Source organism: Dryobates pubescens, chromosome 5 (genome assembly GCF_014839835.1).
Source record: "Dryobates pubescens isolate bDryPub1 chromosome 5, bDryPub1.pri, whole genome shotgun sequence".
Lineage (NCBI taxonomy): Eukaryota > Metazoa > Chordata > Aves > Piciformes > Picidae > Dryobates > Dryobates pubescens.
Genome location: NC_071616.1, coordinates 3,203,318 through 3,275,256, shown reverse-complemented (window position 1 = coordinate 3,275,256; position 71,939 = coordinate 3,203,318). Strand labels below are relative to the sequence as shown.

Sequence of the window (71,939 nt, the reverse complement as noted above, 5' to 3'; positions counted from 1 at the left end):
TATCATAATGACAACACAAGGAGATCAGGTTCCTGAGTACTGATTCATTGTGGCCCCATAATCTGCAATCTCCAAATCACAGCAGCAAGATGTTTTGACTTCACAAACTTCTGTTCTCACATACTAGACTATAAGCAGAACTGGAGCATATGGCTGGAGAAGAGTTGAGAAACACTGATAGAAATTTTGTTTTAAATAAAGCAGCAAAAATCATTAAACATCACCTTCAGTTTTGGTTTACATCACATCACAAAAACTGTTTTTGCACCACGTTACACACCACATTCTGTGTTTCAGGAAAAGGAACAGTGAAATACCACAGCAGTATCACTCCTAGTCCATAGGGCTTCACAGCACAGGGCTATAGGGAGCTGCTCTGTAGACATGGCACAGAACTGACTTCATCTGCCTCAGATTAAAAACATGTCCTTTTTTAGTGCCAGATTCCTAGCTTGTACCTCAGGCACTTTGAGATCTGAGCAGACATTTATGTGAGGTACTGCCCAAGTTGTGCTCTTTATACCAAATGCTAAAACCCATTTCATTCATCTCAACTGTGACTGAAACAGAACCTCAGCAGCTGGGCAGAGGGTGATAGAGCTGCAGAGACAAAATAAAATGTGGCCAATAACAGCAGTGAAGCCAACAGCTTCCAGTTCATATTTTTTCTTCCAGCAGAGCACAATTAGAGCCTTTGCAAGCTTTACCTTGAGTACCTCTGGCTAGCGAAGCCATGTCATCCATGTGCTACTTCTCACACTGCAAACAGAACTGTAGAAGGCAAATGTGATTTGCAGCAGTACAGTGACTCAGTGGTGCATGTTTAAGGGGTAAAATACAATAGACCATTGATTCATCCTCTGAAAAATACACCTGCTTTCCACAATTCATTACAGAGCACTGAAATACACCCACACAAGACAAGTGGTGGATAAAAAAGTAAAATTAAACAAGCAATCTCCTTAAAGGTTGGTCCAGGGAGCAAATGAGATGGAGCAAGTTACTACTTTGAGTTGCTTTTCTCTGCATTAGAAGTGTTTGTGAAAACGACTCCTTTAAGGTAGAAGCAGATTAAATGGCCAAAGAGTACTTCCTGACAGTGAGAGCTGCTAGATGCAAAGTCATCTCCCCAGAGAAGAGATGTCAGCTAACCACTGGAATTATTTCAGACCTTACACTGAATAATGAGTTATTTAATGTAATATTCCCGGTTTTATTCTTCTGCTGCTCTGTCTGTAAGACAACAGATGCAAGGCTCATGGAACCAACCATTTCTCTCTCTCTCTTTTTTCCAGCTAAACTCCAACAGGCAATTTCTAATCTGGTGGTTTCTTAAGGTAACTATTGAGTGTTCAACTGCCACGTCCAATCTCCCCTTGAACACCTCCAGTGACGGCGACTCCACCACCTCCCTGGGCAGCACATTCCAATGACGAATGACTCGCTCGGTGAAGAACTTTTTCCTCACCTCGAGTCTAATCCTCCCCTGGTGCAGCCTGAGACTGTGTCCTCTTGTTCTGCTGCTGGCTGCCTGGGAGAAGAGACCAACCTCCACCTGTCTACAGCCTCCCTTCAGGTAGTTGTAGAGAGCAATAAGGTCACCCCTGAGTCTCCTCCTCTCCAGGCTAAGCAACCCCAGCTCCCTCAGCCTCTCCTCATAGGGCTTTTGTTCCAAACCCCTCACCAACTTTGTTGCTCTTCTCTGGACTCGTTCCAGCAAGTCAACCTCCTTCCTAAACTGAGGGGCCCAGACCTGGACACAGTACTCGAGGTGCGGTCTAACCAGTGCAGTGTACAGGGGCAGAATGACCTCCCTGCTCCTGCTGGCCACACTGTTCTTGATGCAGGCCAGGAAGCCTTTGGCCTTCTTGGCTGCCTGGGCACACTGCAGACTCATGTTCAGCCTACCAGTACCCCCAGGTCCCTCTCTACCTGGCCACTCTCCAGCCACTCTGACCCCAGCCTGTAGCACTGCATGGGGGTTGCTGTGGCCAATGTGCAGCACCTGGCACTTGGATGCGTTCAATCTCATGCCGTTGGATTCTGCCCAGCCTGTCGAGGTCCCTCTGCAGAGCCTCTCTACCCTCCAGCAGATCAACTCCTGCCCCCAGCTTGGTGTCGTCCGCAAATTTACTGATGATGGACTCAATGCCCTAAGAAGAAGAAGGAGATATGTGGTTTGAAATGAAAGCAGGTTTAATGAAACAGCAAAACTAATGCTAACAGCAAGGCCAATATAAAGCATATGAAGTTATACTCACCCAGGAAATGTAGAATAGTCATAACAAACAGGAAAACAGCACTCAGAAGCAGAAAAGTGAGCAAGACCCTCCAAGGACAGAGAGAAGCAAGAGGAAGGAGACGCTCCAGCCCCTAGCAACCTGAGGGAGCTGGAATTATTTAGTCTGGGGAAGAGGAGGCTCAGGGGAGACTTTATTGCTCTCTACAGCTTTCTGAAGGGCGGTTGTAGCCAGGAGGGGGTCGGGCTCTTCTCCCAGGCAACCAATGCCAGAACAAGAGGCCACAGTCTCAAGCTGTGCCAGGGGAAGTTTAGGCTGGAGGTGAGGAGAAAGTTCTTCACAGAGAGAGTTGTTAGCCATTGGGATGGGCTGCCCAGGGAGGTGGTGGAGTCCCCATCCCTGGAGGTGTTCAAGAGAAAATTGGATGTGGCACCTGGTGCCATGGTTTAGTAGTTATGAGGTGTTGGGTGACAAGTTGGACTTGATGATCTTTCAGGTTTTTTCCGACCTTATTGATTCTGTGATTCTATGATTCTCCTTTTATAGAGTGTGATGTTTCTGGGATGGGATACACCTGTGAGCCAGGTCAGGGCAGCTGCACTGGCTTGCATCCCTCCCAGCTTCAGCTCCTAGCTTGACTGGAAACTCCTAACAGCCCTCAGACCATGGCTGACCCAGCATTCTGTTCTAGCCAAACCAGGGCAATACTTGTGTGTACTTTGGCCCTTTAAACCAAACACAATATTGGTAATTTTCCCATTTTATACTCTAAAGAATGTATTTTCAAACAGATACTTTATATTTTATATAAATATATAATGTATCTGGCTTAGGATAGGTGAATATATTTGCACAGTGAAGATAAAGAGATTTCAGTCTAAAAAGACATGTCTAATAATTAAGGAGTGTACCTTAATTATAAACCATATCCCATAAGAGGCTAGAGAATCCTCATTCTTACAGCTAGGTAGCAGAAATATCTGATCAGAATGTTTATCAAAGGAAGGAGAACAATCACAGCTTCTAATTAACCTTTAATGCTTAAATGCATGCCTGCTATCAAAGTGTGCTATAGGACAGCAAAATCACTCACCCCTGTCTAGAGTGTTTCACAGGAGATCAGGTGAGCCCTGTTCTTTCAGCTGAGGGGTATTTGTGCAACCCCTTCACTCTGTGGAATGAGCAGACACAGCCTAACAGGGAAGAAAAGGAAACAAACAGGTATGAATCTAAAAGCCACATCCTGAAGTCTGGTGGCATAGTACTGTAGATGAACAAGGCTGGAACACCAAGATTTTGCTCTGGACATCAGGAGACCACCACTGCAGTGTGAAGCCACCCTGTCACCATGATAGATCTGCTTAGCTCCATGCACTGACCAAGTGCCATTCAGCTTTTCAGGGCTCAGGCTTGGCAGCTATGCAAGAAACAGGAATCAGAACACGCCACCCTGGTTTGAGCCCATGCAGCAAAAGCAGTGCCACTGTACTCTGCCTCATAATAAAAATATTTCAGCTAGGTTCTGAATGAAAGGTGGTTTAGACTTTGAGACTTTTTTTTTTTTGAGGTGATAATTCAAAGGCTTCCTTGATGCAAAATATTTGCTACTAATGTTAAAATACCTGACAAAAACCCACAACCAAACGACAACAGCAAAAAACAAGGACTCCAACTAACTAAATAAATTCTTCTCTTTAAACTTGGTTTTCCTGCTGACAAGCACTGTAAAGGGTGGAGCACTTGGGCAGGTGAACATTGCCATCTTTACAAAGTCACTAAGCAGTATGGATCATGATATCATCCCACACATCAAGTCCAACCAATATCTAACTCTACCAGGTCTGGTGCTAAACCATGTCCCTGAGCACCACATCTCTCTGTCTTTTAAACACCTCTAGGGATGGTGATTCAACCACTACCCTGGGGAGCCTATAGGGAAATTCCTGGCAATCAGGAGAATGCAAGATTTGCTAGTCAAATATACAAGTGTCTTCAGGATTAAGTCAATACAAAGTATATTGACTGAATAATAAAGTCAGTGGGGAAATTCACAGTATCACAGTATAACTAAGGTTGGAAGAGACCCCAAGGATCATCAAGTCCAACCTGTCTCGACAGACCTCATGACTAGACCATGGCACCAAGTGCCACAACCAATCCCCTCTTGAACACCTCCAGGGAGGGTGACTCCACCACCTCCCTGGGCAGCCCATTCCAATGACGAATGACTCGCTCAGTGAAGCAAATGCTTCAGCTTTCTGGCATGGGTAGGACTTCAGCTGCATTTTCACCTTTTTACTTTTACTCTTAGCAGAAAAGCTGCGTAATTGAAGGACCATCAGCCTTGGGGCTTTTTCCTTTCTGCTGCTTCTTCGCAGTTTGTTCATGTTAATGAGATGTGCCTCACCTAACCTGGATTGTAACAGGAGGGAACTAACCTGACATCTACATACCAAAAAGAACTCTTTAGCACAATCTAGTGATACTTAGGAATCCCGTAAGGACTTCCCTTTTTTTAACACTGAAATGAGCCTTCTGTTATGATAGTTTTCTAGTGCACATGAACACAGCAGTGCACAGAGCTTTACAAGTCCTGAGGAACTCTTCAGCTACACCTGGGTACAGCAGTTCTCTTTGGCACCTGCTCTAAACAGTTCTCATTTCCCACTCCAGAGAAGGCTGCCTTTTATTTTGTTGAAGTACCTAATGAATATCAAATACTCTTTGACCCTTAGGGAAGAAAACAATTTGCAAAGTTCAATGTTTTTTGTGATGCACTACCTTAAAGAGGAGCATATGAATAAATAATTCGTGCACTGGCTCTGTAGTGTTCCTATTACAACTGATTGCAGTCGTCCTCCTGCCTGGCTCTGCTGTTTCAGGCTGCAGAGAAAATCAGCACATTCTGAGTCTCTAGCCAGTGTGTCACCTCATTGTTGGTTTCTGCACATGAAAGAGAAAACCTGACATGTATTTGTGAAGACACAATCTACCCTGAAGTGCTAATTTGCTCACTGGCTTCATCTGAAACACTGGAAACCTGTGTGTTGGAAGAGGCATTCCTCTCACTTCACAGAGCCCCAGCCTCAAAGCAGGGAGAAAGGCATCTGCCAGTGCAATTGCAATCAACTGTTCCTCTCCTGCCCCAAGGCAACTAAAACACAGTGTCCGTCTGAAGTAGCACAGAGGCTGCTGTTTCTTGCAGGATTTATAGTTAGGACTAAAAACATTTAAGCAAGTTAGAGCAAAAAGCTGGAGGTACCTCTGCAGACTTCAAGAATGTGAGCATTGGGGTAGCACACAATGATGAAGCTGGGAGTAAGCAGCTGGGATTCAGGCTGGAGACCAGCAAGTCCTTTGGAGCAGTGGAATTAATAAGGCAGAACTGCCTCTCAAAGATGTAAACCAGCAAAAATTGAACCTGGCATACAATAATCCTGTCAGACAGGAATTCACTTGTCCCTGCACAGGCAGACTATGTGAATTGAGAAGCTTCTCAGTCCTTTCTGTGATTAGCTTTACCCTTTGTCAGCACATCGGGACAATTCTGTTATAGGAAGATACAAGCTGGAGAAAAAGCATCACATTTGTTTCATGTTCTATTTGTCACTGCTATGGGGATCTGCAGGGTGTTTGGGACTTCTGGCTTTTACACATTCATTGTCAGCTTCTGCACACTGAGCTTGGCTCTTTCACCAGTGTCTTTCTTGGGTTGTCGGTTCAAATCTTACTTGGTGTTGCCCATAATATCAACAATACTAAGACTGAATTCTCCATCTGTAAAAAAGCCTAGTAACAAATAATTGTTCAGAGAGTACTTTGGATATTGCATCCTGTATGAATCTGCAGATTTCTCCACGGTGGCTGCAGGCAGCCGAGGGCAAAGCAGAGCCATGTCCTGCAGTTCAGCCATCTTGACTTGGCAATCCTTTGACATATGCTTAACACTCTGACACTGTCTCCCATCAGATCATTGGAGTGGAGATAATGCAGATCAGCAGTAATAGATTCATGCATTCATCTAATTGCAGAATGCTTAACTTCACTGCCAAAACATTATCACCCCACTCTAAGATGTTATTGCTTGAGGTGTATCAGCTCTAGAGAAACTGGAAGTGCATAAGCACCTGTTTAACTGTGACCTGCTCTGCAAAGGCCACCTCACAGACATTAAAATGTCCTCTAGAGCCTGTTCTGCTTCAAGGACTGTACTTTTATGACACTGTCAACATGGAAATTCTGCTGGATTCCACTCATGGTTTTGCAGGTGACAATGCTTCAAAGCTTCCTAAGTGTCCCTGCTCTTCAATTCACTTTTTGGACCTCAGATGATCTTTACGGAATTTTTTCAGTCTTAGTTGTGTAACACTTTAATGATCACATAGCAGTCCTGAAAAGTCTTCTCCTAAACAAGTACAGAATAGAACATAGAACTGTTCTGGTTGGAAAAGCCCTCTAAGATCATTGAGCCCAACCACAGACCAAACACCACTGTGGCCATGTGTACACATTTCTTGAACACCTCCAGGGATGGTGACTCCAGCACCTCCCTGGACAGCCTGTTCCAATGCCTGCCTACTCTTTCAGTAAAGACATTTGTCCGAATACCCAACCTAAACCTCCCCTGGCACAATTTCCTCTCATCCTATCAGGTGATAACAGAAAGAAAGGACTGACCTCTACCTCACTCCAACCTCCTTTCAGGGAGCTGTAGAGAGCAATGATTCTCCAGATTAAACAACCCCAGTTCTCTCAGCGGCTCCTCACCAGACTTGTTCTCCAGACCCTTCACCAGCTTTGTTGCCCTTCTCTGAACCCACTCCAGCACCTAAAGGTCCTTCTTGGAGGGGCCCAAGATGGTACTCAAAGTGTGGCCTCACCAATGCTGAGTATAGGGGCACAATCACTTCCTGGTCCTGCTGGCCACAGTATTGCTGATCCTTCTTGGCCACCTGAGCACGTTGATGGTACATTTTCAGATGGCTGTCAGCCAACATCCCCAGGTCCTTTTCTGCCAGGCAACTTTCCAGCCACTCTGCTCCAAGCCTGTAGCATTGCCAGGGGTCAGTATGACCCAAGTGCAGCACCCAGCACTTGGCTTTGTTAAACCTCATGCCACTGACCTCAGCCCATAGATCCATCCTGTCCGGATCCTTTTGCAGAGCTTTCCTACCCTCAAGCAGATCAAACTCTTGCTAAATTTAGTGTCATCTGCAGATTTACTGGGCATGCACTCAATTACATCATCCAGATCATTCATAAAGATATAAAGGTACTAAAGAGGTATTATTGATAAAGACATGAAAGAAGGCCCAAAATTTTCCAGATGTCATGCTGCTAATAATTCCATTTACATCTAGCAGACTCTCAAGTCTCAGCATTAGTACTAGGACTCTTATTTCACATTTTGTCCCAGACAGAATAGTGTTCTTTGGAAGTAAGAAGGATGCTCCTGCAATCTAGATTGCTTTGCTCTCCCCATCTATGTATTTCAGCTACAAAGGATATTGAATCCTTATACTACAGAATCACAGCATGGAAGATGTTAGAAGGGACCTCTGGACATCATCTAGTCCAATCCCCCTGCTAAAGCAGGGTCACCCACAGCAGCTTGCCCAGGAGCACAATGGCCAATGGTTTGGAACCTTGCCAGAGAAGGAGACTCCACAACATCTCTGGGCAGCCTGCTCCTAGACTCCAGCATCCTCAAACAAAAGAAGTTTCTCCTGATGTTCAGGTGGAGCAGTTTGTGCTCATTGCCCCTAGTCCTGTCACAGGGCATCACTGAAGAGAGTCTGGCCGTGTCGTCTTGCCCCCCACCCTTTAGCTCTTGCTGAGCATTGATCAGATCCCCTCCAGGGCTCTCAGCCTTTTCTTTTCACAGACATGCTCAAGGCCCCTCAACTTCTTTTGTAGCCTCCCCTGGACTCTCTCCATTAGTTCCCTGTCTCTCTTGAAGTGGGAAGCCCAGAACTGGCCCCAGTACTCCAGATATATGACCTCCCTCATGCAGAGTATAGGGGATCCTCTCTATCTCCTGACCACACTCTTCTTAAAGCATCCTTTATTTAGAGAACATATGTATGTGTTTAAAACTAATCTCTATTCTTAGGAGATTGCTCTCTGTCACTGGCATTAAGTGGTTTATGGACAGTTTCAGCCAACATGGACTTTTGGGGATAGGAAGCTTCTACTCATGGGTTAAGCATGAGATATGCATCAATGTAATATTAGTGTCCAGTTCAGACCATACTGACATCCATGTTGTAATGAGCTTAGTCTTTACTTCCTAATGACATCAAAGTGAAAGCTTCTTTAATAACTTAATTTCATTTAGCTCTATTCACGTGTGACCAGACTTCCAGCAGAGTACTCAGAGGCCTCTGTTTTAGCATCTACAATAGGTACTAGTTTCCCACCTTGTTAGTGACTATGTCTAGGAATCATAAAAAACAGTCCCACATGCAGGTAGGCTACAACAATAGAGGTTTTTCTGACCCCTCTTCATCCCAGGCCATGCACAGGCAACGTCCCACATTAAAGATATTTTTACTTGTCTGCAAAAGCTTGTTTCCCTAACACTACCAATGAAGTGGCATCCCAAATGTACAGAAGGTCCAATGCTCATCACTGCATAACCACTGCCCTCTCATTAGCTTCCATTCACAAAGGCAATGGCTGAGGGAACACCACTGTGGTGGTGAGAGAAAGTTCAGTTCTCCCTCCCTACAAAGAAACCACGGCTAACTCAGCCGGAGGAGCAAAGATATGAATCAGCTATATTTACAAGCAGGATGAAATGCAGATGGATATATACACAATATACAATATTTACAATATGTACAGAAATATACAGCAAAGAATGTAATACAGAACAAAGCTTTCCCTCCTCCAGCCAGGAGGGTCCCCGCCCTGTACCCACTCTCTCCCCCTACCTCCCTTTTTTCCCAAAAAGGGTTAGAGAGAGAGAAAAGGTAATTATTAAGGAGGAAATTCTGTTAGCTCAAAGCATATGCAAGAATTAGTTTCTTATCTGTTAGTTCAAGGTTAACTCCGTCCCATACAGCTGTTGCTCAGAGACAGACTGAAACAGGCTGAAAAAGACAGACTGACTGAGATTCTGTGACCGTTTGACGCTGTGCCTTTAAGGAAGGGGCACACTGGCTAAATGTCTATAAAATATTTTGGTATTCTAAAAAAATTTCATTGGCCAAGTAAGGTGGGAGGTGAGATTGTTAGTCCCAGCGCGGCTGGAACTTTCTCTCAGTCTTCCTTTCTTCGCTGTCCCTTTCGGCTGGACTGCTTCTGGGCTTCTGGCCAACTAAGATAAGATACTAACTAACTCACTCCCTGTGCACAGGCCTCTGTCTGCTGTGCTAACCCCCCTCTTTTCTCTTTTTCTACCTCTTTGGGGGAGAAGGGAGGTAGGGGGGTGAAGGGGGCACAGGGGGAAACCCCCCTCTGTTGGGGGTCTAGTTTCTGACTGTGTTTATTTGCTGTATATTTCTGTATATATTGTAAAATATTTGTATTTGTTGTGTTACATAGAATCTGTTTCCTTGTAAAATATACTCTCATTTCTCCGACTGGGTTTTAGCCGTGGTTTCTTTCTCAGTGGGGGAGGGAAAGCAGGGCTTTTCCTTTCAACCCACCACAGATTCAAACTGAACTAAAACTTAAAGTTGCATTTGACCTATCTACCAATGAAATTGGTTTAGAATATCTTTGTTTTTCAAAACATTCAGCCAGAGTGTTCCAGCAACTGTCCCTTTCTTAAAGGCACAGCCTAAAACGGTCACAACCACAGAGCTGAGGATCTACAGCCCTAAGAAGGTTGATAAATAAAAGCTGGAGATTAGCCCAATATTATCGAATCCTGCCATTTGAAGTCTCTTCTGGCAGACTTAATAGGCAACATAAATCAGTTTTAGAAGAGGGGCTGGAATGAGCAGCATCTAAATCAGCATCACACGTAGCCAAGCGGACTGACAGAAATCCATCTTCTAACCTGGTGGCAATAATGCCTGCAGAAATTGGGGAGATTTATGCCAGGACTCAAGGAGTATAATATTCCTCTTGAATTAACTAATTTTTGCAATCAGTGTACTGTCAGTGATACACTGCTGCCAGGAGAGATTTGTGGCCTGCCTGAAGTACTGAGTGCCTTCCATTTTCTACAGTGAAAGTGTCTGGCAGCGTGAGTGATAGCAGCAAGTGTTACACACTGCTAACGATGGGAAGGAATGTTCTTTCCATCATGCCCACAAACAACATTTGTAAATAACATACAACAAAACACAGAAAGGGAATCACTGTGATGTGTGCAAGAAAACATTTGGCATTTCTATATTTAATTGTTTTCTTCCAATGGTACTTTGCATTACAGTTGACTTTTCAACCTTAGGTCACCCTAGAAAAGAGGCACCACTGGGAGAGGCTAATTCTGTTAGGGGTGAGCTAAAATAATCTAAAGCCAGACCAGTGTGAAGTAAAACTCTATCAAACCCAGTCATCAGGCTCAGCACGTACCATGGAAAGTCTCTTGAATTTCCTAGGGTCAGGCTGGTTGCTGTCCCAGACACTTGTCAGGTCCCAGCTGCTGACTACGGGGCTCTCCTGTCTCATCAGTCTAATCATGGATTCCCACAACAGTCAATGGCTTCTCTCCTGCCAGGTTCAGCTCTGAATAACTCTAAAGCACTGATTTCATACATACTTTAAAAATATTTTTTCTAAGAGGTATTTGAGTGAAAAGACAGTCAAGAAAAGTACTCTTTTCCACCCCATTTTAAAAAAACCCCGCAAGTTCTGTGTATAAAAAAGGAGGCTGAAGCCAAAATGTAGGTCAGACTTGCAAAATGGCATGGAAATAACACCAGGCACGGAGCAGATTACTTTGAGCATTTGAGAAGCTGTGAGCATTTGAGAAGCTGTGAGCATTTGAGATTTGTCTCTGGAGCATACCCAAGGGAAAACTTTAGCAAGGTCTTTAAACATGCTCCTGAGACTCAGTGGGCCATAGGGGAAGTGTCCAGAGGTCCCAGGAAGGAATTCCCAAAGGCTGACACACATAAACACATGGCTCTTTGGAAGCTTGCTGCAGAAAGTGGGTGATCCCACAAGCGTGTGTGGATGGAAGCAGTGGGATGGCCCAAGCTTCAGCTGTGACAATTAGAATTCTTAGCTGATTTATTTCTCCCAAACTGCAGATATAGAGTCTATGTTGGAATTTTAGCCTGATGAGTGCCTTCAAATCTGAAAGATATTCCTCTACACGCTGGGATAATGCATTCCACTACACAGCTCACTGCACTACAGGAATCCTGTTTCATCGTTTTCAATATTTCTGCCCTTTTCAGAACAGCTTTTGGCTCACCTGCTTTAGAGATTGCTACAGGGTGTCCCAAACCAGACATGAAGCTGTAAGTGAGCATCTGGGTTGAAGAGAGAGGAGGACCACAGCTGTGATTTCTCATCCATAGGCAGTATCCACGCTCCCCCCCCCCCCCGCCAAGCTAACTCAGAGTTGCACAAATAATACTTTTCTCCTGCATTTTAAATAGAGAGACAATGTTTACCACTGTGTAGCCATACAGACTGCCCTGTGCCCTCCTATTAGGCTCACACAAACGTTTTCCATGTTTCAGTAGTCAGAGGAATCTTCTGCTCAGAGGAAAACTTGAAATGGGCAGAGGTGTCTTGTGGGAATCATAAGGTGATCCAGCCTCACTGCTCACCTCTGTGCTACTTCAGCTGTCCTTGGAGGCTACTGAGATGAAGCAGCCGGTGAAGCAGCTGAGAAGTTGAACGTGACTGTAACAAGTGAAGCAAAAGCTCCCATCCCTGGACTATCTTACTGGAAGTAATTCCATAAGCTTTTGACAAAAGAAGCAATGATCAGAAGATCCAGACATTAGATCTAGGATCCAGTGACTGTAAGATGAGATGGAAATAGACAGCCTACAGCCGATTTTCTTTGGATCGGCTGTCCACTTGGCATAAGCCAGGGATGATGGGATGGAATTGATTTCCTTTTCAGAAGGGAAAGATTTTAACAGCCAGGACTTAACTTAAGGAGATCCTAACCTCAGTCTCAGCTAAATCTTCCTTAAAGAACAAAGGATGTAAGATCTTACATGCCTTTGCAGCCCTAATGGCACTAGTTAGTACAAGCCAAAAATCACAGGAGCAAATTATAAGTACGGTAAAATACCTTCCTTTGTGGGTAGCTGTGCATAGTGAGATCAATTAAAAGGACAGTATGGAACCAAGTGATATCCTGCAACCATGCTAGAAAACAGTTAATGGCCTGTTAAGTAGTTCTCCTGTTGTAGCTGTTACCCGATTTAACCTTCCTCAAATGTTAGGGAAAAAAAGGGGGGGTGGGGAAAGGCAGAAAACACCTCTTCAATGAGATGTTACAAAAGCTGTATTCGTTGTGACAACCTGACACTACTGAGACTGGGAGGAGTGAAAATGTGGCAGAGTGTGGCCTAAGAGGCCATTGCATGCTTTAAGCAGTGTGGGAGGAAACCCTGGAACTGACAACGTCAAGCACTCACCGGAAAATCCTGAAGAATTAAAGTTGATGGAATGCCCAGCTTCATCCGGGAGAGGAGGTCATTAGGAACACTCATGAAAACTCCTCTCTGGAAGATGCATGTTGGGCAGGGAGACGAGATTTTCCCCTCTGTTGGTACAATCAAGTCCTTTGTACTGAAATTGGTGGAAGACAAAAGCTTGGATTTTCCAGTCCTCTGAATGCTCTGGAGTCACTTATTACCAAGTTGATTTTGCAGCAATTTATCGCTACTTTGGACCATTATGGGTTAGAGGCAGTGAAGAACACCTGGTATAACTGAAGACTGGAGAACTTTGTCCTGATACCTCTTTAAAACCTCTTGGTGCTTTCTACATCCAGATAGGTACATATCACAACCAGGCTGGGGAGATAAGTAACAGAGGCTGCTAACACCTTCTCTCCCTATTCTGCTGTCTCTAAATGTGTTAACTCAGGTGTTGGACCTTGTGGTTTTACATGTCTCGGGGTGAAATTCACAGTCCTCCACTCCCAGATCAAACTCTGCCCTTACCCATTCAGTATGAGTGGGTTCAGGCTCCCCTTCTGTTGCCTTGTGGGTAAGCTGCTATTTAAGGATGTGGATCAGACCAAAGGCCCACCTAGCCTGCTACCCTCTCTCCAGCCAAGGCCAGCGATAGATAACATGGAGATAGTAAAAACACAAGGGAAGTGTGCAGGGACCCTTTGCTAGAGTTGTCAGTGAGAACACAGCTGTTTTCTGTGCCAAAGGAGGTGTACATCAGTTGCATTTCGCTCTGAGTCCCAAACACTCCACAGCTATGCCAGCACCGTTATCCACTGTTCTGGAGAAAATCCCTGACTTGCCTGTGGCAGAGAAGTATGCAAATGAGATGGGAACGCTAAATTTTCTTCTCTGCTTCTGTTTCTTTTTAAAGCAGAGCACCAGCCTTACATACTTCTCTAGGTCTAACTTTGTTCTGCTTATTTTGTTGACAAAGGGGGAGAAGGGAAAAAAAGGCAGAAGTTACACTGTGTCTGAAATACCACTGTCCCTGCTTGGAAGAAAGCAAATATTCCAGCTGCTGATTTTGCTAAAAAGGACCTGACTTAGCTCCTTTGCAGTTACCTGTGGTTATGAAAAGATAACTGTCTGTTTATGTGGCTGTTTTCTTTTTGAAATAGGGTTTCAGGAACAGTGAAGTAAGAATTATGTTAATGAAAAGAAGAAAACCAACAGAATTTCTCCTTTCTGACCTCTGGCCTCTCTCAAATGATGTGCAGATAATAACTGAATCGTTGGTTACACAGTTATCTGAAGTGGATCATCATTGCACAAAGATGTGAAAATGGAATCAAATCTGCATCAAAATGAGCTCATGGCAGTTTGTAGGAGATTTGATCTCAGATGGATTATCACCTTCTCTTCTCCAACTTGATTTACAGCCCTGCAATAAAAGCTACAACACATAAAAGCGTTTTGATATGGGTGATAATAACCAAGTGAACCATTTTATTTCCAATTGTCAGAGAGATCTGCTCTAGCACCCACAGTGCATGGCACTCATGTAGGCTGCATTTCTGCCAGGTGTTTATGACCTTGGGTGGTTGAAGGCACCTTGCAGCCTTAATAAGTGAAGACCTCAGATCAAGTGAAATCCCAAAGCCTTTGCTGTTTGCCATCACTGGAAACCTATTCGGAGAAGAGCCACAAACTTCAGCTTTCCAAGCACAGCAGAGGATGCCCATTCCTAGTGTCAAACTCAGCCAGTACACAAGCCCAAATGTCAAATATTTTAATTATTTTCTGCTGGCTCTGGTACAAAACTAGGGCAACAGACTTCAGAAGGCTACCCAAAAGCAGATTACACTCCTTCATGCAGTAATGCCTAATTTTGTGTTATTTCTGGTGTTTAACTGTGGAATTTAATTTTATTCCAAATCTCTTAAGTGCCTTTTTAAAGCACTCAGGATCACACTGAAAATTAGAAGGCTTTTAGGAATAGTAACAGCTCTGCATGTTCCCCTTTCCCTCTTCCCTTCTCCTTTACTGTTGCTACTTTTTGCCCTCTTAGTTTTCCTCCCTGCAGCAATTTCACCCACAATATTTTCACTCATTTGTCTCTTTAACAATTAGCCAATAAATATCCACGGTTTAGCTTTAATCAGTGTTACTTCCAAAAGAGATAAATAGGGAACCAAGACATTCATATTTCAAAACTGCTGGTTCAGATTGGATGCTTATTGCATATACCACTGAAAAGTCTGTCTTCAGTTCCTTCTAGGAAAGCCATCTTCTGAACTAGATGAATGCTTGAAGAGGGGAAAAAGCAGGCAAAATCCAAACCCCTGTCAGGGAATGTCCTGCAGCTGATTTAGACTTCATCAAGCCCCTTTTCATGTGAACAGAGCCACTGACATTACCAAAGCATTTTGTCCTCTCAGATTTCTTTGGTTTTTTTTTTTCCCTTAGAGTTTGTATATTTATACTAATTCACCACTGCCACCATCTGGGGGTCCCTAATCACCTTTTGCAATACAAAGTTAAAGAACAAAATTCTGTCCCAATCTGTTATTGTGCCAAACCTTCTCTCTGGCTTCCTTAATCTCTCTCTTCTTCTAATGCTTTCCCACACAAGCATTTCTGAGTGTGAGTAATTCTCCTTCCCATGCCTGGCAGGCTCAGCAAGCTGAGCTCTTTCAAGATCACTGTGCACTCACTAGGCTCAGCTCACTCACACTTGCCTAGTCCTGCACATTTGCCTCAGCACAGCACTGTTCCTGTGCTCATTAGTGCTGCCACTCAGCATAGCCAAGCTAGCTCCAGCAGAATGCTTACACCATGGTACTGCTTCCACATTTAGAACCAACTTTCCTGCAGCTACTCTGCTCTCTGCAGAGTGTGCACTGCAGTGTGCGTGTACTCTGAGCATCCTCCTGTGGAGAACATTATCTTCCCCTGAGGGTCCAACTAGCCTTTCCTTGCACTACTTCTAGTTTGGACCACCCTTCTTTGAAAATGGTAACCATGGCTACACTCTCTAGAGGAACTCTCAGCAGGGTCTTGAACAATGGCATCAGGTCTTTCCTATCTCTGCTGGAAACACCATACCCCTAGGAGATACCAAAAATTAAATTGGACTGCTCTCCAGTTGCCTGGTAGCCGTCTTTCAATACCCTGAGCAACACTTCTCAAACCTGAGGCTGCCAAAAAAAAAAGTCATCTCTTCTTCTCTTTCTTTCCCCTTCCACCAGGTAGGGAAGCTGTCTCCTTTCCAGCCTTCAGACTGAGCTGTTGAGAACAGCAAAGTGAAAGGCAAGGGGGATTAAAATTGCTAGTCCAGCCATGGACACAGTGGCAGCAGTCATCCCACCGCTTAGGTGTGAGGCTTTCCCCCTTGCTTCCCCTTTCTGGGATGACAAGGCAAGGGGTGATGGATGATACAGCTATACCAGCACCACAGCAAGACCAGACTCATCTTCCCAGGAAAGAAGGTACACTTGGTGGTGGTGAAGCAGTCAGGAGGCCAGGTTGCAGGCAAAGAGGCAACTCCACCCAGGTTATGCTGCTGAGATGGTCATCTCAGAGTGCAGTAGTGAGAAAAGAGCCCTGAGAATATAAGGAAGGCCATGGCATGGAGCAAGGCATGGGAGCAAGGATAGAGAATTTGGGGATAGGATTCAGTGCAGTGAGGCCACTGTTGGGTTTACTACAGTTCAGGGTGAAAGGAGTTTGAGATACAGAGACCCAGGCTGTAGAAATTCTCACAGAGCATGTGGAAAGGCTGAAAAAGCTGAAAGAATGTCCTTCCCCTCCTCTGTCAGTCTCCAGGCTATAGTTAACAGCAATAAATCCCGCCAGTGGTCCCTAAACACATGCCATTGTACTCTGTTTTAAGCACAGTCATTACATTTCTGTTACTCCAGTTTCACACCAATACCTCAGACGGAACACCATCCCTGTTGTATCCCACTGGGCACGCAGCCCCTGTCTGTTGCAATCCAAGGTCAGAAACCAATATTGCAAAACTAGAGAAGAAGGGTTCAGAAGAATTTCCTCCTCAGGGGAGGAATCACTACCAGCAGAATGAGCTAGAGGAACAGTTTTACTCAGAGGAAGCTGACAGAAAAAACAAGGCATCAGAAAATCTGGTAGCTGTAGCACCTGCATGGAATAAAAGTCACATCAATTACTACAAGAGATTTGAACCTGTGGCCTTCATCTTCGTACAATTAACCCAGCCACTGATTTCTAGCAGCAGGCTATCAAATTACCCCGAGCTAAAGAATCTTTAACTGTGTATATAAACCATATGAGCTCTGAGAGAAGGACTTGGTAAAAGGAAATTGACTTAAGGAACTGCATTTTCCAGTGAGGGGAAAAAAGAACAATAAAAACTCCTCCCCATTAAAAAAACAAACAAACAAAAACCCCACCTGATAAACCTTAGCTGCTGTTTGCACTCCTGACAAATAAAGGAAACCTAAAACCAAGCTCTGGGCATTTTTTTGAGCACAGTTACTCACTGCTGATCTCTCCCAAACAAAATGTGATCAGCAACAACAGCTCCGTTTAGTGTTAACAAGAATTAATATGCATATGTGGCATAAGCACTCCTAGCACACCATGGCATTTGGCTGAAAGCCTGATGATACTCCTCGTATTTATTGTGCACTATCTGAACATTCCCTCCCCTCCCCCTCCATCTTTCACACTGTAAATTATTCAAGCTTTATTTCTTAGCCCTGGAAACACAGTGCTGGCCTGGGCTGCCATCCAAGAAAGACTTCTTAAAGGACTAACAGGCTTGGATTAGATCTGTAAGATAGGAAGGCATTTGATTATTCCAGAAAGAGAAATTAATTCAAATCACTTTAATTTCTCCATGAGGGTTGCTGCTTGGTAGAAGTGTTTGGTGGTCAACTCAGGACAGCTGAACCCTCACAGCACGTGTGTCACAGGCACCTTGCTTTGGCTTCTTTCAGGAGGAATGAGAGTGTAAGAGGTCTGGAGAACCTCTCCTCCTTCTACTAACCCATTCCTTTTGATCCCTTCTAACACTGTGAAACAGCTGCTACCACCACAGCCTTAGGACTTCTGTGCTAAATTCTCTATAAATCCAGGAATATCTCCCTTATGAGTCAAGGCTGAGGGAGCTGGGTCTCTTTAGCTTAGAGAAGAGGAGGCTGAGGGTGACCTCATTAATCTTTATAAAGATGTGAGGTGTGAATGTCAGGAGAATGGAGGCAGGCTCCTCTCAGTGATGTTCAATGACAGGATAGAGGGTAATGGGTGCAAGCTGGAGTATGGGAGGTTTCATGTGAACATAAGAAAAAACCTTTCCACTGTGAGGGTGAGAAAACACTGGGACAGGCTGCTCAGAGAGGTTGTGGAATCTCTCTCTCTGGAGACACATTCCTGTGTGACCTAGGTGATCCCAGGAAATAAAAAAAGCCAAAAAGGTAAGAGGCACGGGCAAGAGAGATGATATAGGCAGAAATTATTTGTTAATGTTGGAACCTGTAGGTCCAACATTAACCCACCACAAGGTTTTAGAATTGCTGATATCTACAAAAATCAATGAACTAAACCAACCATCACCTTGGGCTTTTTTTACTGCTCTTATAAGAGTCCCAGATCTGAATGTCACCGTACTACTACTTTGTGGCATTAGGCATCTTCATCTTCTCGTTCTAGAACAGCAAGTGGAATTATTTCTGCCTGCAGCAAGCAGAATGATGTGCTATGTTGCTTCTGAATATAACTGATCTCTAGTGATGTGCACCAGCTGGGGCTCTGGGGCTAGCTCCAACTTAGGACTTGGGTGCCTGAAGCTATACTTGAGCAGAAGTGCAGCTCCTCAATCCAAAATAGCCACAGAGAGCTGCTCTCCAAGCTTGCAGGCATCCAAACTAACTTGCCATCTCCTTGTTTAACCTTCAAGTTTCCTAAAAACTTTTGCTTCCAGATGTCTCCTGGAGTGCCCCAGCAGGAGCAGTGCAGTGTTTGGTCAGTCTGACATTATTCATCCACCCTTGAGTGTCTTGGTTTGGTGGCAGCTCCAGAGCATGCTGTCATACCAGAACTCTTCCTTTCATCAAACACAGCAGTAACTTCTTTTGAAAATACAGATGAAAGAGGTCATGCCTGTCTCCTATATAACATCCATACATGGAACTACAGTTAAAGTACTCACCCAGGTGGTGGGAGAATTTGATCCATTTCTGCATGGGCAGGAGAGTTTGCCAGCTGCCATGCTGGGCCAGAACCCTCTCTGCTACTCTTGTCAAAGCTGTGACACTATAAGCAGTAATTCCAGGTTCACACAGTGAAAAAAGAGTTGAAGGCTGAGCATTATGCTTTGTCCTATGAACCAGATGGGAGTTTGTTGCAGGAGGTATGTCTTTGATAATGTGTCTATCCTTGGATCAAGCCACTGTCCAACATTTACCAACATGAAGAAGGATCCTTTGGGACGAAAAGTGCAAATGTAAATACTGTGTCTTTACTGATTGTTGTGGTTGAGAGCCAGCCAGCAGCTGAGCTCCAAGCAGCTGCTTGCTCACTGCCCCTCTACACCCTCACCTCCCAGTGAGATGGGAAGAAAATCAGGAGCAAAATGCAAAATGCCAGAGGGCGAGATAAGAGGAATTAAACAGAACACCAAGAGAGGAGAAACAACAGGAAACACACTGTAGAATGAATGACATAAACCACAACACCAGGATGCCTGTCTCTGCTCCCACTGTACATCTGCATTGCTTCCAGCCCTCCCCTTTGTGCAGTAGGCATGGCATCAGTATGGTATGGGACACCTCACTAGCTGGTTCAGTTGGCTATCCTGGCTGTGGCCCTTCCCAGCTTCTGAAGAAAATGAACTCTGTTCTGATGTAACAGGAGTTGCACTCAAAAAGTAAAAGGCAGCTTAGACCTCAGACTGGGAACTAAGAGAAATCTCTCCGGGCTCTGGTGAAGGAATTATCCAGAAAGGCAATGAAATTGAGGAACAACCATAAACCTCTGAGTTAAAAACACAGGGTGCAAAAAATGGAGCACCCACACTGAGAAAAGTGGAAATGCCAGAAAAAGCTCTGCAGAGAATAAACCAAGCCAGATCTAAGAGAGTGACAGGCATTAGACACAACCAAAGTCAGTCAGCAGCAGCAAATTGCATCTGTGTCTCCCCCAGTGATGTGTTCAATTACTGAGACAAGAGTTTCCTGCCAAGTGAACAGCAGAGTCAGTAATTAATTGTAGTGCAGATACTTTGAACTCTGAGAGGTGTGTTATGTTCCGGCTGTCACCACTCATTCTGCAAACATCAGAGGATTTCACATGTCAGCTTCTGCTGAACACAGAGGTTCTTTCTGTCTTTCAAATGGAAGTCAAACAGAAGGAAGATACGCTCAAAAAGGCTTTACTCAAAAGTTTTGCACGAGCTTTATAGGTGCGTTAGACAATTCTGTATCAAAATCGAGTTACTGGGCAAGGTGGGTTTAGTGGCTGCTGTATCTAGGCTGTGTGCCAGGAGCAGAGAGCACAAGGGCTTAGCACTGGGGCAGGGATCACACCTAGGAGGAAGTTCCCAAAGCAAAGTGGGATAGTAGTGACTGATAAGAACTTACTTCTCTGAATGCAGTTAAACTGTGAGTAGAGGTACCAACCGCACCTAATCATCACTGCCAGAGCCTCCTGCTGCTCCCTCAGATCAGCTGACAGCCTGCACTTGCTGCCCCAGCCTAGTGTAGTATGTAAAAATGACCTGGCCTAAAGGCCAACACTAACTCTACCAGACACAGTGTTGTGGATACATTGCACTGATCTGGACCATTGGATGGATGGAATTAGCTTCTGACCAGTAGAACTTGCAGATCTGGTAGAGAGAACACTGCTGAACAGTGTCCGTGCTATGCCAAGGCTTTCTCTTCCACCTGCCCCTGGTACTGACTATGCTGAGGTGAGCAAGACACTGGGAGAGGACACATCACAGCTGATGCTGCCTGAAGAGATATTCCATGCCATAAAATGTTATGCTCAGCCATAAAAACTGTGAGGAGGATGTTTTGTGTAGGCAGCCAGGGCTCAGAGACTGACTGGGCATCAGGCCGTGTGGGGGAGGTGCTGAGTGATTGCCTTTGCATCACTTGTTTAGCTTTGGGTTTCTTCCTCTCTTCTTCAGTCCTTAAGGTATCTCTAGACTGATGCAAGAGTTTCTTGCTTGTTCTCCTCTTATTCTCTCTCCTGCCTCACTTTGTGTGGGGAGTGTGAACAAGCAGCACAGCGATGCTTAGCTGCTGGCTGGGGTCAATCCATCATAACATCTCACACATCTGATTTTTTTATATCATACTCAAGGTCTTAGCTGCTGAAGGTGAACCATTATTTTAGAATCCAAACTTTCCTATTCAAAGAAGTGAGGAAAGAAGAGGTAAGTTTCTTGTCCATGATGTTACAAAAAACCTCTTTAAAGTTTGGTCTGTTTTTAAGCAGATCTACTCAGCAGTGTCACTTAACCCATGTGCAGGTCTCCTCCATTCCATACCTGAAACACATGCTGACTTACATTTATACTGCAATTAAAGTCCTGCCTGCAATGTGAGAGTCTCCCTCTGAAGATCCCTGGTGACCTTACAAAAGCAGCACTGGGGGTGGCTGGAAGCAGTTTTATCCTTTTTGTTGTCATGCTGCTGTTGCTAACAGCTTCTGTCAGCTGGTGTAAAGAATTGTACTTCTTCCTTCAGGGGGTTCATCAAGATAGGTGAGGAGTACTCTGGAGCCTTGTGGGGGTGTGGGAGATTGGAAAGGAGAGACAGGTCTCTGACTTTTCTAATGACAGCACATTGATGTTCCTGAAGCAGCCCATAGAGCTCCTCTGTTCCTTGCCTGTCTGAAACAGGCAATGGACACGACACAGAGGAAAGAAATCCAAAGCCAATTTTAGGGATCAGTCAACAAGGGAAGCACGTTGCTGCCTCTTCTGGAAAATGAGTTCAAACCATACAGCTGCAGCCATACAGGGGGAAACTGCCAAAGATGGGTCTAAGTCACGTCAGCCTGGTTGCATTCCTACATTATGTGCTCCAGACTGGTGAGGTTTAGGATTCTAAAGAACAAAGATTATTCAAGAAATGACACTTGTCTTTACTAAGCCCTTGTCCCACCTAGGAGAGGAATTCTCTGCTGGAAGTACTGTATGTGACATGCAAAAAGGGTTGCTAAGCAGTCATAGTAATTAAACATCAGCAAAGTCATCATTTCAGCTTCAGCACCTTCCTCATTCTCTGCTGTGGTGGTGAGAGAAAGTTCAGTTCTCCCCACACACAAAGAAACCAGGGCTAACTCAGTCAGAGAACCAGAAATGGGTAAGAGCTATATTTACAAGCAGGATGAAATGCAGATGATTATATACACAATATGCAGTATTTATACTATATACAGAAATATACAGCAAAGAATGTAACACAGGAAAAAAAACTTCCCCTCCCCCAGCCAGGAGGGTCCCCCAACCGTACACCCCTTCTCTCCCCCTACCTCCCTTTTTTCCCAAAAAGGGTTAGAGAGAGAGAAAAAGGTAATTATTAAGGAGGAAATTCTGCTAGCTCAAAGCATATGCAAGAATTAGTTTCTTACCTGGTTAGCTCAGTTAATTCAAGGTCAACTCCATCCAGCACAGCTGTTGCTCAGAGACTGAAACAGACAGACTGAAAAAGACAGACTGAACTGACTGAGATTCAAACTGAACTAAAAGTTGCATTCTACCAATCTACCAATGAAATTCGTTCAGAATGTCTTGTTTTCATCATTTCACCAAAACATTCAGCCACAGTGTTCCTGCAACTGTCCCATTCTTAAAGGCACAGCCTAAAACGGTCACATCTGCAAAGCAGGAATACCTTGCTATGATTCCAAGTGTTTCCACTAAGGTCTACACCACTCTTAGATTAGGGGTACTGCAGATTAGGGGTACTCTGTTACCAACCCTCCCCCACTTTAGTACAGTATCTGCAAATTCAGGCATATTCAAAGCTCTTTAGATTCCTTTAGGATGAAAATCAACTGGGTGCAAGCGGTGCTTGTTAACAAGCACAAACTGCATAGATCCCAAAGAAAAAGAGATGTTTTACAGTATTTTGTAAGCTCACACTCTCCAAATTTTTCACCTAATTAGATAATTATTCTCTCACTGCTATAAGCTTTGCACAAAGAGTACTGAACAGGGTTACAGAAAGGTGATACCAATTAATTACTAACAGTAATTGTCATTTCATAGCCACGTTAAATTTTAATTTGCTGCTGCCAGCTTGTTAAAGTGCCAATTACACATCTCCTTTTTCATGTGTTAAGAAAAAGAGTAATCATGCATTTACTGCTTTTATAATTCCTGAGTTAATTCTGCAGCAGCTTGAGGTCTTCAGTGCTCCAGAGCCACGCTGAGCTCTCCAAAGAGCCCAGTGAATGGGGAATTACCACACCAGAATGGCCTCACAAGAACCACATAAAATCCTCCCTCAGAACACTTTAGTCTCAACCATCTAGAAATATTCAGTGAGAGGAGATAGGAAGTGACACCACAGATCAGAGCACACACTGTGCACACAGTGCTTAATGTGGTATGATGGTTTTGCTATCTCTCTCCTCTTTGTGGGGGGAGAGGCGAGAGACAGCTTCTTGCAGGGAGGCTGTGCTTCTTACTTGGTTATGGAGTGAAGACTTCTCCACCATCACTCAGCTGAGGGTGACAGAGTCATAACTGCTCACATCAAATGCAACAAGCCTTCAGGAACAGCAGCATTAACAATAGTGTATTCTCAAGTGCACTTACAGTGGAGAACATGCTTCTGAAGTGAAATGACTGGCATTGGGTTCTTTTTAAAGTGGAGATATGTCCTAGATAAAAGGATCCAGGCGTGCTACAGTTCTATTTACATGCTCTCCAAGATTTGCTAATGTTACAGAATCACAGAAGAACATCTGACCTCCAAGCTCATCCAGTCCAACCTTCCACCCAGCACTGACGGGTCAACACTAAACCATGTTCTTAAGCACCAGGTCCACACACTGCTTAAACACCTTCAGGATGGTGACTCCACTACTGCCCTGGGCAGATCATTCCAATGTCTGAGAACCCTCTCTGTGAAGAAGTATTTTCTAATATCCAGCCTGAACCTCCCCTGGTGCAGACTGAAACCATTTCTTCTAGTTCTGTTGCTTGTCATCAAGGAGAAGAGGCTGGCTCCCTCCTCACTCCAACCTCCCTTCAGGTAGTTGTAGAGAACAATGAGGTCTCCCCTCTGCCTCCTCTTCACCAGACTGAACAATACCAGCTCCCTCAGATGCTCCAGGCCCTTCATGAGCCTCATTGCCCTTCTCTGGATTCTCTCCAGCCCCTCAATGTCCCTCTTCTATTGAGTGGCCCAGAACTGAACACAATACTTGAGATGTGGCCTCACCAATGCTGAGTACAGGGGGATGGTCACCTCCCTATTCCTGCTGGCCACTGTATTTCTAATACAAGCCAGGATGCCACAGACTTTCTTGGCTTCCTGAGCACACTGCTGACTCATATTTAGTCAACTGTCAACCAATACCCCCAGTCACCAAGCAGCCTGAAAGACCAGATCATTTATTTACCAAAGGAGGAGACATCACATATTAAAGCATATCTACCATGAGGGTAGTGGAACACTGGAACAGGTTACCCAGGGAGGTGGTTGGGGGCCCACCCCTGGAGATATTCAAGGTGATGTTTGATAGAGCTCTGGGCAACCTGATCCAGTTGAGGATGCCCCTGCTGAATGCAGAGGGGATTGGACTAGATGACCTTTGGAGGTCCCTTCCAACCCAGACCATTCTGTGATGATAAACAGTTTCTTCAAGCAGAAACCATGCTAAATCCCTGCCAGTTTCAATCCTCAATGGGAATTTTCTAAGACTTCTGTGTGGCACAGTGCAATGAAGTTGTGGAAGACAGTCAGAAGGTGGCAGAATTTCATCTACTGAAGAAAGCCTCTTAGAAACCCGCTGGCAAGGCCCTTGTTGCACTAGCAGGTGGAGTTCTGTTTAATGGCATCTGCCCACTTCAGTAATACTCAAATGCAACGTGAAGAGAGGCAAAACCACTTACAAAGCTGATTCTTTTTGTCATGTCCTTAACTTGGGAAAAATAATTTTGGAATATTTGTCATGTTTAATTGCTTTATAATCTACATGCCTGCTTAAATCATTTTCTTTGTTCAGGTGGCATGATCTAATCAGTAGCTTCTTTCAGTATAACAGGGAATTTCTTGGGTGGTGTGAGTAAGGCCCCATGCCCATGCCAGGCACAGGATATGAGAACAAGCACACAAGGATAAACAGAACAGTAAGATCTCAAGGAACACTAATTGGGGTCAGAGGTGGTTCCTTCAGACAGTTTTCATTGTGTGGGCCTCTCAAATGGCTTTGAAAAAGATGTATCTTGCCATCACTGAGTGGTAGGAGAAATATATTGGGTTATCCCACCAAGGTTTCAAGCCAGCCAGCTCATTGAGTAATGTACAGCAGGCTTGCCCAATGCCCAGCTGGAGTGAAATACACAGTTATGTACATACTATAGCTGGTGCTTACTGTGCTTTAAGTCACTCAAACCCATCTTTACAAAATAAAACATTTTCATTTTGTGGTGGACCCTCTTTGATTAGAATAAATTACAGAGGCTCTGCTTCTCCTGAGCTTCTAGCACCCAGTGCTTGAAATACTCCTTTGGTCAAAGAGTAGTTGCTTGGTTTCGTCTGCTGGAAGATGTGTTACTGTTTCAACAATAACCAGATTATAATTCCTAGTCCCCTTGCCATGGCAATGCAGAAGGCAGGTTTGGTGTTTTTAATACAAGTACTGCTGACTGGAGAGACCATTTTGCAAACACTGCACATCATACACTGCAACATGCAGATGCAAAACTGGGGCAGCTCATCAGTGTATTCATGAACTCATTTAAAATAAGAATAAGGGTGGGTACAAGGATTCTCTTCTGTGTCCTTGTGGGTAGGATTCAAGGCTTTCATAGCTCTAGGGGCTGGTTACTGAAGCCGATCAGAGGTACACAGTTAACTAGTTCTGGATAATGATCTCTTCTGAATTTCAGGGATTTAATCCAGAGAGGAATGTTTGTTCTGTCTGATATTAATTAGGGATTTTTTATGTTCTTCTTTCTCACACAGAAGCAAGAAGTAAGAATTAAACTAACTAATAAAACCTTCCTGTCATTTTTGATGCTGTTATTCAGTAGAAAACCAAGTTACCTTTAGGATCTTTTTATTATATCTTTTCCATCTGCACATCCTTTTCTGTATTTTCCCCCTTCTACCATCAGGCCTTAGTCCTGTTAGTCTGTCTCTTTGTTTCCCTTATTTTCCATCACCTAAATGGGAGAAGGGCTCTGTGAGGAAAAAAAAAATATCACACAATCATGTTACTAAAATCTATGCCTGACAGCATACATTATGATATCTAAATCAAAATGTATATGCACTCAGGCTACATCAAGCTTTCATCTAGAACTTGAACTGTCAAGTTTCTAACATTTGAGGACTTGACTTTGAAGCAGTAAGGTTACTTTAACATTATGTTTTAAAAATTCATAGTGAAGACTCAGAAAGATAGATGCCTCTAAAGACACACAGAGAGAGAACCCATTCATCAACATAAGGAACAAGAGACTCACCATTTTCAATCACTACTGGAGCCACTTGGCAGGTCTGGAAAGAGAGCATTGTGCTACTTCACAAAGTGTTTACACCCAAAATGTCACCCTTTCAGTGGCCAGAGCTAAAAATCTCCCTTTCAGTAATCAGACACATTCTCAATTTGCCATGAAGGCTATTAAAATACTCCAGGTGGACAATATCCAGCCCATGATCCCAAGTATTTGATACCTGTAATTCAGACAGGTTTTGGGAGCAAGCATGAATATCCAAAATGGTATCATTCTGCTGTTAACTGAGGTTTCTTTGGGTTATTGCCCTTTAAACGTTTAAAAATGAAGAGGAACGTATTGTCTGTGCAGTCTGTCCCACATCCTTCCTCGCACTGTGCTTAGTTCTTCACCAGAATCCTCACCAGGAATGCTTATCTGCCACCTAAACCTGAAACCCAGCATTGGGTACTGGCCCCGGTGCGTAGCTCCCTCCAAAGCCGGTGCCGAGGAACTGCTGCTCTGGAAGAATATCTCATTGCTTATATAAAGGCATGCCAGGTTTCCCAGCCAGCATGTGGTATGGTCGCTTAGAAAGAAGCCTTTGCCTTGCTACAATCCAATTAATCGTATGCTCAGATGAAAGACAGCTGCCAAAAGCCAGTTCTCCTTCTAACAGGCAACACCTGGAACAGGTCAGCGACAGAAACATAAGACATCCCTTGTTGTAGCCAAGAAACTGAAGTGTGCCTTGCTTGCTGCTCAGCCTCTCTTGACATTTTTAGTCCTTAGTTCAACAGCTTCTTACAATCTTGTTAGCTCCTTTCCAAGAAAAATGCTAGAGCAGACAGCTCCAGGCACTAGGGCAATTACATTGCTGCAGAGAGTCTTCTCCAAAAGATGCAATCACAGTCCTGAGTCCCTGTAGAGTTCGGCTGCAAAAGGTTTCTGGAAACCATGCCATGGAAATAATCCCTTCATGAAGTTTTTTAATGATAATATTTCATTGCTATCTCAAAGCGAGCATTAAATCCTGTGCTGGGTCCTGCTGACGTGCCTTCCTCACTATCCGCGTTTGGAGATGATCTTTGCATCTTTTTCTGGCGTGTGGTGACAGGTGCTAGAGGAACTATGTGGGCCGGAGCATCAGGGGCTAAGTGGGGAACTGCCGGGGGTGGGGCAAACCCTTGTGTCTGGAGCTGAGGCTAAGGGCAGGCGGCCCTTTTCCCTGGGCAGCACTCACTTCAGCCCGACTCTTTGTGTCCCTGTTTACACAGTACTTACAGTGTTCACAGCACCCCGCCCCTCGGCTATCAGAGCTTAGGAAAGATCGCATTGCGCCCATTGTTCCTCTGCAGAGAGTTCCTAATGGGTTAGCATCTCCCTCCTCCTCACATGGCCAGAGTGAATGCCGCCATAAGGATTACATTCAAAAATATAGAACATATCGTGATATAATGCAATTTTCCCTCAAAGACATTTTTATCTACACGGTTAGTTTCATAGCCTGCTTCAGGAAAGTAGCCTGGAGAAGAGAAGGCTCAGGGGTGACCTCATTGCCCTCTACAACTACCTGAAAGGTGGTTGTAGACAGGAAGGGGTTGGTCTCTTCTCCCAGGCAACCAGCACCAGAACAAGGGGACACAGTCTCAAGCTGTGCCAGGGGAGGTTTAGACTCGAGGTGAGGAAAAAGTTCTTCACTGAGCAAGTCGTTCGTCATTGGGATGTGCTGCCCAGGGAGGTGGTGGAGTCCCCATCCCTGGAGGTGTTCAAGGGGAGATTGGACGTGGCACTTGGTGCCATGGTCTAGTTGTGAGTTCTGTTGGGACAGGTTGGACTTGATGATCCTTGGGGTCTCTTCCAACCTTGGTTATACTGTGAGACTGTGATACTGTGAAAATTCTCTATGTCAGAGGACTTATCACTGCCAGTGAATAGAATTTAAGAGGTACATGCCCAACTGCATTAGTAAAGTTTTTATCCAATCAAGCAGCATCTCTATCATTAACCAAACCACATGATAAATTATTAGATTAGAGATATGGGTCCAAAAGATCCAGCCAAAAACCCATGCAAAAGCTTGGAACATTAGAGTCTTCAAAATTAACATCTCTACTTCCAATCCTTTCTTTCCAAACAAAGTATTACTTTTCGTATAAAATAATATGGAAGCACCAAAAATACTGTAGTGGTTTGAGCCTTAACTGGAGTTCAAGAGATCAGATGGTAGCAAAAAGATGAGAATCCCTCCCCTCTCACCATTCCTTTTTTCCCTCTATGGTAGGTTGAGAGAGGGCCTAGCTGTCTCTCCCCCACAGAGTAAGGAACCACAGCTAACTCAGTCAGAGAAAAAGCAGACTATATTGACAAGCATATATAGAAAGCAGGTTATATATAACACAATATATACAGGTATTTACAATACATACACAGAAATACGCAGCAAAGAGAAATAACACAACAAAAATCCCTCCCTCGGGGAGGGATCCCCTCCTTGGAACACCCTCTCTCCCCCCCCTACCTCCCTTTTTCCCCAAAAAGGGGTTAGAGAGAGAGAAAGGCAGGTTACTAAGGAAAAGAGTTGTTAGTAAGCTTCAAAAGCCCATGCAGGATTAGTGTTTGCTTATCTGAAGGCCAACTCCAGCAGTTCGCAGAAGAAGCAGGCAGGGAGAACAGGCTGAAACCTCCAACTCCCCAAACTGAACTGAACTGAGGAAAAAAAAAAATTCCAGCTGCTTCACAATCTAAAGTTGCATTTTTGTTTATCAACCAATGAAATTCGTTTAGAATATCAGAATGTTCTGGTTCTAGTACCGAAAACATTTAGCCAGTGTTTCAGAGAAATAACACAACAAAAATCCCTCCCCGAGGAGGGATTTCCTCCCTGTAACCCCTTCTCTCCCCCCCTACCTCCCTTTTTCCCCAAAAAGGGGTTAGAGAGAAAGAAAGGCAAGTTATGAAGGGAAAGAATCGTTATAAAGCTTTCAAAAGCCCATGCAGGATTAGTTTTTGCTTATCTCAAGGCCAACTCCAGCTAGTTGGCAGAGAAGCAGGCAGGGAGAACAGGCTGAAACCCACACTCCCCAACTCCTAAACCAAAATCAGAAAAATTCCAACTGCTCTACAATTTAAAGTTGCATTTTGTCCATCCACCAGTGAAATTCGTTTAGAATATCAGAATGTTTTTGTTCTAGTACTGAAAACATTTAGCCAGTGTCCCAGTACTGTCCCTTTTCTTAAAGGCACAGCCTCAAACGGTCACACCCTCTAAGGAAAAAAAGGGGAAGAAATGGGGGAAAGAAAAAAAAAAAAGGGGGGAGAGTGGGGTAGTAAAAAAAAGAGAGGGAGGGAAATCTACCAAAAAATAATCTGGAGTCAGTTTGGAAGTAGGAGAATTTTTTTTTTTTACTTTTTTTTAAAAAATAACTTATATATAACAGTAACAGAAGGGATTACAAGGGTATGGAATGGAATGGAATGGAATGGAATGGAATGGAATGGAATGGAATGAACCAGGTTGGAAGAGAATTTTTAAATCCTTGAGTCCAACCTATCACCCAACACCATCTAATCAACTAAACCATGGCACCAAGCACCCCATCCAGTCTCTTCCTAAACACCTCCAGTGATGGTGACTCCACCACCTCCCTGGGCAGCACATTCCTATGGCCAATTACTCTTTCTGTGAAAAACTCTCTCCTCACCTCCAGCCTAAATCTCCCCCTGGTGCAGCTTGAGACTGTGTCTTCTTGTTCTGCTGCTGGTTGCCTGGGAGAAGAGCCCAACCCCCACCTGGCTACAATCTTCCTTCAGGGAGTTGTACAGAGCAATAAGGTCTCCCCTGAGCCTCCTCTTCTCCAGGCTAAGCAACCCCAGCTCCCTCAGCCTCTCCTTACAGGGCTGTGCTCCAGACCCCTCCCCAGCTTTGTTGCCCTTCTCTGGACACCTTCCAGCAGCTCAACATCTTTCCTAAACTGAGGGACCCAGAACTGGACACAGGACTCAAGGTGTGGCCTAACTAGTGCTGAGTACAGGGGCAGAATGACCTCCCTGCTCCTGCTGGCCATACTGTTCCTGATCCAGGCCAGGATGCCCTTGGCCTTCTTGGCCACCTGGGCACACTGCTGGCTCATGTTCAGCTGAGTATCAACTAGCACCCCCAAGTCCCTTTCTGCCTGGCTGCTCTCCAGCCACTCTGACCCAATCTGCAATACTGGATAAACAGGAAAACATACAAAACCAAATTTGGATAGCCTTCTACCTCCCTCGATGAATGTTGATTTCAGTCCTTTAGAGAAGCATGGATGTGGCAGGGAGAAGACCAGGCCTGACCACGTGGCAGAACCAGGAGGCTAGCAGCAGCTGTTGGTCCTTTCAAACAGGCAAGGCAGGAGCAAAAAGAGCAAACGTCTGGAGCATCTTCCTTTTTATAGGCTTGCTGGACAGGAAGGAGGAGTGGAATAGACCACCTTCGACCCAGCGGACCCCTCCTCCTAGGAGGGGGAAGCAAAGTCCCCCTCTGTTCCCCTGGATCAGGTTTCTTTTGTGCCCTGGGAAAGCAGGGCTCTCACAGCCCTCCCCCAGGATGGGTGTAACCCAGCCCAAATCCCCAATGAGAAAAATAGATATAACACCTTACAAAGATACTACAAGAGAGAACGCAGCTTAAAACACCTTATTTGGTAAAATAAAGCAGTTAAAAGGTAGTATTTTGATGAGTTCTTAGAAGATTTTCTGGATGGCTTCAAGTGATGTAAGACAGGAGCACGTTTGCCCAAGGGAGAGTTGCTGGAATAGTGTGACACAACATTCCTTTTCAGACAGCTGGCAAAATAGCAATCACAGTTCCAAGGACTGAAGCTGTCTCAGGTAACACCTAGCACCCAGTAGACTCCCAAGTGTCCTACTCAGCCTACAACTCATACAGAAGGATTAGTAAAATCAGCAGAATATGACAGGGTATGAGCTCAGTAGTGTAAACAGTATCAATAGGAGCCAAAAAGTGGATAAATCCAAACTTCCCCTGAAGTGTAGTGAACGGGGAATTAATCAGTTTTAAAAGGAATTGAATTTCCTAAACTAATTACTACGCCACAACACATTCCATTTAGCACTACTAAGAAGCAGCTACCTCTAAGGCAGCTGGCGTTCACACCACTGTTCCAAACAGCGAGCAAAGGCAGCTCTGGCTGCAAACTGCAGCAAACTCTGCTGTGATTACCAAGGGACACACAGCACGCTTCAAGGGAAGCTTTCAAAGAGCTGCTGTGTTTTAGCAAAGAGGAGTCCTTGGTTATTAAAATCTTAACAGGAAAAATCAACACAGTACAGTGTACAATATTTTGTCTCTTTTCTGGCAGTCAGTGTTCTTTGAATCACGAGGAAGTTAAGATTAAGAAAGTTAAAAGGGTCTAAAGTCTGCTTTTTTTTCCCATTCGAGACCAAATACTTTATCCACAGATAGCTGCTGTGCAGTGGATGCTCTATGTGAAGCCACATGCTCTTTTTAGAGAGTATTTAGTACTTTACAAAAGTACTGTGTACTTCTGGGAGTACACAGATGGCTTTCAAAACACCCAGAGATGCTGGTAACACCTAGACAACCAACAATCCCTCTCCTTCTTGTGTCTTAGTGCTGGAGTGCATGCCCCCAGAGATCAGCCTTTTCCTTTGTGCTGCTCTGGGTTTCTGTGGCAGATGTAGATCAGAGAGCACCGTATGTGAAAAACGGTCAATGGTGGAAAAAAATCATCCTTCAATATTCCACCCTTCAAATATTGCATTATTTCCTCAGCTTCTTCATTTGTGTTTGGGGCAGAAAAAACATCCCAAAAGAAAGTCAGTTTTTTAAAGATACTGCAAAAGTAGTGATCATGGCTGAGCTGTTAAAAAGGCATTAATCATAAAAGACTTCCTTGGTTCCTTGATCTTCTCAATTAGGAATTGGGCTGCAATATGCTCCTTTCAAGCCTCCATAGAAACTATGATGCAGACAGGACTCACACATGGTTTTCTCAGGGCCCTGACCAACCATATCTGAAGCTCTTGTCCACATCAACTCCACTCCTCCCCTGGGATCTGCACTTAAGCTTTGGCCTTGGCTTTGGCCCATGCCCAGGCAATGTTGCAGGTATGATGTGCCTCTGGCTGTAGCCTCCTGCCTTGATACTACAGACTGGGGATAACTGGACCAACTGACCTGGTCTGCTCTTCTTCCTTTGGTATGGTGGGCTTGTGCTCTGCCTCCAAGTTGTCATCCTGGGGTTCTGGCTGCCTGCTCCTGCTGGTGCCCAAAAGTTGAGTCTCACAGTGAAATGGATGTAAGCTGTGACAGAAAGAGATGTCAGCTTTTTGCCCTTTTGGTGCCTAATCTCTTTGCTGAAGACATGCCTGTATCATGCTAATATCTGACTGTAAATGGATGAATTTAACACTGCACAAAGAGTACAAATGGACATTTAAGGCTCAGTGATTCTCAAGAGCAGGGAAGGAAGGAAAGCTGCACAGGACAGAACACAATGACACACTTGGTAGCATTTTCAATCCAAAATGAACTGGAAAAAACATCTGTCTTACATCTGTGCCTGAAGAAGGCAAGGATTATTTAATGGTGTCTGAGAGCAAGAAGCATGTAATGGTGTCTGGAAGCCACACACGTTCCACTTTCTTTGTCAATGCAAAGAAAACAAAGCACATGTCAATAATTTTGCAATTACACAGCTAATAATGCAATCTCTCTTATGTTACAAAAGCAGTTTTGTTGTGAACCACCATGAAAACACAATGACAGGTAAAGATTCATCTTGCTACTCACCTGGGGCAGGTTAAGTCACTAATCTAGAATTAAGAGCCTCTATAATTTTTTTTAGCTTCAGTGACCCACTCTGTTGCTTTCAGATTCTGATAGTATCTGCCTATGGACTACCAAAGAAACTACTTCCTTTTCTTAAACGTATTCACTAGAACCTACCCTGTCAGCCTTTGCTAAACAATCTGTATCCTGTTTCTTACTCCTCCAGCTGTAGGGCTGCAGACCTATAGGGCTGTATGGCTGTAGAGTTGTAGAGCTGCAGGATTGTAGAGGTATCGTACTGCAGGACTCAGTAAAAGAGAGCCCTCAGCTCCCAGAGAAAGGTCTCAGTGGCAAGCGTGAGCCTAGTGTTTAGAGGCTGCATTGTAAGAAACTGAATGTTTCATGCTTGGGTTTGTGGGTTTTTTACATCTTCACCTTTTCTGTTAAGACCTCTGAAGGTTAAAAACAAACACACACACACACCTGCGTAATGCTCGGCTTTAGAAATGTCTCTTTGTAACTTCCCTGAAATCAGACTCAATTCCTTGGCACCAAAAACTCACCATCTGAGAGCTGCTGTAAAATACACCAAGAATTTAAGTAAATGAGATGCTGATAAGAAAGGAGCATAAACCTGGACAACAATTCCTCAAGATCTAGCTACTGCTTCTTGGGAAGGACCAAAGGAAGAAAATCTACTGCAGAAAGAGTGAAAAATGGCAGAATTAGGGGAACAATACAAAGGGGTCGTCTGGGCAGTGAAGAGGTACAGCAAAATCTTTGCCATCTGGTAAGGAAGAAGAGACCAAAGGGCTGTGGAAAAGAAGAGGAGCAGCTTCGTTCACATTGAGACAGATGGTCAGGCAGATAAAAACGAGTATCAAAGAAACAAAGCTTGGAAGCCAAAAACAGGAAAGTCTAGATACTGGCAGATAAGAACAAAGAATTAACTCATCTTTGCAAGGCTGAAGAAATCAGATGTAAAGAATCAAATAAAGGCACAAGGAAGAAACAGGAATGCAAGAGATAGGGATTTCCAAATATTTCACCTTCTTTTACTATTTATAGACAACTTCATTGCACATATGATAATTTCTGCTGGGGAGAAGAGCAGCTGTTGTGATCAGTACTGCACACTGAGTGCAGGCAAACTCAAACTGAGGCAGACTTTCTGATTAACCTCTGGCAGTATTTGGGCATTCCATATGAACAAATACAGACTAAGCACCTCTCCTGGACCACTTGGTTTCTATCACAGTTACTGTTTTGACCCCAGATTTGAACTGAACTGGAACTGATCCATTTTCATCTTTTACTTCAGTACTGTTTCCATTTCATTAGGTATAATTGAGCCTGAGGTACCAGAAACTGAAAGGAAATCTTTGCAGTTTAACACATTCTGATACGATATAAACAAGCTGAAGCAACTCCAGAGAACTTATCAGGAAAAAAAAAATGATAAAAAAAAGAAGTCTATAGCAGCTGTGTGAAACAGCATTGGGTGCCCATCTGTGAGCATACACACCCATGACTATGGTTATTACTAGGGTTCCGTATTAAGCTAAATCTGCTCAGTCTTTAGAAGCTCTACTAGAATGACTGAATATTTTGTCCAGACTTGCACCACATACAATGTAAAATCTGGAATTAATTCCCCAAGAGCCTGCCTAGTGCAATCTTTCTGAAGCCTTGTTTGACAAAGGAGAGAGGAATGGGCATGTTCCCAGCGATAGCTAAACCTCTGAAAATGGAGAGCCAGGATGAGATGTATTAGAACGAGGGAAGTACGTAATTCGACGCTCTGTGAATTATCCTAAGCAGAATGATCAGAAGCAGAAGACCATTGCACACCCCCTTCACAGCTAACCCAAGCACATGCATGGGAGCCTGTGGGAAGCTCCCACACGGTGACAGTGACTGGACCCCCTTATGTTCTTGGCTTTCATCTAACAGCACAGCAACAACTTCTCCTGTGAAATTTTTGTTTGACAGGAGAAGTGACGAATTAGAGTTGTTTTCTTTTAAGAAAATCCTGTAAGATCTCAAGCGCTGGAAAACCTTTCCCTGGATGGGATCTACACAATGTACTACTCCCCAGTGGGAGGAGGCCTGCTGATGCTGTGCAACTCAGGATTCCCAGCATCCAAAAGGGATGTAAAATTATCTTTACTATCCTCTTTCTATACAGTGGTACTTTAAATAAATAGTGAGTTAAAAGATAGCTTATGGAGTCTGAGTGCCTTTCTTACTGGGATCATAAAAAAGTCCCAGGAGCTCCTGGGGTAGAACTTTAAGAATACACCATTGAGGATGGGTCAGCAGGGAAACAGGTTATTAAAAAATAATATCTATTATAATGTAATGTCTCATTTTGATTCAAGTTATTATCTACCTTCAAGAAAGTCAAACCCACTTAGGGGAGGTGACAAGGTGCCACACTATCACCAAACCTAAATCTCAAGTTTTTCTCTGTGCAAGAAAAACTTTATGTGAAGCTCTTCACTAAAACCTCATTCACTTAAAGCTCAAGATTAGTCCACCCATCAAGCAAGCTGTAGTTTGAACCATCAGTCCTCAGAAATATAAGGTAGCTGCCCTCTTTCCCTGCATGCACCTCTTCTGATTCATCAGTGGAGGAGGAGAGAGAGGTGGGCAGTCTGCATCTGTGCTGCTTGGGAATGACCAGGCATCGCCCAATGCACAGGGCTTCACAGGGGAAGGCATCTTAGGAGTTAAAAAAAGATCATGTTTTACACCTGGCCATGTACAGAATCTTGCTCTCCACTTCTTTCTCGGTGGCTCTGTCATTTTACACCTCTGCCTTTCCAGGCCACATTGCCTATTGTTCCTTGGGGGTTTTTTTGCACAGTGCTGATGGAAGATGCAATCTCTTAATATTTGGAAACCACCTGTATGCATCTGGAGCAGTGAACCTGAATATACGTGGCGCAATGTGCATCAGACCTCCAGATCTACAATAGCTTCTTCCTGGGGACTCCCCACTGCCAGCTCATTTCTGGGTCAGGCTTGGTATTCCAAGACCTGCAGCTGTTTTCCACCCATCAGGTTTCTCTTAAATATCTTCTAGTTTAAGCTGGTGTTAACTGTTGCTCTGGCCTGCTGAATGCTTTCCTTCAACATTTATTTCTGCTCACAGTCATTTTCTTCAAATTGTTTCTCAGCCTGTCCACTTTTTCTTGTAGGCCAACTTTTTTTCCCCCCTTTTTTTTCCCCCCCTTCAGAATGTGTGGCAGAACATGTGCTTTCCATAAACTGTTTAAATCTCCTGGCAGTACTAATGCAAGTGCAGGATGGTGCAGGCAGTACAAGGGCTTGGTGCTGTACCAGAGCAGCAGCTCAACTGTGTGCTTAAGACAAACCCTCCCTGTTTTGGCTTCTTGACCAGTAAGAGATTCCAAAGCATAAGTTTGATTCTACCTCAAATTTCTACAGGTGAACATCACCAAACCTGGACAGCATTTGGATACTGGTTCTTCTTTGGTTCTAGCTGCTTCCATCTCAGTAGAGAATTCTCCCAGACCATGGGAACACAAAATGGAAAACTTTGAGATGTAAGTGCACATCAGGCCAACCATCCCATCATTTCTTTGAATTCTGTATTTAGTGAGGAGCCTTCCAGAGAGTTTAACTGTCCCTGGACAGACCATTCCATTCAACAATATTTACATCCCACATGGCCTCTGTCAGGGTCACCTGTGTCTCCTGGCTTATCACAGAATTGTCAGGGCTGGAGGGGACCTCAAGGATCATCTAGTTCCAGCCCCCCTGCCATGAGCAGAGACACTTTCTACTAGATTATCTGAAAACAGTCTCCTCAAGGGATTTTCTTTCTTATTATTATGACAGCCTATTCCCTAGCTGTGAAATCAGTTCCTGGACTACCTCACCAAACAAAACATTATTTTCCACACCATTCAGGAAGGGCAGCAAAGGGAGCATATAAACACAAATACAGATATATGTTTAAGCAAACATCTGTAAAAAAGACCCACCTTGCTGCAAAATCTGACTGCTAAGGCTTTTCAAAGGCCATTTCAGATCTTTCCGAGCTTAATCGCTCTTGTCTGTACCAAGAGGTGGTTTCATTAATACCTTCAGATCCTGCATTGCTACTGAATGGCTGCTGTTGTTGCCTTGATGCATCACAAATGTTTTGTTACTCTATATACTTGTCTACCCAGCTCTACAGTCTACTCTTTGTCTGCTGCTTCCATCCTTGTCAGCTGCAAAGGGTTTCTACCTTTAAATTGTGACCAGTTCTCAGCTCTGGCAGCTGTGATTTGATTCCTTGCTCACAGCCTGGTTTTATTTTGCAGGTGTCTCCAATTCACTGGTTCATCTAATTGTATGCTAACAGACATCACGAGTAGTGGGCAAGTATTCAGGTTAGCTGTTGCTCAGAGGCGCTGGTGATGCCTTTGGTTGGGTCACATTGCTGGGTCTCTGCAGACTTCCAAGTACAGCTATTTATACTCTTGCTTTTGTTCATTTTTCCTGGCCATTCTGGCTGCTAGCTTTCTGAGAAGTGGCTATAACGTAGTGCAGTGCTATATTCTCTCTGTGTCGCTGACATGAACACAAACCAACTAGAAAGTTTTCCAAGTGTCTGAATCCCAGGATTCCCTTATTTTAGGCAGCTGAGTGCCATTTGTTTCTTTCTTTGTTTTGTTGTGGTTTTTCTGTTGTGAGGTTTGGGGGTTTTTTTTCTGTTGGTTTTCTTTTTGTTTATTTGTTTGGTTCTTGGTTTTGTTTGTTTGTTTTGTTTTAGTTGTTCAGGTTTTTTTTATTAATATTCTGCTTACTCAGTAGTTAAGTCACATAATGACAGATTTCCTTCCACAGCTTTCCCCCTCCCCATTATCCTACCCTGTTACGCAATATAACCCAGGAAGTGGGAATGCCCTGGAGAGCTATGGCAGCAATCTACCACTGTGGGAGAAATGATTTGCTGTAGGAGCAATAGACATCCAGTAGAAATGAATCCACATGCTTGAGTGACAATAGCTGAAGATATTTTCAGCTGTTTTTTCTCACATTACCTCTTTGCTGTTTTGCCGGCAGGGGGAAGCCAGCCAGTCAGAGCCACAGCATCCTCTTAAGGCTGTTATGAAAACAGCAAATGCCACCACTGGTTTTGCACTGGGAGCAAATGAAGTGTTCAATAAACAGAATGGTCCTACTTCAGGCAAGGTTTATATTATATTGGGAGGTAAGTGCCTTTCCCTCACTGTCTTTCATCAGTTCACAGCACATGGAACAGGGAAGCTGGTAACAATTTACCTAACACCTTTCATCTTCAGGCATCCCAAAGGCTTTACTGGGATCATTTTCCTACTGTTAAACCACCATAATCTCTAGCACCTGGTCACACTACACAGGAAATTGAACACTAACCAAAATCCCATGCCCAGATTACATTTGAAGGTATTTAGCTATATCCTGAGCAGGTTTTAGCAGTTAGCAAAAGTTTACAGACTCGGAGAAATAAATTTGAACAACCCAAGAGAGCTGTCTTACCCACAGACTTCAGAATTGCTCTTGAGACACCTACACTTTGGAATATAGAATGGTCTGGGTTGGAAGGGACCTCCAAAGGTCATTTAGTCCAACCCCCTCTGCAGTAAGCAGGGACATCCTCAACTCAATCAGGCTGCCCAGAGCCCTGTCAAGCTTCACCTCGAATATTTCCAGGGATGGGGCCCCACCATCTCCCTGGGCAACCTGTTCCAGTGTTCCACTACCCTCATAGTAAAGAACTTGTTCCTAACATTCAAATCAAATGCACATCCAATCTTCACAGACCTAGGCTGCCAGTACACTATTTCATACTGCATCTTTTTTGGATGAAGCACAGTATAAGCACAGAGGTCAAGTAATCCTAGTGAAGACAGTAGCCTCTTCCTTGAAGACAGAGAAGGAACAGCCAAAACACTGAAGTGAAGTACAAAGACAATAGGGACTATAAAGATAGGTTTACCTTCATAAGGTTGCCATTGATCATTATTCTTCTGGATTTGTTTCTATCTTAAGTGAAACTCAATGTGAGCAACTGCAAAGGGGCAATGAAGATGTAAACACGGGAAACAAATTACAAGATGGATTAGCATTAGTGAGAAAAGGAGGAAAAAGATAAAAGCATTCATTTGAGAAAGGAAGAAACAGCCTGTGCAGCATGACAGGCTCAAATCAGCTTAGGTCAACAGAGCTAGTAAAAGGAAGGGAAACAATAGTTCACATTCAAGTGGGTTATCAGGGATATCTTTTCAGGTATTTGGACCCATCTGTTTATCCTCTTTCTTATGTGGTATCTTTAGATCTAGGTATTTGCCACTATTTTGCTACAGCTGAGCTGGCTATTACAGAGGGATCAGTGTGCTGTGCTGCTCCAAGCCAGCAAGGTCAAATTCCTGCTAAAAGCCTGAAGGATGCAAAGTATTCTGGAAAAAAAAAAGGCCACTTTAAACTGGAAAAGGAAGGAAGGGAGGAAGGGAGGAAGGGAGGGAGGGAGGGAAGGATGCATCAGTAACATGCTGACTAGCAGCAAAACACATCACTGCAGCAGCCTCTGGAAATCAGTTGAGTGCCTTCGCTGGGGCTTCTGGCTCAGGCTGTACCAAGCTGAAATTTAAAGCACTGCTGCCATCTGCAGGGGCTTATCCTTGAGGTCACCTCAGATGCGGTGAGTCTGTGGGAATCCAAATGCTCTCTGGAAACTGCCCCATAGAGCATTACGTGGTGGACTATACATCACATTCCACCATGGCTTTTTAATGGTGTCCTGTGAAAGGAAAGGGGCAATGAATACAAAGTAGAACACAGGAAGTTCTACCTCAGCATGAAGAGAAGATTTTCTACTGTACGGGTGACAGAGCCCTGGGACAGGCTGCCCAGAGAGGTTGTGAAGTCTCCTCCAGTGACTTTCAAGACCCACCTGGATGCATTCCTGTGTGGCCTGCTCTAAGTGCTCCTGCTTTGGCAGGGGGGGTTAGACTCCATGATTTCCAGAGGTCACTCAAACCCTTCTCAAATCCTTCTATGATTCTGTGACTCTGCTTTTGCTTACACCACCCTTACCTGAACACAAAAAAGCAAAATGCTTTCAATGTTAAACTTCAAAGACTTCAAAGGTAAGTTTGGTCTATACTTGGCAATTTCAGCACAATTGCCCTTTTTAGCCTACACCCTTCCTGTGAGATTTTTTCTGGTACTGCATGAGATCATACCAGCCTATGAAAGTAAACTTGATCAAAACATAAACTACCTGAACTCCTGTCTGGCATTTGGACTTGTTAAATTTTATCCCATAATCACTTCTCAATGCTCCAATCTATCTAGATCCCTCTGCAAGGGATCTTTCTCTTGTCCCTCGAGTCAAGATGATTCTCCTCTCAGTGTGGGATCATCAGCCAACCTGCTAATGGTCCAGTCCAACCCTGTATCCAGATCGTGGATCAAACTATCAAATAGGACTGGCCCTAGGATTAGCACATGAGGAACACATCTGTAGAATTAACTGAAGCTTATTAAAGCCTATGAATATTTATTGTTGTAGGTAATAAAGCTTCTGCTCACGGTCAACGTTTACAGCATCTGTACTGCATTCCAGTTAGCCACCTTGGTCTTGATTATCTCAAAGCACTTGATGAACTTAAACTTCCCAGCACCTTGAAATGAAGGAGATTTAAACTCTACAGCCAAGGACACAGTTCTGCTAAGACTAAATGCCTAAATATCAGCACTTGCATTTGCATTGACTTCAGTAAGTGCTAAGCATTTTTATCACTAACATGAAAGGAACCAGAAGTCAAGCTAGTGTTTAAAAAACCCAACATTTCTGTTCACTCATATGAATGCAGACACATGCAAATCCAGAAATGCCTCATTGTGAGCAATACATACCCAGATTAAAGGGAGGTTGATTGTCATCTTTAGAAAGCATATGGAAAAAAATCTCCCATCTTGAGTACCTTTCATCACAGTATTCCAAAGGGCTTCTCTGGATAAAGAGATTTCACTGGAATGAAGATACCTTCAGCGTACTGTAGCAAATCCTTCCCTGTCCACAAGAACTTTTCATGATAGTCTTAAAGATGAAGAGAAAAGGCTGTCCTTAACTGAAACTGCAGGGAAAATCTAGGGCAGCAAAATTCCTAGAGCTGAGTAAACAAGGGGAGAGAATCCACTAATATTCATAAGAATGAAAAAAAAAAAAGCCATGCCTTACTTTAACTTGCACAACTAAATTTAAATGTGAAAGCTTAAATAGGCACAAAATAGATTTTATATTCCAAGTGGGAAACGTGTGGGTAAGCTGCACAAGTCTCAATGACAGTGAAGAACCCACAGGACTTGGGCACCCTACCATTCCAGCACCAAATTAATGCCTTCATTTGCATCACCAATATCCACCACGAACTGCTCATAAAATATTCACTCAGGGGAAACATTTCCTTACAGGCTCAGGCAATAAACTTATGTGAGCATTTTGTGAAGAAGGAACTATCCATCACCCATCAGGAATAGCCTTTTATGATTACCGACTAAGATTAGTGAAAGTAACAAAAGTTTTCATGGAACCAACTACCAGCATTTCATTGCACACCTGATTTAAGTGGGAACATGCAGATTTTAGACGTCCTTTAACCTGTGAGTCTACCTAATTTTACACAGCTGAGGTGGACCTATTGCTACCACCCTGGGATAGCGCTCTCCTAAATACTGTTCTAGGGGGAGAAGAACTGCATGTCCTGCAAGGAAGAGTTGGTTTTAAGCATCACTAGCAGCTGCATTCTGTGGAACATGTTGAACTGGAGTGCCGCCCATTGGCTGAGAGCCGTGTATTGCTTAGGTGCAGCTCCAAATTTGTGCTAAAAATTGCACATATTTGAGCTAAAAATAATAATATCTGCTTCTGGAATTAAGTCAATGAGGAGCCTGAATCTTACTGTGCTGGTGTTACATCTGTCAAAATATCTTGCCAAGTCCTGTGAAGAGAGGCAGGATTAAAAACAGATCACATTTGATGGGCTACTTATTTTGGTTTTAAAACATACTGACGACATTACTGCTGGTGAAAATCAAAACTAGGTTTTATACAGGAAGGGGTAGTTTAAGCTTTCTTGCACATCTGCATTCCTACCAGCAGCTATTTTAGTTCCATGATCTTAAAAGTATTACATTTGGAAGTTCAAATGTAACCACAACACCCATTCTTTCTCACTTTGGGGCATTCTACATTGCACTGCTACAAACAAGTCGTATTTCAGATTACAGAAACATGTCTCAAGCCTAACCTGCAATAGCTTGCATGGTTTGAGGCTTGTGGTCTCATGCAGCTTTGTGTGTTCATGTGAACAGTTTCTCCTTGTATTCATCTTACAAAATATAATCCTGTGTTTACAGTGTTGAATGTGGGTTTCCACAAGCCCAGTCCATCAGCCACCTCTAACTTCACACCTGTACTCAACAGGTTTACATCATCATCCCATTTTGCTGTAATCAGTAATTTATGAATGTGATAAATTACACCTAATATGTCAGGAAATCTAATTAGCAACATTCATAAGTACATGTGACAGGTGGATCTACACAAGCTAGTGAAGGCAAAGAATAGGACAATAAATATCCACGGATCTTTAGAAGCTGAGGGCTTTCAAGCAGTTTCGCATTGTTTTCTGCTACAAAATGACTTCTGAATTTCCATAATAAGATGATCATGCATCTTCCTAAAATGCCTAAGATTCATAACTCCTTTTGGCTAAACCAAATAGATAAGCATCTCCAAGACTGCCATATACAAGAAGGACAATTAACTATATTGCAAATGGAAGCTTAGAAAGTCAACAGAAGATAATTATAGACATGAATCTCCCTGAATGCATGCTCTCTTCAACTACATTTCTTTCAATTTAAAAAGATTATACCCAGGCAAGTATGACTGAATTCAATCATTACAATCCCATAACACAGTAATGTAAAAGGAAACAGCTATACATTAAAATCATGAGAAAAGATGCTCTAGAAGACAACTGTGTAACAGTTACAGAAATCGTGAAAATACATCAAGGCAAAGGACTGGAAAGAAAAGCAAAAGCTTCTTCTGTCAAGTGGCTTGATATACAAGAATCAAAACAAGATTGATAGCCACACAAAATGCCATCAGGACAAGGTAGCAGAACATCACAGAAGAATCAGGCATGGCCTGATGATGTTCACAGGTTAGCTCTCAATACTGGTATAGCACTCAGCTGTCATAAAAAATAACTCCTGTCATATAGCTACTGCCTAAAACAAAACCTCACAGCTCTGGTCTGTAATGCAGGCTGCAGTTTGAGAGAGATGGAAAGCATTAGAATTAACCAAACAGCCACCTAAGCATTCTTGTGTCAAAAGCTCTTATTTTGCTGCTAGAATAGCACTTCCATTAATCAATGTAGCACTTGCTGTCTGGTCACCCTGGTACCCAGCTGCAGAACCAGCCTAAGCCTCTCCCAAACCACCCTGCTATCTCAGGAACAACCACCACCCCAGCACCATTTATCCCCTTCTCACAAGTCCTTGACTGCACTAACAGACTTTAATTGCCCTGATCAGCCTGACCTGAGACCTGAAAACCTTCTGCTTATGGCCCCTTACTTAGCTCAAACTAACACCTTCAGGCACTGGTTAAGCTCTCTTGTGCTGTAACAGCTGTGCCTCTCTTTGACTATGAACTCTATTCTGAGCTGTGATTGACTTGCTGGCTTGACCTCAGACCTACCTTGTCACTGTGAACTTGTTTGTGACAGTGTCTGACTATAGTTGTGCCGATCATACTTGATCCTGGTTTGCTGACTTGCACTCCTGGCTTGATCATGGCCTCTGACTCATCACCATCACCCTGTCTAATGCCATGGGCTCTTGGTTGAGCTTGGGCAACATTTCTAGTCTGTCCTCCTTGTATCATCCGAGTACCATGGGTCTGGACCCTGTCAGCACAAGGCTGCACTCTGCTGCCTTCACAATCAGCTCAGGGAGCTGGAACAGTCCAGAACTTTCTCTGACTCTCTAGGTGCCTAGTCAGAACTTTAAGGAATGAGCAAGTTACACTTTGCTAGAGCAAAAATGAGTCTTAAAACACAGTAATTAAATGTGAAAGGCTGGAGTGGGACTAAAAGTCTCCGTGAAATATAGGATCTTTTCCCACAAATGCATCATTTTGCCTTAAAACTTTAGTTTCCCAAACACGCAAGGACTACTGCCCCTGGCCAGTGCCCGCTCACCCTTCCCTCACCAGGAGGAATGAGCAAGTTACACTTTGCTAGAGCAAAAATGAGCCTTAAAACCTAGTAATTAAATGTGAAAGGCTGAAGTTGAAGCAAAACTCTTACTGAAACAAAGCATGCACCATTTTGCCTTAAAACTTTAGTTTCCCAAATGTGCAAGGGCTACTGCCCCTCGCTCCTCCCTCACTAAGATGGCGCCGAGAGGGGGTAGAGAACATTGAGGTGTACTATTAATGGCAAGGGGATGACGGTGGGTTGATTGCAAGGAGGCAGCTGCCTCCTTCAGCATCTCGGCCCAGGATTTGAGCGTAGGAAGGGAGCTGCCCCTAAGGGGATGGCTGGCATGCAGTGACCCTCCCATGAAGGAGAACGGCCGTGCCATGGTGGCACTCAAACTCCATCTGGTTGGGGCGGCTTGTGTCGGGAGTTTCGCGCTCGCCGTGAGGCATCTGTGGGACAGAGAGCCAACAGGGAGACTGGTGGAAGGAGGAAGAAAAAGGAGAGTGTGAGGATTTCTGGGTGAGGATGGGAAGGTTTGGGGTGAGGACTGATCAGTGTGAGGGTGGATGGGGTCCGTAACGCCCTCAGAAGCCCAGAGAGGCAGAGAAGTATCCGTCTGGAAAAGGATTAAAATCTGCCTAACCTCCCCTCCCATCACTCAATGTTTTAGTAAGATTTTGTCGCTTCCAGGGTGAATTGTTTAGATATGGGGTTAAAATTGGGTGCCATATACATAGAATACATAGAATACATAGAATACATAGAATAAACCAGGTTGGAAGAGACCTTCAAGATCATCGCGTCCAACCCATCAACCAATCCAACTCCGCCCAAGCAACTAACCCACAGCACCAAGTACCCCGTCAAGTCTTCTCCTAAAAACCTCCAGTGATGGCGACTCCACCACCTCCCCAGGCAGCCCATTCCAATGTGCAATCACTCTTTCTGTATAGAACTTTTTTCTAACATCCAGCCTGAATCTCCCCTGGCGCAGCCTGAGACTGTGTCCTCTTGTTCTGGTACTGCTTGCCTGGGAGAAGAGACCAACATCCGTCTGTCTACAACCTCCCTTCAGGTAGTTGTAGAGAGTAATAAGGTCACCCCTGAGTCTCCTCTTCTCCAGGCTAAATGTTTATATGCTTAATGTTACAGAAGGTAAGGATCAGAAGCTCGTGTGAGGAGGGGAATTCAGGTTGATTTTTGAAGGAAGTTTTACGTGGTGGGGAATGAAGCTATCAGTGACTTGGGCACAAATGGGTCATCAAAGCTGTTAATGGCTTGGGTGCAAGAAAACCATCAGAAAGAGCAGACTGCTTTAGAGGAGAATACTGTGATGTGTACGTGTGCAATGCATGTGCTGGTAAAGAACAAAAACCTGCCCAGGCACAGGTGGCATGCAGAATGCCATCAGGCTGGTGTGAATGGAAAAAGGTGGCAAAGATGATGGCTATTCTTAGACCTATCCTAAAGCCAGCTAAATGGGTTTTTGCATAAGTGGCCATCAGTGTGGAAGTATTGTTTGCTTGTGTATTGGCATGCCTATAGCTGGTTAATTTTTGCTTGTATCTTTTTAGGCAAATAACACTTTATCCATAAATAGACAGCTATTCTCTCTCCACGAATAACACTTTATATGATTTTATTATTCAAGGTGACATTGAATGTGTGCATTGGTCCATATTCCTCCTATTATCATCTCCTCATACCCCCTAGAAAAGAGGAAAAGGATTTTACTTTTTGTCTGCTGCTAGTACCTAGGAAGCCAAATATTCAGGTTATTAAAAAGAATAAATGCAGAAAGGAATCAAAGTAATACTCTCCAGAAGAATCTTTTGTATACAGAATGGCTCTTCCATGTTCACAGCTTTTTAAGAACCCATTTGTCATTGTTGTCATTGTTTGTTTCACTGGACTTGCCTTTTGATTATTGGGCCACAGTTAAGATACTGTACAATTACAGTACCTTGACTGAACAGTAAAAGTAATATATGTCAGATATAACAGAATTAGGTCAGTAACTTCAAAATGTATGATTTTCTGCATGCTTGCCCTAGGAGTTTATAAATAAGAATGAAGTTTACACTCATAAAATCCTTCTCAGCTGCAGGTTGTGGATTGCTTCTGGATTAGAGCACTTGCTGGTCACATAATTCTAGTTGTGTTTCCAGGTGTAAGCACGCAGGTGAAGTTTCTTTAAGAGATTTCAGGAGCAGCAGTCACTCAAAAATAGTGACTAGTGCTTAATCTGCAATATGTTATGCCGAATTGAATGTTTCTGTCTCCTATTATCAACGCTGAAGTGAATTAAGAATAAGAGAATTAAAATGTTTGGGTTTTCCCTAAGAAAGGAAAACATAATCAAACCCAACAACAACAATAATAAAAAAAAAAACACAAAAAGGGTATTCTTTCTAATACTGGCTTTCAGGCAACATCTGTTTTGCCCATTAATGCTTAATTTTGATTTCCATTGTCAAGTGTCACGCTCATCTGTCCATCAGGTATTCATTAAAGCTGTAGTGTGATATTATTGTTTAATGAAGTTCTGAACATGCTTTGAGCTGTAGCTAATCCAGCATGGATTTAGGAAGGGCAGGTTCTGCCTGACCAACCTGATCTCCTTCTATGATCAGGTGATGCCTGGTGGATGTGGGGCAGGCTGTGGATGTAGTCTACCTGGACCTCAGCAAGGCCTTTGACACCGTCCCCCATGGCAGACTCCTGGCCAAGCTGTCAGCCCATGGCTTGGATGGGAGCACACTGCGATGGGTTAGGAACTGGCTGGAGGGCCGAGCCCAGAGAGTGGTGGTGAATGGTGCCACATCCAGCTGGCAGCCAGGCACTAGTGGTGTGCCCCAAGGATCAGTGCTGGGCCCCATGCTCTTTAACATCTTTATTGATGATCTGGATGAGGGCATCGAGTCCGTCATCAGTAAATTTGCAGACAACACCAAGCTGGGGGCAGGAGTTGATCTGCTGGAGGATAGAGAGGCTTTGCAGAGGGACTTCGGCAGGCTGGACAGATGGGCAGAGGCCAAGGGCATGAGATTGAACACATCCAAGTGCCAGGTTCTGCACATTGGCCACAACAATCCCAGGCAGAGTTACAAGCTGGGGTCTGAGTGGCTGGAGAGCAGTCAGGTGGAAAGGGACCTGGGGTGCTGGTTGATGGTAGGCTGAACATGAGCCTGCAGTGTGCCCAGGCAGCCAGGAGGGCCAATGGCATCCTGGCCTGCATCAGGAACAGTGTGGCCAGCAGGAGCAGGGAGGTCATTCTGCCCCTGTACACTGCACTGGTTAGGCCGCACCTCGAGTACTGTGTCCAGTTCTGGGCCCCTCAGTTTAGGAAGGAGGTTGACTTGCTGGAGCGTGTCCAGAGAAGGGCGACAAGGTTGGTGAGGGGTTTGGAACACAAGCCCTATGAGGAGAGGCTTAGGGAGCTGGGGTTGCTTAGCCTGGAGAGGAGGAGACTCAGGGGTGACCTTATTGCTCTCTACCTGAAGGGAGGTTGTAGACAGAGAGAGGTTGGTCTCTTCTCCCAGGCAACCAGTACCAGAACAAGAGGACACACTCAGGCTGCCTCAGGGGAGGTTTAGGCTGTAGGTTAGGAGGAAGTTTTACACAGAGAGAGTGATTGCCCATTGGAATGGGCTGCCCGGGGAGGTCGTGGGGTCGCCGTCGCTGGGGGTGTTCAGGGCGAGGCTTGACAGGATGCTTGGTTCCATGGTTTAGTTGATTGGGTGGTGTTGGATAGGTGGTGTTGGATGATAGGTTAGACACGATGATCTTGAAGGTCTCTTCCAACCTGGTTTATTCTATTCTATTCTATTTTCCTAGATTCTCCTGGCAGAGGATGATACCGATTGCTCTGAAGCTAGAATGAAAGGCAGAAAGGCAGACTAAAGACTTCAAATGCTTTCGGGGGGGGGGGCGGAGTTTATTCTCCACATAATCATTATAAAGAAATTTTCTTCCCTGGCACAGGAGGAAGCCTGCAAGGCAGTAAAACAACTTCCTCTTGATGACCATTCTAGATTATTTGCAGATGTATTGCCCTGCATCAGTATGTACCAGCGAGAAAAAAAATCAAGGAGAAAGCGGAGTATAACCTCAGAGGAAAATACAATCGGTATATGTAGAATTGATCTTAATTTGTGCTGTGAAATCCGGATTGTTACAGTTCTCTTTTTATTTAGGGCTCCATACCAGAGCTGTTTATAGGGCTTCTTTATCCCTTGGGCAGTTAGATAGATCAGAATAGTGTTTGTTCTTCCCTAGTTCGGTTAGCTTTAAGAGGTTTATCGAAAGGTTAGCCTTTGATCTGAAGGACAGAACTTTGTGGGTTCTGTGGAATTACTCTGCATATTGATGCTTGTGGTGAAGGCACATTATGCCCAGATACTGAATCTTGTCCCAGCATGTGGGCAAGCTCCCCCTCCTTCAGGAGGAAGACAAAAGCCAAGGCATTAGCCAGGCTAGCACGCACCTAGCGCATGCAGGGCTCATGCAAACACCAAATAGGGTAGAATTCTAGCTTCGTGCTTGCCCGTAGGCTGAAGCTAGTTGTTTATGAGAGTGCCCATTGGTCAAACCCAGCCTCGAGGAACTCTGTAAGTATTACCCCAGCTGGTAAACAAGTTGCCCCCTCTTCCATTCTGGTCTCTGTGCTTGTTCGAGAGTGTAACTCCGAACTGCAGCCTCTGCCATTGAGCTCGTTGTCTAGCTTCTGTTATATACATGCACGCATACTAAAAGCCTCTGCATGTGAGAAGCAATTGGAAGATTATTTCCACAGAGGAGGACGCCGCGCTGAGCTAAGGAGCCAGCGCCGCCATAGCCAGTCGTGTCGACCAGGAGAGCCCCACCGTGCTACGGGAGGACTGGACCAACCCCCGAGGGTAAGACCTGCCCAGTTGCCGGGGAGAAGGGACTTGATAGAGACCGAGTCTGCAATTGCCTAGCCCCGCTGTAGCGGGAGAGAAGAGCACCACGTGTGCTGCTCTGAGCCCTGTTAACTTCAGGGAATATTAAAGTATTGTTCGTGCTCATACTGCACCGAACCCCGGGACCGCTCCGAGTGTCCTGCTGTTTCTTTAAGCTCAGTAAATGAGAGGAGCCGCCGCCTGACGCAGCCGCATTCTCTCTCCGAGGCTGCATCCCTCAGCCCCGGGAATCTGCCGGCAACCGTCACCCCACCCTGCCGTGCGAGTCGACTCTGAGGGCCGACCTCATCCCGGGACCAGCCCTACCAGCCCTTCCGACCCTGCGGCCCGGCCCCGACCAGGACCGAGCTCTGCCTTCAACTCGATCAGAAGCTGCCAGCGTTCCGCTGAGTCGCCATCTAGTGGCCAAGCGGCGGAACTGCACCACTCTTGTATATAAATATAGAAATAGTTTGTAATTAGTTCAATTAAGCTCTAATCATAACACTAAGCCATTTGGGGAATCTATTTCACAAACATGCACTAGAACATGTATATAAGTTGGTGATTCATCAGTTATTAATAATTTTATCGTTAATAAAAAACCTATTTTCATAATTCATATTTCATAATCCATAAATTAATAACCTCTTTACCACAGTGCTGAGGTATAGAGCGCTCCACTACCTTTCCAGAAAGCAGTATTTCAGTCTTCCCTTTCCAGCACTGTGTCTTAACCCAGGTGGCAGCTGTTAAGAACAATTGGCTTTCAATAAGGTAACAATTCCACAGAAACGGATGTTAGCTTAACTGAATGGAAGGGAGAATTGTAAATAGTGCTGTTGCTGAGAAGGCTTGGCCCATCTGCCCCTGGGGAAAGGGCTGAGGGGATCTGGTTGAGGCTGATCACCCCGCTCTGGGGAGTCCTGTGTGTGCTTAAGGCCTGATCTGAACACAGCTCTGTGTCCTGCAGCCAGCAGAGCTGGCACTGGGGAGCCAGAAATTCTCTTCATGCATTCCCCCACTTTGTGAAGACCCCACAAATAGCTCAGTGGGAAGGAGGGTGGGAGTGAACCAAAGGCAAGGCAGTGAAATAGAGCACTCCAGGTGGGAAAGGAATTGAGGGTGTAGAGGAGGGATCCCCAGCTCTCTGTATAAAGAGCACAACTCTGAACACAAAGACCCCAGTGAGGGGTTCTGGGCCACTCACTTCAGCAAGGGTGCTGGAGCAGATTCAGAGGAGAGCAACGAGACTGGTGAGGGGGCTGGAGGGAAAGTCTGATGAGGAAAGGCTGAGGGAGCTGGGTGTGTTCAGCCTGGAGAAGAGGAGATTGAGGAGGGACCTTATCACTCTCTACAACTATCTAAAAGGAAGCTGTAGTCAGGTGGGAGTCAGGCTCTTCTCCCAGGCAACCAGTGACAGGACAAGAGGGCATGATATGAAGCTGTGCCAGGGGAGGTTTAGGTTGGGTATTAGGAAGCACTTCCTCACAGAAAGGCTGATTAGGCACTGGGATGGACTTCCTGGGGAGGTGGTGGAGTAGCCATCACTGGAGGTCTTTAAGAAAAGATTGGACATGGCACTTGGTGGTGTTAGGTCATAGGCTGGACTTGATGATCTCAGAGTTCTTTTCCAGCCTCAATAATTCTGTGATTCTGTGATTCAAGGTGACAATATAATTGTCCTATGTCTGCATGGTGTCTGGTAAAGAAGAGTTCAGACCATGAGTGGGAACCATTGCTGAAACAAGTGTGGGAATTACAGCTTTGTACCTCCCCAAAGAAGAGCCTCTAGCGTTGAAACAACCTGTTTGTCATTGCTGGAAGGATATGTCTGCTTTCCTGCTGGCCTATCAGGAAAAAGGAATGACACATGCAGTAGCTGCAAACTTGCTTGCATGTGAGTGCAGGATCATCCACTGACAGGTGTCTGTGCTGTTGCCTGAATGGAGTCTAGACCCTCTGGTCATGCCCTAAACAATGCATTCCTCTGTGATCCTCCTAGGTGCAGTATCATGGGAGCAGTGTCATGGGAGTGGTGTGCCTTGTTATCGATACAGGCTGTTCTGGTAGCCCTTGTTCAGCTGCTTCTTCCCATGCTTTCTCACACGTGCATGTTTCCATCCCTGCAGCATTCCTGCCAATCTTTGTATTTCTGTTAAGAATCTCTCCAGAGGGGCTGGCTTGGCTGGATTGCACTGGATGTAGTTTGGGGCAAGAGCTGGTTTCCTGGAAGAGGTGTTCTCTCACATCCCTGGGGGCTGTGTATAGGTGAATGTCTCCATGTACCTAGAGTAGATTTGACCCAGCACCAAAAGTCCCAGCTTCACCCCTCTGGGGCAGCATCTCAGAAAGAGAAGCCTCCCTCCCAGTATGCTGGGTGCTCTGTCCTGCTGGAAGTTTCCACACTAGGATTGCTTGAGGGAGATACTCACTGATGATGACATGGATTGTCCAGAATACCCCTGGCTGTTGTTTATATCGCTGCTCTCCCTTGCCCAGCAGGCATTTTCTATGGCAAGAGGGTGTCTGTGAAGGTGATGTTCTGCATTATCTTCTGCTGCTTCTGGAGATAAAGTGTGTTTGGATCCACAGCTGGACCCACTCAGTAGTCAGTAGTCTTATGAAGCCATTCCTAGGCTGAGTTACTCAGTGGTAGTCCTGTGGCCCTGTCTGTAGCCTAATGCATGTTGGTGAGAGAAAGATTATGTTGTGCTGTAGGATAATAGGTGGAGATGTGATCCCTCTGAGCAGAGTGGCTTCTCCCCTCAGACTGAAATTGGGGTGGTCTCCCCTCAGATTGAAATGGACACAGCAAGGGGATGTGAAACTCCTTAGGCTTGAAAGCACTTCCAGACACAGCCAGGTTGCCCAGTCTTGCTGCCCCTGTTCGCTCCTATGTACTACCCAGGCTAGGTGGGATTGCTCCTGGGTTGCTCACAAGGTCCTGGGCTGCTTGGTATCTGTGAAGAGTTGTCCTGGAGCAAGAGAGTGGCCACATGTTCAGGCTGAACCTTAATTCAGTCTTTACCCCTGTCCAGCTTTACCTCTGTCCTGTACAACAGGGATCAGAGCAACAGAAGCCTAAACTCTGATGGTTGCTTCTTGGCAGGGAAGTGGCAGGGGAGTTAGAAAGGAAACTACAGAGTCTTAACACGCACTAACTCTGGGGTTTTCTGCAACACAGATTAATTTCCCTTACAAAGAAAATCTAATTATTTTAGCAATACATGGATAATCACAGCTTAGTAAATTCTTAGGCATTACCAACATTATTTCAGAGCTCTTTTCACAAAGCTCATCTATTGAAATCACTGTCCTTCCTTCAAGGATATGATCCTAGATCACCTGGAACCAGTTTATCATCACTCTGTGGAAAAGCTGAATCCCATCTGAAATTTCTCTCCCAAAAAGCCTGTCTTGGATGTCGGTCTTCACAGATCTACCACAAGATTCTAGCTTTGCAGTATTATTTCCTCCTGGTTTGTTTTGTAAGAGCTCAGGCATCACAACAGCCAAATATTTTTCTCTCAACTCAGTATCTAAGACCTTTTCATGCTCGAGACTGAAGATCATGAAATGAATTTGCAAAGTTTGGAGGTGGTCTCCTCAGCCGACTAGCCAAACCCTGTGACCGTTTCAGGCTGTGCCTTTAAGGAAGAGACATTCTGGCTGAACATTTTTGTAAATATTGGCATTCTAAACGAATTTCATTGGTTGATATGTGGGAGTATGGTTTTAAGATTCAGTACAGCTGCAACTTCGGGCAGTTTCGCTTCCTTCGCTCACCCTTCTAGCTGGCTGCTTCTGGCCAAATAACGGGTAAGAACTAACCCTCCTGTACTTAGGCCTCTTCTGCCTTGCTAATTCCCCTTGTTCTCTTTCTAACCCTCTTTGGAGGAAGAAGGGGGGGTAGGGGGGTGAAGGGGGAAGCCCCCTCTGCTAGGGGGTCCTATTCCTGTTTTGTTTGTTTGCTGTATATTTCTGTGTATATTGTAAACTCGGTATATTTGTGTACATAAATGCCCTGCGGTCATTGCTTTTGTAAATACAGCATTCCCTTTCGCTTTACCGGCTGTGGCTATTTCTTCTTAGTGGGGGAGGGGAAGCTGGGCCTTTCCTTTCAACCCACCACAAACCCATGACGACATCAGTGGTATACTTAAGAGAGACATACTCTTGTGGCTAAGTCAGGGTGGGGGGGACTAAGAAGTGGTAGTGCAGTGGTCATGTGTATGGAAGAGACAGCACTGGTTAGGCCACACCTTGAGTACTGTGTCCAGTTCTGGGCCCCGCAATATAAGAAGGACATTGAGGCTCTTGAACATGTCCAGAGAAGGGCAACAAAGCTGGGGAGGGGTCTGGAGCACAGCCCTGTGAGGAGAGGCTGAGGGAGCTGGGATTGCTTAGCCTGGAGAAGAGGAGGCTCAGGGGAGACCTTCTTGCTCTGTACAACTACCTGAAGGGAGGTTGTAGCTAGGTGGGGGTTGGTCTCTTCTCCCAGGCAACCAGCACCAGAACAAGAGGACACAGTCTCAAATTGTGCCAGGGGAAGTTTAGGCTCAAGGTGAGGAGAAAGTTCTTCCCAGAGAGAGTTGTTAGCCATTGGAATGTGCTGCCCAGGGAGGTGGTGGAGTCCCCATGCCTGGAGGTGTTCAAGAAGGGATTGGACGTGGCACCTGGTGCCATGGTTTAGTAGTCATGAGGTGTTGGGTGACAGGTTGGACTTGATGATCTTTGAGGTCTTTTCCAACCTTATTGATTCTATGAAAACAGAAATGGAAACCATGGAAACCTTTTGGTTTTTAATATGAAGCTTTTTATTCAGTTGTTAAATAGAAAGAGGCAATAACTTAACTGTGCAGACAAAAAGAGGAGCACACTGAATGTAGAGAATTCATACATTTATATGGCTTGGGGAGTAAACCTTCAGGGAGATGAAAACTTTGATTCTTATTAGCATTAAATTTTGTACCAGTCCAAGCCAGGATATGAGCAAAGTAGGAAACACATCATTTTGCTATTCACAGAATTGGTTCTTCTTCATCAAGTCAGTTGCGGCTGCTGGGTTTCCTTTGGATCCTCACTGTAAGTGAAAGTAGAGAATATTTAGCTGTCAGAGCTCCTGAAGAAACTGTAGTATCTCTAAAATATGTGAATATTAAATCACATTTTTCTGACAACTGAGATTGCTTTGTAGTTGCTAACACAACTGGTTAACAACGGATCATGAGCACAAACTGGTACAGAGATGGAGGCTCTTTCCCTCCATAGCTGCAGTGGACAGGATAGATACTACATTGAGGCAATGCAAAATTGCTGCTTGGGTATAGAGTTAAGTCACTGGATTTTGTTGGATTTATTTAAACTCTGTGCTTGTTTTTGTCCCATGGCAAGTACAATGTCCTGTAGCTGATGCATACTGACTGGGAATCTTGTGGTAACTTGTGTGGTTGTGGCCTTAGTTATTGATTAAATAGGACTGAAGAGAATGTATTTTAGGTGAGCGTGGGGATCCTGATCATTGAAATACTGGCATGGAGCTGAGTGACCTGGTTCACCCTCTGAACTGTGTCTTGACAAACCACATCTTTTCCAGAGGAGCAGTCCCTTTGAGCATCAGATCAGCAGAAATACATCCAAATGCAGCATCACTAGCAGTAACATTAAACTGCTGCTACCCTCAGTAGCCTATGCTTTGCCATGGCATACACCTGAGAGGCAAGGCAAACAGAATCACCTGGCTAACACCCTTGTCCTGGGCATGGCCCCACCTGTCTGCATGAATAAATGATCTCACTGTAGGTCTGATCCTTTATGTTAAAAGGTAGGAAGAGATGGGTCTTGTATAGAGGAGGAGTTCCTCAGACTGTGTTTTTTCCTCTGTGAAGAGGAGGGTTGATGTGACACAGATTGTTTTTCTGAGCCATTCTTGTTCTCAGACCTACCAGAAGTAAAGGTGGCTTGGAAACCAGAAGCTGTTTTAGCACCATCTGTGACGAACTCTACAAGCATGAGATTGCCTGAAGCAACTAGCTCCTTGGGTGTCTTTGAGCCACAGGTCTTGTCCATGAGAACTGGAGAAGACTTGCTAGATCCATCATAAACTTTAACATAATCACCCTGACAGTCTTTGGTTTTCTGCAGATCAAAGGCCTGAAATTGCAGAGAAATCTGGAAGGGAGGAGAAAAATCAGCCTTTAAGACACATGTATATGATTTTTTTCATGGAGCATTCTTTAAGAGAGACTGAATCCAAGCTGCAGCCTGTCCCAAACTAGAACTGTTTGCCCAGCCTTGCTCGAGGGGTTCAGATCTAAGGGGCCTGTGACTAAATGCTCCCAATCTCAGGTTTCTTTGACTTGATTTTGCAAACCTGAAGTCCAACGCAGGGAGGTTTTCCAGATCACATCTCTGCAGCTGTCTTTGCCCATATCTGGCTTAAGGACATGAAGTAGGGACTGATCAGAAATCTCTCCCATGGAAAAGATCTTATCTGGCAACTGGCATGTGAAGTGCAAAGTGCTTTACATAGAAAGAAGTAAGTTGAGCCATATCCTAGGAGCACTGTTAACCTGTGTTTACCTTTTTGGATCGGGTTCGGAGGAGCCAGACACAGTTGGTATTATCTGAGTAATTACTTGGGTGGTTGGCAGACCTTAGTGAACCAGATGCTGCATCGAGAATAGTGCTGCAGCGACCTGAGGAAGAAACAAGGTTTGATTCAGCAGCCAGGCTTACAGAAGCTCCCACTGCAGTGATTGCAGTCTCTTCAGAATGGACTGGTCTTGATTCACTGATCCGCTAGCATCTGTGCCAGAGTACTGGTACATCTTGATAAGCATGAAGAGCAGTGTTGTCCTCTTTTTTGCATGGTGCATAAAGGGGGCAAGAGGTTTCAGTTCACTGCAAACGGTGACAGTGTTTGTGACTGAGATGGGGAAATCAAGTGATGTTTGAAGAGTGAGGTGCAAATGTGGTGTCACTGCAGTGTTTTAGGCTGAAGAGGACTTGGGCTTTCCTCTGTGCAAGGGCTAATAGTGATTCATCCTATTTTTCCCCTGTTGACCGAATAAACCCCTTGCAATTGTATGGTAGAGCTTCTTCTAGCAGAGGTTAAAGAGTTAAAAATAAATACAAATTTAGAACATTAGCTTCAATGTTTGAAAACAGGACAAGGCATCAGGACACCTCCAGTTCAGAAGAGCCTACAGCTGGTTTGGCTCAGGCCTTAAGTACAAACTGCAATGAGGAACAGAGATGTCCAGCTCTGTGGGGTTTCTAGTTGTCTCCTGAGCTGTAAGAAACCAGATTACTGCAGTGAAGTGTACAACATGGTATGCAGCTAGGTCTGTTGCACAGCAGCCATGCAGGCCAAGGGTGAATGTGTTTGGTTTAGCCTGGAAACAGAAAACATTTTCTCAGTGATCACAATGTGCCTCCAGCTTCACCTTTGCATTCTCTCCCACAGTAACCCCAGCAGACACCATGAATTTAGGAGAATAATCTCACAGCTTTGGGTTAGAAACTACTCCCTCCAGAGTATGTCCAAACATCCCTGTGAAGGATCTGAGTAGAACATGGAAGGATGACTTTGAGATACTTACGGCAGTTGTAAAGTTTGTTGATTTTAGCCACATCCAAGTTGCTCAGTCCCTGCCTTTGTCCAATGTGGACTGATTGGTCAGGAATTGGGACAATAGTTGCTTTTCCAGTGGTATTAGAGAATGTATATCTGCACACACACACACACACAGATTATGTTCTTTCAATACAATAATTTCTTTCAGGGTTTAATGCTATGCTTTCAATGGAGAACAGGAGTAGCACTTGAGTTTTGGCTAACAGTGCTGTTCAGATAGGTTTGATTAAGATCATAGAATGGTCTGGGTTGTAAGGGGTCTCCAAAGGTCATGTAGTCCACCCCCCTCTGCAGTAAGCAGGGACATTGTCAACTAGATCGGGTTGCCCAGAGCCCTGTTGAGCCTCACCTTGTGTATCTCCAAGGCTGGGACCCCAACCACCCTGGGCAATCTGCTCCAGCCTTCCACTACCCTCATGGTAAAGATCTTGTTCCAAACATCAAATCTAAACCTACTTTTCTTTAGTTTGAAGCCACTGCCCTTCATCCTATCATTACAGGCTTTGCAAAACAGACTTTCTTCATTCTTGTAGGCCCCTTTAGGTACTAGAAGTGGACTCAATCTCAAGATGCCCTTTGCATCCAAGCTCCAAGTGGAAGGCTAAAGGATAATGAGTTAACCTTAGGGAGCACCTTGTCTGAACTACCTTGGTGTTTTTCTCAGAAGGGGAAAGAGGGAAGCTGGGAATTAGGGAGTTAGAGAAACTGATTCTAACATGGGATTTGAGTGCCAACACAAGCCATGTGTGCTGCTACTTACGGGCCATAGTGCATTACTGAGGAATAGTCATATGGAAGATCCAGGTTTTTGGAGTTTTCAAATTTCTTGAAGTCTGGTCTGTCTTCTGCAATATATAACATTGCACTTAGAACATGTTTCCTGTCTTCTCCCTTCAGGGAAGAAGTAAGAGCTGGCAACAGCAGGATGTTTCTACACTGAGAAGTTCAGAGGTACTTACGTGGACTGATGTAATCCCACATGATCCTCACGTAGTCATCCCTGTCGCTTCGAGAATGTTCATGCAAAAAGCCCAGAGCATGCTCTAGTTCATGCTGAATCACTCCCTTCCACGTGCACCCTCCTTTCATCACAGACACAATCTGTCCACCTCCTACTTTCCCATAGTTGGACCAGCAGCTGAGGGAGATATTGCACACCAAGAGAAGACTTAGTGGATATTTATTGCCAGGAAGGCAAAGGAGCAGTACAGAGGACCTTGCTTCACATATCTTGTGGAAGTAGGAGGGCTCCTTCCTGCCTACTCTGGTTGAGTCTACAGAAGGGCAAAAGTGACTATATCATAAAGAACCACAAACAATATTGTTATCACTAAAGCTTCCTGGCATGGAGGCTCCTGCATTCTGTCTTTACTCAAACAGACACTTTGACTCTCTAGGAATAATCTCTTCCCTCCTCCCCCCCAGTACTGAACACTGTATCAGAGCTGGAGCTACAATGAATAGCACTTCTGATCCAATAGGTTTTGAACATTTTTCTCAAAGGCTTTAATTCTGCCCTTGACAGCCAGTGTGATGCAGAGAACTGCTTATTTCACAAGTTGAACTTGGGTTTGCCTGCGCAAGTAAGACTCACAGTTATCTGTGAATACAAGACCTTAGATACATTTTCCACCTTACTGGTGCTTTTCTTGCATCACTTTGGTGTCTTTGCTGATTCTCTGATGTCATTCCTGAGTCCTGGCACTAGCAAGGTACCCAAGGCACTGCGATAAAATTTCACCTGCAAATGCATTCTGCTTCCCACTCTGAGGTCTCAGAGAATGAATGAAGAACAGAAAAGCAGCATAGAGAGAGCTCATTGATCTATCATTCAACTCACCCATCAGCAGATTGAATGTTGAGGTAGTCACGCTCTTCGTTGCGCTTCACAAAACTTATGCAAGTCAGTGCTTCAAATTCTGCCATGGCATCCTGGATCCCTTTGATGTGGCTCTCCTCTGGAAAATAAAGGGTTCATTTTGGGGGTCACACAAGGACAATGGCCGCTGTCATTAAAATCTCTCATACGTGCTCAAAACCAGGGTAAATAAGGGATAGAAACATTAGTCTAGGCTCTGTTACTCATGTCAATTCATTGCAGAGCTTTTGCTCAGTAATGAATTTCATTTAAGATATCAATAGCCTGGCACAAGGTCCCTTTTATCCAGATATTTGTCCAAATGGATTCAAATGGGAGCATTCTTTTTCTTCATCTTCCTGTTTTAAGGTGAAGTGGTGATTGGTGATGCATCTTCTGCCTGGACACTGGAGACAGCTATGGGAAGTTATTTTGCTAATGAAGTCCATTGAAACCACACTACTATAGACAAGACAAAGGCAGAGAATCTGTCAGGTACCAGTAAAGGGAATGGTCTGGTCTCTTGGACTAAGAGACCAGACCCAAAACATCATGGATGCAAACTTCAAAGTAATTGAACCTCTTCTTTTTCCTGTCCAGGTCTTTGCAAATTGTAACTCTCAGGTGCTTGCACAAGGAATTCCTTACAGTTGATTTAACCAACTGTTTGGCCTCTAGAAGTAGGTTTCTACCTGAAGTAAGTTTCTACCTAAATCTTATTGGATAAAATCCATTCTGGAGAAAAAAAAAAAGAAAGATTGAGATTTACACCTACCGTAGGTGGGATCCAGGACATAGGGGATACGAACAATCCCATCGCTGGACTTGGGCCAGTTGCATTGGCGACAGCTGAAGGCACTCCGTACCCTTTGTGGAACTATGTCACCTTCTAACAAGTACCTAGAGCTGTCTATGGTGAGAGAGAAAGAAGAGAAGTGTCTGAGCTATAGATTGCTGGGTGCTTGCTAAGCACCCTTGGAGAAGTGTCACTCTCTATTCATCCTTCTCTTCAGTTTGTCCCTCATCATCTGCTCCTGGCTAGCATGGTAAATGGTCTTTTGGGCTAGGTCATCATTATCTGCTTCTCCACCTTTGCTGCTGTGTTCTTAGCTAAGAGGAGAGATGGGAAGCTCCAGCTCTGTTGGATGGAGTTGAGGGAAGATAGGGAACAATTGAAAGCAATTGCAGTAGTGAGAGGGATGCTGTATCTTGGTACTGTTTCATTGTCCATTAGGTGGTACTGAACAAATGGCATCAAATATCTGCCCAGGAAGGGTGCTGGGCAAAGGCAGGAGGTGCCAAGAAGGCAAACTAAGAAGGCAAGCATACTAAAGAGAGGGTGAGTATTGTCTAGAGAAAATTGTAGAAATGCTTAGTGTCCATCTCTACAGACAATAGTAAAGCTTCCTGAATGACTGCTGAAGGGGGAAACATCCAGCTGATTGATCAGGGAATGTTTGGAAGCATCAAGGAACAGGAAGTCTGCAGCAGGGCACAGGACTGTACTACACAGTCATGTGACTGGAAGTGATGCTTGCACTCAGTAGAAAGGCAGTTAAATAATAAAGCATCCAGATATCCCAGTTCTCTTTTTATGTCCAAAGGATGACAGAGATGTCAGGAACTAAAGCTGAAGAAGCTACCTGGATGGTTTAGTTGCTTCAACAGCTGGTATCATCTTCAGGATTGACACTGTGAGATGGCATGGGGTTTCAGCAGACAACATAGTCCCTGTGGCCTGTTTCTGATCATCTTTTATGTGGTGGTATGTAAGATGGGCAAAATATTTGCACAGATTGTGGCAAGACATTGTGCCTCCCACATCACCCCCAAGAAGCAACCAAGAGGCACCCGTTACAAGCAGGGCATTTGTGGTATTACCTTTGTTAACCTCCAGAATCCTGTTGAAAATAACTTCATCCTCCAAGTCAGACTCTGTAGTAGATGGAGATTCTGTGCAGAAATACGAGAGTGTCACTTTCTCGTTCCCAGAGAAAAGAGGCATCCTATTTTTTAACCTGAGTTTCCAGGAATTCACTTGGATCACATTCTGATCTAAGGTAGAATTTGCAGAGCCTATTTTCAGGGACTGGTGTAGTGTTCAGCCATGCAAACATGTTGTGAACCTCCTGGCTGCAGTCATTTTGTCATGAATCCAGTGGCAAGAGCATTCTCTTTCCCTCTCTCCTTTTTTTCACCCTAGACATCCTACTTTAGGGTGAAGATGTCTCTTCTAACTCAGTGTTGTCCCAAATTCCTGTATGGCTCCTTTTGCACACTCAGCACAGTTCTGCCCACACACTTCACCCCCATATCCCCAACACAAGTCACTAGGAGCAAGAAAGGATGGAGAGTGTCCTCCTGCTTGCTGCTGGAAGTGACTTAAGTCAGGACATTATCCAAGCAGAGCTATTTTTAGTAACAGTTAACAGCTGAAGATTTTCAGCAAGTCCAAGCAACTGGCCCAAGAGACTGCTTTGCACAAAGTGTTGCAGGGAGTGTATTGATCTAGCATGTCTTCTTTAAGATCAGTCTGGGTTAAGCATGAGTTATTTTCTGGAGCAACTGGGTGGCTAACAATCACTACATTGACACTGAATAATACATACCATATGCATCCTCTTGTGTAGTTACCTGCAAGAATTATCTTACATTAGAATTATCTCACAGTTTACATCAAACATAAATGGTTAATAACATAACATACAAGGGATCCACATTGTGCAGGCTGCCACTGAAAGTATCTTTCACTAGTGCAATCTTGAGCTTTTATATACTGCACCATGTATAGCCATCTACTGTGGTAGGTATTCTTCTATCATATCTAGGCAAATATGGATATAATAAAGGGATCATCCTAGGAGACTCTGGAAACATAATCTGAAGTGTGGAGTAAGCTTCAGATCTTTTAGATTTATTAATGTCCCCACTAGTAGAAGTGAAATGTTAATGAAATGACCAATGAAATCCTCCCAGTATCACCTCACAACACTAGTAAATACTTGCCTATGCTTAGCCCATATCTGGGGCTAAACTACAGGAGTTGCTCCATCACCCCATGGCCCCTCCCCAGCAGAGAAGGGGCATCTGGAAAAAGAGAGGAGCCCCCTGGGCTGAAATTAGAACAGGTTTAATGAAACAGCAAAGTTCAAATCAATGCCAGTGTATAAAAGTTGTACTCAGCCCAGCAAAAGTCATGCTAGATGGGAAGGCAGACCTCAGGAGAGGGAAGAGGAGCAGGGTCAGGATGATCTCAGCAAAATTCCCTTCATTGAATGTGAGGTTTATGGGATGAGATAGACCTAAGAGGCGGCTTGAGTCACCTGTCCTGGCTGACTACAAACTGCCAGTGGCCTGCATGCAGCCAATGGCTGGCTTGGGATTCTGTCCCAGCAAAACTAGGGACAGTATTGCTTCTAGGGAGCTGTGAGGGTGGGTGTCCAGCTGTGGGAGCCATGGCTGTACGAAACAGATTGCCACACTTCCTTTGCCTTGCAGAAATGAAAAAGCAAGTTTTGTCTATGACCCCAGAGAAGGCAAAAGCTTCCTGGGGCATGGGAACTGTGGAGCAATAAATGGAAGATGAATGGAAACTGCTCCTTGTTACATTGTTGATCTGAGAAGACATTCCTGCTCAGGGTGGAGTATGTGAGTCTTGACCTCAATTTAGATAGTGCTGAACCCCAAAGTGATCAAAAGAGCTGCTGTAGCTGTCCTTACCTCAGTAGCTTCTGTTGCTGCAAAATGCAAGGAAGAAGAAGAAAAGAAAAAGGGACAAATTAGATTTTGAATGCAGCTGTGCAGCGTTCGATGGCACAGGTCCCTCAGCCATGGGAACTCTTTTTGCAGGTCCCTTTGCCTGGAGTAGAGCCAGGTGCAGCAACCAATGCATAGGCACAGAAATTAAATTGATTTTTATAGCAACAGCTTTGAACATTCCCAGTAGATGGTGCTGAGGGACAGAATCCTTGTCATTTGCTCTCTGAGAATCAGCAAAGCATTTTATCAGCTCCAGTGTGGAAAATGACAAAGGAACATGAATTTCCTTGCTGCAGGTGAACCAGCTCTACAACCCTCTCGGTTTTCACAGTGTCAAACTGTAAAGCTATAAAAGGGGATGAAAGCCCCAATTTAACAGAGCGTAAATACCCTCAGCAGTTTGAAACCATTCTGAGTCCTAAGGTCTCTTTCTAGTGCGAGGTCTCTTACTTCTACCAAATGCTGCTTTCTCGATACACAGAAGTGGAAAGTCTGGTCTGATACATAACTTTCTGAGCAGAAACTTCATTGTAACAATTATCATAGACATTTAGAAGGTCATCTTGTTTGCTTTCCCTAAGGTGGAAACAGTTTTATCTGTGTTATTCTTTGACTACAGTTAATGAGACCCGTTCTGATGCGTGGTGGATATGCCGCAAGCCTTTCTGGCAATCTCTTCCACCTTGCCACTAATTGCACTCTTCCTTGTCACCGACACAGAGAACAGTTAACCAAGTAGTTCTTATTTCTAAGCTTTTTTTTTTTTTCAAGAGAAGATGTGGCAAGCTCTATGCCCCCTTGCAGTGCCTTTTCCTTTTCACACTGCTTTATTAACCAGACATACTGAGAGGACCTCCTCCTAGCCATAATCTATCTAGAATACGCAACAGAATCACTTCTGTTGAGCCAAGAAGACTTCAGTCTCCCTGTCCAGACTGTTTTTTGATTACATGGCAATGGAAGTCCACAGCAGCGCTGGTGGTTTATGGTAGAGAAGCTCAGTTAGTTCCTACCAGCTGCATCAGAGAGATCTGTGGCATTTAAAACACCTCTGGAAGGAGGAAGGTTTTTGGTATGAGTTGACTGGATTCAGAATGCATGCACCCAAGAGGCACTGGATTGACTGACTGATCAAAGTCAGTGGAAATTCTGCTCCAGGTTCCAAGCACATATAGCCTGAAACCCTTTAAAAAGCTCAGGTGAGAGCACAGAAGGATCTGCCATGCTCTTGATCAGATGAACATATGGCATGGTGCACCTTTCAAAATGGCACAGTTCATCTCCTCCCTGCACTGCAAATACTGAGAGCTGTCTCAAAAAGCACAGCAAACAGTTGACAATGGTACATTAAAACTCATTGCATGCCTTTGTCCCAGCAACTACTTTGAACCTGGGCAAGCGTGCCCCTCAGTTGGCTCCAGATACAATGAACTATGATTTTTACATCATCCCTTTGCTTCCATGCCATAAATGACGCCTCTAAAGAACTGATCAGTTCTCATTAGCCATTTATTTTCTCTAAGTCAAGCAAATTTTTCCAAAGCCTCTTCCTCCCTCCACACATTACACCCAACCTGGCAGTTTCTTGTTGGGGTTCAAGTATACTTTCAGATGTATTTCTACAGATCTTATCTGGAGATCTGCAGTTCCCTCTTTCCATTTCCTGAGCTGACAAAATCTGTTCAGCTAAGGTTGTACTACTTCTGTCCCAGCACAAAGCCTAGCTTCCTCTTGACACCTTTTACTGCTGCACTGAGGAGGCAAATGAGTAGCAGTCTTTCGTAGCACTCAACGTAAAGGCATCAAAATGGCTTATTAAAAGGTTGTTTTGAAGGCTATTCTAGCACATCTCAATTAACCTAACAAATCATGCCCCAAAGTACATGTAAAACACCTCAGTGCTCAGCCCAGGAACAACTCAGGAAGCATGGCCTTACCCAAAAGGCCTGAGAGTGCTTTCACAGGCTGCAGAGCCAGGTCACTCACACCCTGACAAAGAGCATGGTGCACAGGCAAGAATTAACAGGTGTCTTTAGAATACAGGATAAATCCTACTTACTTGCTGTGCTGTTTTCATAGCTGTCCTGTAAAAATCAAGAGGCAAAAGGCATTATTCTTCCATAGGTCATAAATGTAGCAACAAGAGCATCAAAATCAGGCCAAAGAGAAGCACTAAGTGACGAGATTGGCTTTATGTTACACTGCTAATAGTTTTCAGAATTTATCAGAATGGGTCTCCACTGCTTCACCCCAGGTCAGTTAGAAGACTGCATGGAAGTGCTCTCACCTGAATGGGGAAGCTCAGGGTAGTGTGCAGCAGAAACACAGCAAAGACAAGGAACATCTTCAGATCCATTCTCCAGACCTGCAAGAGCTCCAGTTCAGGTCCTTATCTCTGCCCATGCAGGAGTGCTGCCGCTAGATATACCATCAGAGCCGGCTGAGTCACCAGCACTAGCCAATGGCGATCCAGGCAAGAGGAAAACGTCTGCAGCCTCAACAACTAGTTTAGCCTCTGGGCATCTCCTGATCCTGTGCTGTCGCTGTCACTGTGATCTGCTGGGAGCTACAGCAGCCCTTGGCTTCGTCCTGTCATCCGTGCTGCCCTCTGGAGCCCGATCAGCTTCATGTTTGTGCTGCTTCTGTTTCTTGGGGAAACTTTCCTAAAGTGATTAGTTTGGCAGCTACCACCTAAGACCACCTTGTTCCTAGATATCTTGCCAGTGTACCATGTTGGTGGATTTCAGATGGTAGGTGGCTGTTTTTATGGCACAGAAGAGACAAGTGTACATTACTATGGAAGACACAATACTCAGTCTGTGTCTTCCCTGAGAGGATATCCTTCATCTGCTCAGCTTTTGGTTCTAGAAGTTTTCATTTTCTCCCCTGTGTGTCATATTTTCATGTGTTTTGTAATTTTTGGCAATCTGATGGCTGCAGAGTGCAGTGGAGGGCAATGAAGCTGGTGGAGGGCCTGGAGATAAATCTTATGAGGAGCGACTGAGGGAGCTGTGGCTATTTAGTTTGGAAAAGTGGAGGGTCTGGGGAGACCTCATTGCTCTCTACAGCTACCTGAAAGGACATTGTAGAGAGGCTGGTGCTGATCTCTTCTCGCAGATAATTAGTGATACAACAAGAGGGAATGGCCTCAAGCTGTGACTGGGTAGGTTTAGTCTGGACATTAGGAAACATTTTTTTACATCAAGAGTGGTCAGGGATTGGAAAGTGCTGCCCAAGGAAGTGGTGGAGTCCCCAGCCCGGGGTGTGTTTAAAGGTTTTTTGGGTGTGGTGCTTGGAGATATGGTTTAGGGGTGACCCTTGTAGAGTAGGGTTCTGGGTTGGACTCAGTGATCCTGGGGGTCTTTTCCAACCTGAATGTTTTTATGATTCTGTGACTAGTAGTGGAAAAAGAGAAAAAAGCAGCAGCATAAGCAGCAGTTGGCTGACTTTGAGAATGATCAACAGACCTGCTGCTTGCTGGAGGGCCCTTGTCCAGATGTGGATGTGGCAGACAGTGAGCAAGAAACGCTTGTAGGAGGGAAACCAGCCACTGAGGTTTGTGTCACAGCAACCTCTTGTTGAAGCCTCTTCTTGCAGCAAAGCTCTGCTTGGTGAACCCTAAAGGTACCATAGCAGGGGAATTTTTTGGTGCCTGATAAACACTTGTGTCAGAACACATTTTCCATGCAGGGAGAAGGGAGCTGAATTACAGACTATCCAGGTTCTCTCTCTAGACCACGCCAGTGTTCAGGTACCTGCAGAGTAAGTTTCAAACCCACTCATGCTGTTATTCCCTCTTTTCTGCATTGAAGAAGATGTTCTAGGAGTTACTCGTGTAGGTGGATGAGCCAAGAAACAGCAGAGGGCTTTCCACTTGCCTGTCTCCAAGTCATGCCTAGTTACATGGTACGTAACTGGAATTGCAGGATTCTTCTTCATTGCAGTGAGGGGAAGTTCACACATTGCTGAGTGTTTTAGGGAGGTTTGGACCGACAAAGCACAGTCATCTGTCATTACCCCACAGGGTGGCACCACAGGGGAATATGCTTCTCCCTCTCTGACCTTGCACCCTGGCTGAAGTATGGTGTGCCCTGGGCACCCAGCAGTGAAACGCAGGGTGGCACATAGTCCTTGTGACCACAAAAAACCAGATCAAGCAGGTGTTTTCAGCCTGCTGACACGGGTTGTTTGTGTTTCCTCTGTGCACAGAAATGCTTGTGCTAGGCGATGCTGAGTACCTTTCTCCCTGTTTGTGTTCCGTAGAGGGGAGCATCTTGTGCAGCTCTGCAGTCCTGCAATGGTTCTCCAGATTGCTCACTCAATTCCAAGGCAAAACAAATATCCCTGGTGTCAGGTGTCTTGGCATGCCAAAACCATACCAAAAAGACACTGCAGAATGGGGTTTGTGTATAATCTGCTCCCATTAGAGTTCATTAGGGTATAATCTACTCCCATTAGAGTTCATTAGGGTATAATCTGCTCCCATTAGAGTTCATTAGGGTATAATCTGCTTCTATTAGAGTTCAGGGGGGAAAGGAAAGTCAGGAAAAAACAGTCCAGGAGTAAAAGGAGGGATCAGAAATAGTGAGGGAATAAAACAAAGTTAAAAACTTAGGAAGGTTGATAACCTTAGCATCTTTGCAGCATGTTGTTGGGAATGTACTACATCCTCCTGAGTGACTGATTAACTACTTGTGCTCAGGAAAGAGAGAGGGAACTGGGCTGGTGAAAAGGATGCTGCCCAGTTCATTCTGGACATGTTAATATGGTGACAGAGCACTGCATGCCACCTATTCTATATGCTGACACTCTTAATGACAGGGAAAATTGCTGCTAGGATCAAGAATGTGGCACAGCACACACCACCAGAGCAAGAGGGAGTCTAGCTCCTGTCAGCAAAAATAGGACAGAGGTTTTACCATGTACAGTGAAGCTGGTACCTCTAGCAGGCAAAGTACCACAGGAATTGTCTTCAACCTTTAGGAAGCCAACTGGGCTTAGCAAAGAGAAGCTGTCTGCATGTGTAGGAGAAAAGCACATGGGAAATATAGTCAGGCTTGAGTTCTATCTATATGTTCCAGTTTCTGGTAGGCAGTAGGGACCACACAGATTTTGCAGCTGGGAACAATAAGTGGCAGGTGTCCAAAATGAGCAACAAAATACCAAGAATTACTTGAACAGTAGTATAATCTACAAGAAGTCTATCAGCAAGAAGTGCATTGCTCCTCAAAGACCTCTGTGAAACTTGGAGTTACTCCTGAGGACATAGACTGCTCTGCAGAGACCTGTGTGCAGAACCCAGAACAGCTTCTGTCCACTTTCAGGCCTCTCACTTATAAGACAAACATTTTGATCCCAGAGGGTGTCCACAGAAGGGCAACAAAGCTGGTGAAAGGTCCAGAGAACAAGTCTTAGAAGGAGCAGCTGAGGGTCTGGGGGTTATTTAGTCTGGAGGAAAGGAGGCTGAGGGGAGACCTCAATTGCTCTTTACAACTTCCTGAAAGGAGGTTGGAGTGAGGTGGAGGTTGGTCTACTCTCCCTAGTATTAGGTGATAAAAGTGAGAGGAAATGGCCTAAAATTGTGCCAGGCAAGGTTTAGGCTTGATTTTTAGGACAAATTTCTTTCCTGCAGGAGTGGTCAGCAATTGGAACAGGCTGCCCGTGGAGGTGGTGAAGTCACCATCCCTGGAGGTGTTCAAGAAATGTGTGTACATAGCACTTTGGGGCATAGTTTAATGGGCATAGTGGTGTTGGGTTGATTGTTGGACTCAGTGATCTTAGAGGTCCTTTCCAGCCAAAATAATTCTATGATTCTGTGACATAGCAGTGAAAAAAAAGCTGTTTTCTCTTCTGTTGCATGTGAGAGTGCTCTGTAGAGTGTTTGCAGCAAACCCCCAAACAACAGATGTCTAAACCTCACAATGCTTCTGTAGCCATTGTTCAGATTTAGCTCAGGCATGTGCCTTTTAGTCATATGTGTTATGCAATTATTACTTCCTTCAGAGTGTTTCAGTGTAAGCAGCTCCCACAATATAATGTAAAGCATCAAGAGCTAGTTACCAAAAAAAAATAAAATTACTATTACAGTTCACTGCTGACCTCTGTGACTACTAGCTGCTAATTGCTGAGCAGTAAAATGCAGGCAAAAACCCACAGCCAGACGCATTGCTGTTGAATTTATGCAGTAGTCACCATCCTCAATTCATAGTAAGATGTCACCAAATCCTAAAGGTGTAAAGGCTTTCCCAAATCAGACCACCGAAGCAGTGGTATGTCACACAGTATCACAGTATCACAGTAACTAAGGTTGGAAGAGACCCCAAGGATCATCAAGTCCAACCTGTTCCAACAGACCTCACAACTAGACCATGGCACCAAGTGCCACGTCCAATCTCCCCTTGAACACCTCCAGGGATGGCGACTCCACCGCCTCCCTGGGCAGCACATCCCAATGACGAACGACTCGCTCAGTGAAGAACTTTTTCCTCACCTCGAGTCTAAACCTCCCCTGGCACAGCTTGAGACTGTGTCCCCTTGTTCTGGTGCTGGTTGCCTGGGAGAAGAGACCAACCCCCTCCTGTCTACAACCACCTTTCAGGTAGTTGTAGAGGGCAATGAGGTCACCTCTGATCCTTCTCTTCTCCAGGCTAAACAACCCCAGCTCCCTCAGCCTCTCCTCATAGGGCTGTGCTCAAGGCCTCTCCCCAGCCTCGTTGCCCTTCTCTGGACACGTTCAAGTGTCTCGATGTCCTTCCTAAACTGAGGGGCCCAGAACTGGACACAGTACTCAAGGTGTGGCCTAACCAATGCAGAGTACAGGGCACAATGACCTCCCTGCTCCTGCTGGCCACACTATTCCTAATACAGGCCAGGATGCCATTGGCCCTCTTGGCCACCTGGGCACACTGCTGGCTCATGTTTAGGTGGGTGTCAATCAGCACCCCCAGGTCCCTCTCTGTTTGGCAGCTCTCCAGCCACTCTGACCCCAGCCTGTAGCTCTGCATGGGGTTGCTGTGGCCAAAGTGCAGCACCCAGCACTTGGACTTATTAAATGCCATCCCATTGGACTCTGCCCATCTGTCCAGTCGGTCGAGGTCCCTCTGCAGAGCCTTTCTACCCTCTAACTGACTAACATCTGTTCCCAACTTGGTGTCATCTGCAAACTTGCTGATGACTGACTCAACCCCCTCATCCAGATCATCAATGAAGATGTTAAAGAGGATGGGGCCCAGCACTGATCCCTGGGGGAATGTCCACAAGGCAGAACTGCAGCTGCTGTGGATCCACATCATGTGAGTGAACACCACACAATTTCATTTGCAGTCCAAGATTTATGGCAAATCTGGCCCAGGAATATATTCCTTAGGACAGAACTGCTCAGTATTGTTTCTCAGGAATGTCTGCTTCTGGGGAGCCTCTCAGTGTTTTGGCTGACTTTGATGTGGAAGAGGAATTCTGGTTTCGGCTCACTGATTCTGAACCCCAGTTCTCTGGCCAGAGAGTCTGCTCCCACACACTGCTTCCAGCTCAGTGCTTTTTAGCCTCCTCCTCACCAATTCCAGGTGTTGTAACACTGTTACACAGAGATTGTGTCCTTTTCTCTGCTGTCTTTATTATCAGATACTTCTCAGATATAAATCAATCCTCACATAAGATTTTTCTGTGCTGGCTTAAAAGGACTTTCACCCATTTAGTCTTCCTTGTGATTCGAGTAGTCTTGGTTCTACATATTAGTACCTTCCAGGTTGCCTGTACCTTTTTGGCAATGCAGTGATGATGGGTGGATAATTTCAGATAAACTCATCTCAGTCAGCACTGTGCTTTGAGGGCTGAGGCTCTTCCTGAAGCACTGGCAGCTCTTGAAGGTTTTACAGGTAGGCAGCACAGACTTCAATTGAATGTCAGTTTTCAGTCATAAAAGACTACTCTAGATAAGGCAAAGTGCAGTTAGAAGCTATTTTCCCACACTCAGAGCATACTTGTTGCTTCTGTGTATTTACTTGTCCTTCATGTTCCTCTCCACAATTCTTTGGATACTACCTCCCAGAAAAGATCTGGATTTGCTCAATGTGATTCCCGTTCCACTGTGCTTCTAGTTGCTGAGGGGCTTCTGAGGGATTCCCACGTCCTTGCTAACACCATCTATAGTGATGAATGTGCATGGTCTGCAGAGTCCTTGGTAGAGCACTTACACACCCTCCATGGTATCAGTGACTGTCTCCATTCATAGTCCTTGCCTGGGCAGTGAGGGAAATGATGTAAATGGTGACCATTGGCGAGCTACTGATTAGTCACTGTTGATTTTGATATTGTGGATGTTGGTTTCTATTCACAGAGCCAGACCTAGGAACCCTGATCTTCAGTCTGTCATCAGAAAATAAGCAACTTAAAAAAAAAAAGATTTGGGGGTTGGGTTTTTCTTGTTTGTTTTGGCTTGGTGGGGGGGTTTGTTTGCTAGTTTGTGGGGGGTTTTGGTGATAGATTGCACTTTACCAAAGAAAACTAAGTAGTTAGCAAGACCAATGCCTAGTACAGTAACAAATTGGGGAAGTTAAAATGTAGTCACTTCTAAAGTAAATGTTGAAACAGAGATGATTTTGATTTCAAAATCAGCTTTCAAGGCCAAATTGAATGAAACAAAATTTATCAATTAAGGCAGCATTTGTAATGATCCAGTGATTATGTAGGTTGAGGGAGGGGAGTGGAGATGATGAAACTGGGACTTGAACAACTCTAATAATGATTTTCTGATTGTCTTGAAAGAAACAGCAAATTCCTTTCTGCTATCAGAAGAAGCCATCTCATTTGTCTGCTGCCCTTAGGTGAAGAATGGAGGGATCAAAGGTTTTGGATGATGTTTCCAGCCAAATGCTATGCTGATTGCAAAGGAATCCCTGTGATGGGGTAAGGTGCCAGCGGGAGCAGTGCCTGGGGTTATCTCTGGTCCCTCTGCCCAGGGAAGGGAGACATGCCATCACCCCCAGCTGCACACGTACAGCTCTGGGGAGGCCTTCTGTCCCTGCTTCCGTGTGACAGGTTGTGCAATGCCAGCCAGGTCTTGGGCTTGGTTCTATCTTCTGTGAGAAAGTTAGCTTTTAGTCACACTAAGTGTGCCATGAAAGTTACCTTGGTGAACGCCGCTTTGGTGATATAACTAAGGGAATCAAAACATGCCTCATGGGTGCTTCTGAGATGATGCACGGGAGCTGACTGTATGTGAAAAGCAC

General features: G+C 44.6%; 1 protein-coding gene across 1 annotated transcript; it reads right to left on the bottom strand.

Moving 5' to 3' along the window:
• Window positions 1-54,504: 54,504 nt before the first annotated feature.
• LOC104305568 (astacin-like metalloendopeptidase) lies at window positions 54,505-65,068 on the bottom strand. The gene is made up of 13 exons (XM_009906427.2): window positions 65,000-65,068; window positions 64,772-64,796; window positions 62,674-62,690; window positions 61,563-61,587; window positions 60,835-60,906; window positions 59,729-59,863; window positions 58,936-59,053; window positions 58,055-58,233; window positions 57,856-57,940; window positions 57,061-57,188; window positions 56,039-56,154; window positions 55,402-55,627; window positions 54,505-54,539 (listed from the first exon to the last, which is right to left on the bottom strand). Exons 1-13 carry the CDS (start codon window positions 65,066-65,068, stop codon window positions 54,505-54,507), a joined length of 1,230 nt encoding a protein of 409 aa, XP_009904729.2.
• Between the last annotated feature and the right edge of the window lie 6,871 nt (window positions 65,069-71,939).

What these genes read in the sequence shown, in the direction of transcription:
- LOC104305568 (XM_009906427.2), bottom strand. Translation starts at nt 65,068, where the DNA reads ATGGATCTGAAGATGTTCCTTGTCTTTGCTGTGTTTCTGCTGCACACT. An exon ending in CCCTGAGCTTCCCCATTCAG is followed by an intron (nt 64,797 to 64,999) that starts GTGAGAGCACTT and finishes TGATTTTTACAG; the next exon opens with GACAGCTATGAAAACAGCAC. An exon ending in CCAAGCCACCTTTACTTCTG is followed by an intron (nt 54,540 to 55,401) that starts GTAGGTCTGAGA and finishes TTTCACTTACAG; the next exon opens with TGAGGATCCAAAGGAAACCC.